Raw genomic sequence first — 72,089 nt, forward strand, 5'->3', positions numbered from 1 at the left:
GTTGTGGCTGGTTGATGCTGCTGTTCTGCACCGCCGTGGCCTGCTGCTACCTCGCCGGTGCTCAACCAGCCTTGCCCAAACTTCGAAACCCCCTAGCCCTCGTGGCTCTCTTCTTCACTGCTCTTGTGAGCAGAGGTACTAACCCCTCTTTACCTCTCTTTTGAATTGAGTTTTGTTCTAATTGAAGTTTATAATAATATTATTAGTATGTTGATTGTGAAATTATGATATTAGTTGATGCTATGGATATTATTTAATTGATTGAATGTGTGGCTCTTCTAACAAAATATAAAGAAAGTACTTTACCTCTAATATTGTTAGTATTATGATTTTTGGGATGGCTGTTAGATTGTTGTTATTACGTTGTGGTCGTTGTTGGATTGTTGTTGTGGTTGATGTTGTGTGGTTAGAGTTGATATATTTGAAGATAAGTTTAGAAGTTATATAGAATTAGTTAGTTTCTATTTGGGAGATTTAGTTTAAATTAGTTCTTATTTAGCGAGGATCCTACTGATTATTATTATCGTTGTGAGATTATTATGGAGGATGATTATGGAGTTTGAGTCTCATTTGGAGACGAAGATTAATGAAGAAGGTTGTGTTGTTCACATCTGGATCCGTTATGAGGTAACTTTATGTTCAGTAAAATCTTTTACTCATGCCCTTGTGTGGTGTGTGTGAATATTTGTGTTATGTTTTCGATAAATAAGTTCGTACTATGGCCATAGTTATGAATGTGATGTTGTGAGTTGATTCTTGAAATATTATTCGATGAATATGAATATGCAAATGTTTTGCTGGCTTAGTTTATGAACTGAAAATAGTAAGTGGGCAAGGTATGAGTGGAGGATGGTTACTCTTCTGACCTGGTACAGGTCGGCTACGCTCCATAACGAACCTTGGGGGTAGTATTGTTGGGCTCCATAACGAACCTTGGAGGCAGTGTTTGTCCTTTGTCCAAAGCCCGTACTTGCCACTGATTTGTTTAAGAGAGTGAGCTATGCCAGCGTTGTAATGAAAAGGAAATGATTTGAGAAATAAATTGTTTATAACAGGCTGAAGTAAAGGTTACGAGTTTTCCACTCATTTTGGAATTGTTTATGTTTTGTATTTTCTTCTCTGAATTTGCAGGTTTGGTATCAAGAGCTCGAGAATGGAAGTCAGGCAAGATTATGGTGTTAACCTAGATTAAGGATTGAGTTTGTATATAGATAGCTGATTTGAGAATAGTTGTTTATGTTTCGTTGTATATGATATTTGAGAATATTATTGGAGATATTGGTGTATTTAAGGTTATTTTTCCGCTGCGAGTTAATTTAATTAAGAGTTGATTCTAGTTTATGGTTGTTGAGTGTGTTTTCGCTAGCACCTCGGAAGAGCGGACTGTTACAATTAGTAATTAGATGTATTACACGCCTAAACAATTAAAAAGGGAAGACTAACTTTAGACTAAATACATGTTCATAGTCACTTGTCATATTTTCAATTTTGTACACGCAAAGCTCGTCAGGTGCTCGACCGAACTCATATAAAACAAGTATATTAATCCAAAACGACAACCTTAGAACATGATACTATGTATGCAGAACAATATTTAAAAATCTACATATACACGCACCTTTAATAATAATAACTACTAGGGAGAAAATAGAGAAAGTAGGCTAAGAGGGAGAGAGTTTAAACTTGAGAAAAGAGATTTATTCCTCAACTTTGGTTTGAAGAATATGGTGGGTGGAGACCCCTATTTATACTAGTTGGGTAAATAGGATAAGAATAGGAATAGGAACTAAAAGATAGATATAGCTAGAATAGAGGAATATTCCACAAGATAAATAGTCTGATGCTAATTAACCAAAAGATAAAATAAACAAATTAACAAATTAACCCAAAAGATGAAACAACCAAGTTATCACAACTTACTCCACGCTGTGCGTGAGTTTGTGATAAAGTGATTTAATTTTTTTTTTTCTCTCTTTTTTTTCTTTTATAAACCTTTTGTAAATCCTTTTTGAAATTTCTTTTTAAAATATCTTCTAACTACTTGGATTATAACTTGTAAAACTTAGGCCCAATATATAATTTGTGCTAGAATTTATTTGAAAACCCCATAATTTAATACAAAAGCCTATTTACAACCTTAATAATTAATAAAAGCCTTTTTAGTATATAAAACCTTTTAAAAAGATATAACTAATAACTTACTAAAAATACGGAGTATTACATGCGCTCTCACCCGGTATCACCTTGCAGTTTGTATAACTCTTCCGCTAAGCATTCCTTACTAAAAAGAGGTCAATCTGACTCGCGTTACTTCCACTCCTATATGTCACAAGGTGAGATTCTCTTTTCTCAAACCAAGTGTTCATAATACTAAGACCATAGGCTAATGCGAAATCCAAGATACCGCTTCCAGCTTCATTTCTCTCCCCATACCCAAAACCTCCATGAATGCTCTCAAAGCCAACCCGACTAGTGCCCACATGTCCGTTAAGATCCCCACCAATGATCAATTTTTCATTAATAGGCACTCGTTGCACAACCTCCTCCAAATCCTCCCAAAATTGTTGTTTAATAAATGCTTCCAATCCTACTTGCGGCGCATATGCGCTTATGATAGTCACCGCCTCGCTTCCTAATACTAGCCTGATACTCATAATGCGGTCACTCTTCCTCGAAACTTCCACCACATCATCAATATATTCCTTATCAATAATGATGCCTACTCCATTCCTACTCTTATCCTTTCCAGAGTACCACAGCTTATAACCCCACGGGGCTATTTCTCTTGCTTTTCCACCAACCCACTTAGTCTCTTGAAGGCACATTATGTGAATCTTTCGCCTCCTCATAACCTCCACCACCTCCGCCGATCTTCCCGTCAAAGAGCCAATGTTCCATGTTCCAAAGCGCATCCTACTACCCCTACCACTACCCCTACCACTACCCCTACCCCTACCACTACCACTACCCTGGACTAGCTTCTTTACCTGCACCCATCCTTGATGCGGGCACCCTTGCATATTTGACACCACCCCCGGGCGCCGGGATGGCGCGCTGCTTCCGGACGACGACCTAGCAACCCTTGCATACTTATCACTACACCCGGGTCTATGAAGTGCAGCACGTCGCTTAGTAGGGGACGCCCCCAAGTTTTTCATTTGCCGATTCATGTCATGATATGGGGCTATGTTTTACGCTGGCCGCCCCAAACCTACCGCAACTCTCCTCCTTTATCCGGGCTTGAGACCGGCAGTGAATGAGTAGGCCTAATGAAGAGGAAAAATTGTAAATGGTTGTGAAGAATTTTCTTCCTGTATACCAGAAGCATATGGCATATCAATATTTCCCAACCTTCAAATCTTTGATTGCTACGGGAACTCTAGTAGAGGATGCTGCGAAAAGTGGGGACATCAAGAAAGATGAATCTATTGGTGGCATTACTTATAATGCAAAGTTTGGAAATAACAAAATAGCCCCAAACAACGACTCAATAACTTCTAAAACAACTAACGCGATCCATGCCATTTGCGCGTCTTTTGCATTCCAGTTGTGACCCCCAAAAAACTACCCTCCTTTGAACATGAATTATTCCCAAGCTCTCTCCAAGCTAAAAAAAGGTAGTTTGTTTACCTAGCCCCCTATAAAAATAGCAAGATCCACCATTGACCATTTTGAGGGTGTGAGAGGGTAGTTAAATCTCACCTCTATAATAAGTTAACTCATAACATTCAGGGTAGAGCTGTTCACGGGGGGACAAGCTGTTAAGCCCGTCCAGATCGGCTCGTTAAAGTTGCGGGATTGGACAACTAGTTTTTTTAAAAAAAAATCTAAATGGACGGGCCAAGCCTAAAGGTGTGAAAAACTGGGCGGACCCACCGGTGAATCCGCATCTGACCCATACCTAACCTGTTCCGAGCCGAGAATGGAAGGTTGAAAAATCAACCCGTTCCGACCCAGAGTCTACCCGTGCCCAGTCGGACCCGCGGAATTGGAAACCCAACCCAAACTAAGCTGGACCGACCCAGGTTTGACTCGTACCCAGTTAGACCCGTGAATAACGACCCAGACCCAACATATTTTCAACACAAAACTAACCCGCACCCAATTTTACTCACCAATGATACAGTTAAACCCACCTAGTTACTACCCGACCTAGTTACCACCTGATTCAATACAATACAACACAACACAATACCTAGTTTCAACCCAACCTAATACGAGCAATAAACTTCAAATTTATTCATATATAAATCAACATAATTCCTCGTCAATTATATCATCATTAACTTATTTCAGAGGAGTCTAAGGTGTTGTTTGGTTGGAAGCTATTTCCCTTGGAAATACAAATTCCTAGGAAATACATTATAGGTGTTGTGTTTGGTTGGAGGAAAATAGGAGAAGCATAGGAAATACAAATTCCAAGGGAAATAGAATTTCCCATGAAACATGGGAAATCACTCACCAAGCCCCCCCTTGGTGAGTAATTTCCTAGGAAATGCAATTTCCTATGGTGGCAACCAAACAATTTTGTCTAATTCCTAGGAAATTAACAAGGGAAAGAATTTCCCATGAAATGTAAATTCCCATCGGAAATTACTTCCCATGTGAACCAAACGAGGCCTAAATCAGTAACTAAACTAGCAATTTAAGTAAGACATTCGGGAAAAACTTATTTTAAACAAAAATTATCCATTAACGGTATTCTATACTTATTTGAAGAGCTACAACCCATGCGATTGACTCCAGCTAAACGACTAAAAGAAGAGTTAATAATCAAACACAGTCAAATTCGAGATTCGTAAAATTTCAGAAACTCAAAGCCTGCAAAATTTGAGAAGATAATGAATAAAAAAGAGTAATTATAGGGAAAAAAGGAACAAAATAAAACAAAGAAAATGAAAACAAAAACAAAAACGAGAAGCGCGGCAAACTAAGGTGAAAGGAAAGAAAAAGAAAAAGGAAAAGAAAGTTAAGGAAAATAAAACCCCACGCTTTTCTTTCTTCTTCTCTGTGCTTCTTCAAATGGGTTTTACCCTGTTTTGCCGCAATTCGTTTTGGGTTTTATTGTTCCTTGCCTACTTCACAACACTTCACAAAATCTTGTTGACGTCATCAAATACACTGCATCACCAATCACTATCAATTATCAACCTCCAGTAAATTATGGCCGTCTGATTTTCATGTATTGGTTTGATAATTTTGCTTTTTACTAAATTCATTCGGTTAAAAATGGAAGATTTCTTGAACAGATTAGAAGTTCACAACCGTTGGTACCCCTTCTTGGGATGAGAAGAACGAATAGTAAAAATAGAGATTCAACAAAGAAGAAACAAGAGAAGTACGAAAGGGAAGAAGATAGACGAGACAGAGAGAGACTGATAGAGTGATAGTAGAGGAAACAAGAGCGGCGCGGAAGAGCGCGGTACTAGGTTTAGGTTTCGTTTTTTGAAAACTGCAAAAAATAAGAAAAAATAAATCAATGGTTATTGACTAATAGAGTAGAAAAATGAAGGGCTTAGATTTGCGTTTCGCTAATTAATGGTCTCAATTTATGATCCATGACATTTTATTTGGATCGATAAGCATTGAGAATGACCAAGAACATGGATTGAAAAATATCAATGGTTCAATTTTGATCTTTCTCAAATCAATGGTCTTAAAGTATTCTAAATTTGTAATTCTAGTATTGATTTGTTTAGTAATCTACTTAACTTACTAAACTAGTATTATTGTTAGAAATTAATAAAATTATAAACTTTAGAAGTTTAATTAGTATTATTAATTTTAAACAAGTTGGAAAGCAAACTACAATAACAACGTGAAACTCCATTTTTGGAGCTCTCTAGGTGTACGATAAGGTGCTTGACTATCGTGCGCACCTGAGCCCAAATGGGCCGAAAAAAGAAGGTAACGGCGTCGCTAAATGGTTCGCCGGCACCGTAATCGTCTTCAAGCCTCAGTATAAGTCCTCTTAGAGTTGGAGATTCAACTCCTGAAGCTCAAACCAATGTAACAGTAACTGCGAACAATAAGGAGAAGGATTCACGACCGATATCTAAAGGTGGTGCTCCGGTGGTTGTTGTACAGCATCATGAAGCAGCTCAGCAGAGGTGGAAGGGATGCACTGGTCAGAATCGAATGGGAGAGAAAGGTATAGGTTTAAGTTTTGTAGCACCAGTTGTTGTTGAGGGTAGACAAGTTACTAAGCTGGATAAATCTAAAACTCAAAGATTAAGTGAACAATGGATGAATGCTTTGATAATGTATGTAGTGGGGCAAAATCCTACTTTTAATATGATTATTGCGTATATGAAATCTCAATGGATCTTAACGGTAGAACATAATATCTACAAACATGATGAAGGCTATTTTTTAGTCAAACTGGGAAATCAGGAGGATAGAGATGATATTTTATATGCTGGGCCACACTTGTTTTTTGGTAAACCCTTGATTATCAAACAGTGGACAGCTGATTTTGATTTTCAGTTAAGGAAGTCTTAAAAGTGATTACAATCTGGGTTAGGCTACCTAACCTCCCTCTAAATTGTTGGAGTGATAACTCACTTAGTAGGATTGGAAGTTTGTTGGGTGTGCCTATTTATGCAATGAGTGTACTACTAAGGTGTTGAGGGTTTCTTTTGCCAGGATATTGATAGAAATGGATGTCACAAAGGAAATCCCTAAAGAAGTGGTTGTAGAGGACCCAAATGGAAGGTTATTTAAACAAAAAGTCATTTATGATTGGTTACCTGCTTACTGTCATAAATGTCAAATTCTTGGCCATAACTGTGACAAAATCATTCCTAGGAAACCTACCAAGCAAGTGCAAAAGTGGGTGCCAAAGAGTGCAGTACCTCCTCCTAGTGCAACAGAAATAATCCCTGGTAATATTGGTGCTCCTCTTTTAGTAGTAGATCCTAGTTCTACTGGTGATCCTACTAAGGAAGTAGAGATAAGTATTACAGAGACACTGACTCTTGTTACTACCCCTAAACCTGTTCAGGGAGGGGAGGAGGAGGAACCTTGGAAAGTGGTCACTAGGAAGTCTAAAGGGAAACAAGTTTCATTTTCATTCAGCTAGGATGGTCACTTATTCTCAAGATCTAGGTAGAGCTGGGGGTGCTAGGGGACCTAATCCCTATTTATCCTGATGAATCTAGTTGCTTGGAATGTGAGGGGCCTTAATGACCCTATTAAAATAAAAGAAACGAAGGTTTTCTTACAGCAACATCAGGTGGAAGTTTGTGCTGTGTTTGAGACTAGAGTGAGGGAGCCTAAAGTTATGGTTGTTCATAAGAAGTTTGGAGCTAGCTGGAGTTGGGTTAGTAATTATGATTACTCTCCTAGAGGTCGAATTTGGATAGGATGGAACCTGGAGTATTCAAAGTATCTATGACTAGAATGACTGAATAATGTGTCATGGTTCAAGTTACAAATCAAGTAAATGAACCAGCATATACACTTATAGCGGTGTATGGGTTACATACTATAGCAGATAGAAGGCAGCTTTGGCTTGATTTGAGAAGCATGGTGGAGGAAGCAGTGTTTCCTTATTTTATAATTGGTGATTTTAATGCAATCTACCAAGCTACAGACAGGGTTAATGGAGCTCTAGTCAGTGAAGCTGAAACTAGAGATTTTTCATAATTCATTATGGAAATGGGTGTGATGAAAGCTCCTTGTACTGGAGCTTTCTACTCTTGGAGCAACAAAGATATTGGTGAAAGAATTTCTAGTCAAATTGACAGGGCTTTTATCAATAATGATCTTCTAGTCAAGTATCCAGATGTTTTGGTGAAGTACCTTCTAGAGGGGATTTCATACCATACTCCCTTGTTGGTTTCTTTTTGTTCAAAAGAAGAGGAAGGTGGCAGACCTTTCAGATTCAACAACATCCTAGTTTAGGACGTGAACTTCTTAGACACTGTGAGAGTTGCTTGGAACTCTACTGGTGACCAGTTTAAGCTCAAGAGTGTGTGGAATAAGCTTAAAGCAGTGAAGAGAGCATTGAAATCTCTACATAAAACTCAATACTCCCATGTTCACCTAAAGGTGAATGAGTATAAGCATTCTTGCTGATGTTCAATCCAGGCTGACAAGTAGTAATGAAGCTGAGTTGCAGCTAACTGAGAAGGAGGTGGGGGTCATGCTAAGGCACTGGTCAAGTATTGAGGATTGCATCTTAAGGCAAAAAGTTAGGATTAGCTGGATTAACCTTGCTGATTCTAACACAAAGTTTTTCTTTAATGCTGTGAAAATAAGGAAGGCTAGGAATGCTATCTCTGTAATTCAGAATGCCCAATGTGAGATGTTGACTACAAGAGAAGATATCCAAGCTGAAATACCTCAAAATCGGGTACTTGTGCTAGCAGTCTGCCAGGTATTGATCTGCATACCATAAGATCTGGGCCCCAGTTGGGCACTGATGCTAGGGCAACGCTTAGTGGGCTAGTCACTCATGATGAAATTGACCAAGCTTTATTCTCTATAGATGATAATTAAGCCCCTAGTATATATAGATGGGTTTAATGCAGTGTTCTTTAAGAAGAGTTAGGAGGTTATCAAAGCTGATGTGTATGTAGTTGCGGATCCAGGCTTTGTCTCACGTGGGTTCGAAGTCGTTCGAAAGAATATATCAAGATAAAATTTGATCAAAAATTGCAAACTACCACTGTAAACTACGAAAATTGACCGATAAGGTGACACATATTTTTTTTACAGAAATATTATACTTAATAGTATTATTTAACAAAGAGTTTTGATTTTTTTTCTATATAATGAACAATTGTGTTCTAAGATTCTCTTTAAGCATTCAAAAAATGCAGCAACAATAGAATTCCTTCTATTCGTATTTGTTCTTCATGTTTTCCTTATTGGAATGCTCCTCAAAGTTTTACCAAGTTCCAATAGAGAATATATTACCTTATTTAGACAACAAAAAGTACGAGAAAGGTACCAAAAAGTAATAAAAAAATACTGGAAAGTACAAAAAAAGCTCCAAAAGTATGAGAGAAATTCTAAAAGAAGTAAGATATATAGTGCAAAATATATGTTACTTTTTCCTCATCTTCCTTAATGGAAGAAAAAATGATCTTGTATAAAGTATAGAAGTAATAAATTATGAAGATATTCATTAACTTTAAGAAGACATTAACTCTTTATGAACTTAAAAATTAGAAAACAAAAACATTTAGAGGTAAAACATAGAGGAGAGTTTGAATAATATAAGTGGAAAAAAAAATTCATTCTTTTGCCTTGTATACTTCCAAGGAAATAATAAGACAACATACTTCTAACAAAATAAAGCAAAAGGAAAAAAAATGAAATGGTGTACAACCGTAGAGAAGAGTAAATGCAAATCTATGTAGGGAAGCTAAAATAATGAAAATGACCAAAAATAAACAGAGATGCGGGGATTTGATCCCGCGTCGTATTTGTGAAAAGCAAGGGATTGCAGAACGCGCTTGCCACTGAACCAAGGACATCTAACTGAATTGTATTACAACATCAATATCATAACATGTCTTTTTTCAGCTTCTCGCCAAATTTCCTTTCATTCATTTCCTGATTTTTGTGGGTTCAGTTGAACCCACTGAACCCACGCTGGATCCGCTCATGTGTATATGATGGTGTTGAAGAATTCTTTCAAACTTCCTTTATTCACCATCTTGTCAATATCACAGCCCTTACTTTGGTGCCTAAGGTTGCTCAGGCTTTTCAAGTCAAAGACTACAAGCCAACTGCCTGTTGTTCAGTGCTCTACAAAATCATTTCAAAGATCCTCACTAATAGGCTCCATTTTGTTATAAATGATGTGATTTGCAGCTCACGGGCAGGGTTCATCCCAGGGAGGAATATTGCATATAACATTCTGCTAGCTACTGAATTGAGTAAGGGATACTCTAGGGCTCATGTATCTCCAAGATGTGTTATAAAAGTTGATATCAAAAAAGCCTATGATTTAGTTGAATGGAGCTCTTGGAGAGGGTGCTGGTTGAGATGATCTTTCCTAATGTGTTTGTCAAATGGATTATGACATGTGTGAGGGGTATTTCCTACTCCATCATGTTAAATGGTACTCCTTCTCCACCATTTCAAGCAAAAAAAGGGCTAAGGCAGGGTGACCCTCTTTCTCCTTTTTTGTTTGCCATTTGCATGGAGTATTTAAGTAGGTGTCTTGGGGACTGAAGAATAATCCTGATTTTAATTTCCACCCAAAATGTGAGAGGCTGTCACTTACACACCTCATGTTTGTTGATGACTCGCTGTTATTTTCAAGAGCTGATGTTAGCTCAGTCACCAAAATCATGGCTGCTTTAATAAATTCGCCTATGCTTCAGGCCTGGTGGCAAATTTAGAGAAGAGCAATATCTACATTGCTGGGGTTAGGGATCATGAAGCAACCTTCCTTGCTGAAATTGTTCAGCTTCCAATCGGGGAACTACTTTTTAAGCATTTGGGAGTGCCTCTTGCCTCAAAGAAACTGAATTTCTCTCAATGTAAAATCCTGGTGGACAAGATTACTGAGAGAGCTCAAGGGTGGATAGCTAAGAATCTCTCTTATGCTGCTAGACTGCAGCTTGTGAGAAGTATACTGAGTTCAATGCAAAATTACTGGGCTCAGTTGTTCCCTCTGCCGAAGAAGCTTATAAGAGCAATTGAGGTTGTGTGTAGGAAGTTCTTATGGACTGGGAAAACAATGGAGTCTAAGAAAGCACCTGTAGCATGGAACAATTTTTACAAAATAAGAGTGGCTGGTGGCTGGAATTTGATCAACATGGAAGTGTGGAACAAAGCTGGCATCTTGAAGTTGTTGTGGGCTCTAGCTTTCAAGGCTGATAAGCTACGGGTTCAATGGGTAAATGAGTACTATATGACAAGAAGTAATGTATATATTGTTGTTATCAGTAACAGTATGTCCTGGCAACTAAAGAAGATCCTTGCATCTAGGGATACTCTTCAAGATATAGGAGGATGGAATGCAGTGCTTCATAATGGCAAATATAACATTAAAAAAGCCTATAAGTTACTGATGGGGCCCTTTGATAAGGTGGAGTGAAGTAGGCTCATGTCTAATAACAAAGCAAGTCCTAAAAGCAAGCAACTGTTATGGCTGGTGCTCCAGAACAGGTTGCCTACTGTAGATAGACTTAGCAAATGGAATATACCATGAATTCTTTGTAGGCTGTGTGAAGCTAAGGATGAATCCATTCAGCATCTGTTTTTTAAATGTACTTATGCTGCAGTAATCTGGCAAGAACTTCATAGAAAGCTTCACTGGAATTACCAAGTTATGTCATTCTGTGAGGAGGTGAGGAAGGCCAGGGTCAAGGCTCGTGGGCAAAGTAAACAAGCTAGGATATATGTCAAGCTATTTACAAAGGCTATTTATGCAATTTGGCTTCAAAGAAACAACAAAGTGTTTAATGATGTTTTAGTTCCTGCTCATGAACTAGTTAAGGAGATTGTATTTAGAACAGCTTGTAATTGTCCTGAGAATGAAAGGACCTTATTAGTTGATTAGGCTGGTTCTTAAGTAAGGATGGGGGCAGTTGTTGTGCTGTGTAGGTTGTTCTGGTTGTAAGAAGCTTGTTTGGCTTCCCTTGTTTTTCTTGGTTATCAATAACAACTTTGAATTACCAAAAAAAAAAAAAAATTAAAACAAGTTGGAAGATTCACGCAAAGATGATTATGAATAATGTGAAATTGTTAAGGCAAAATTGTAATAGCGTAGTGTTCAACAAGTTATTCGTTAATAAGTATGACTGATATGTTATCACTTTAGCAGTTATTAATAAAAATTCTAAATTTGTTGTGTTTTCTTTGTATTGTGACTAATATGTTTATCAGTTATTCGTTAATAAGTATCTGTATTTCAGTATTTTTGTACTTACTAGTTATTACTTAGTACAAACTATCAATTAACAACTAACAACGTAACAAGTTTGTGAATAGCGGGGGCGGATCTAGCGTGGGTTCAGTTGAACCCACGGAATTTTGGGAAAAAAACAAGGAAAATTTCTGAAAAAAAATAAAATAAAAATAGGTTAAAACAAAGTGAACGCGTAGTAATTAAGTTATAAGAAGGATAGCTCAGTGGTTCCGCGTGCAAACATTAAGCGCCCAACCAGTCCACGCGAGTCGCGAGTTCGAACCTTCCCCCCCCCCCCCCCCCCTTTCGGAAATCTGATTTTATTTCCCCCCTTTTTCAACTTTCCTCAATTCTCTCTCCTCTCTTCTCAATTCTCAGTTCTCACAAAACCTAGGGTTTGGAACTTGTCAACTCGCCTGGGTGCTCGCACACCGCACACGTCAGTCACCACTCTCCTCTCGCACTCCAAGTCTCCGATGCCGGTAAGTGTTGCTCGCATTCTGGCATTCCGACAGTTCGATTTCTCGCACAACTTCACAGTCGCAAACTCGCAACTCTGATTCTCGCATGAAGCGTTGCTCATTTCTCCTCTTTTGTCTTCTACTCGAAATTGCTCAGGTAATTGACTAATTTGTAATTTCTTTGCTTAAACTTTCATTTAGTAATTAGTAATCAAGTAATGCTTGGATAGATGGTTATTTACAAATTAAATTAATGGAATGTTTGGATGAGTTGAAATTATTGTCTTATTGGTCGTCTGTCTCATTGCCATGAGATTAATTGAGACTCTCAAATTTCAACTTTGTCGGGTGAATTTGTTATTGTTATTGAAGTTTAATTTGGATTTTGGGTGTTGTTATTGGTTATTGAAGAGAACTTTGTTGAATTGAATTATTCATCATTCGAAATTAGAGATTTATAGTATAATTTAGTGATGTCAAATTCAATTTAGTGATGTTCATTTGAATTTGTGAATGAAGGATGAAAGAGTGTTTTCCTCAATGACTTATGTGAAGAACAAGCTGCATAATAGCATGGGTGATCAACTAATGATAGTTTAGTCACCTTTCTTGAGAGAGATCTTTTTGGTCGAGTTCGTGATGATGATGTATTAGAATGCTTTCAAAATATGAAAACTCACTAGAATGATTTTTTAGTTTTTTTTTTCTTGTAATTTAAGAAATTATTCTCGTATTTATCGGTTGTAATTTCGACCTTGAATTGATGTATTTTATTTGGTCTTTTTAGTTTAATGTCTTGTTAATTCCGAACCCACGTGGGTGAAAATCCTGGATACGCCATTGGTGAATAGTGATTAACAAAGTAACAAATTAGAATTATAGCAAGAACCGAAACCGAACAAGTTGATTTGAATCATTCGACCTATGTGTGTTTTGATCGTTAAAGTATCAATCATTAAATATCCAGTAATCACTGTTAATGTAGACTTTCATATATTTAAACAAACTTCATATTTTTCATGCTTTCCTATTTATAATTTCATAAGTTCATAAATCATACTTCATCACTTTATGTCTCCATCTTCGTATGATCATACTTTAGTCTTAAACTCTACATATTATTAATTTATATCTAATATTCTGATCTCATATATTCATTTCTTAATTTCTAATTCTTTAATTCAACTCATATTATAACTTATTTTGTTGTTGTATAGTGACTCAATAAGAGTGAGTAAGTCACTAACTAGCTAAATGTCTAAGTTTTTTTGACTCTGTTCAATAATGAGTATAAATTTATGGTTGTTATTACATGTTAATTGTAACAAAGAAGTGAAGAAACTCAGTATTAAGTGTTGATCATCGAATGTCCAAACTCCAAACTAGTATTACCAACGCCAAGTCTTAATCATGTATTCATGTGATAACTTGGTGATTGATCATTATAATTTAATGATTAAATTTAGTAACTTTAAATCTTTAATGTGTATGTACAATGTAATAATGCAAATATGCAATAACCCAATACGTAATACTCCCTCCGTTTCCTAAAGATCTTCCCATTTACTGTTACTACAGATACCAAGGAAAATCAAGTTATGTGGGGCATGGTGTGAGTGAATTAGGAGAGAGAAAGGGGTTAAGATAAATAAACAAATAAAGAGGGGTTAAAGTAGGAGAGAGAAAGGGAGTAAAATTGAATTAATAATGTAATGGTGGACCATATGATAGTGACATGAGAGGGTAAATAGGGAAATTTGTTTTGCCAAATAAGGAATAAAGCAAAAGAAGGAAGATCTTTTGGAAACACCCTTAAACGGAAAGAGGGAAGATCTTTTGGAAACGGAGGGAGTAGCTAATAATATAAGTATTACTTTAGTTATTTTTTAAATTAGTAGTAATATAAGTATTATTATATTATCATAATGAGTCAATGACCAAACACATGTTAATTGTTATAACTTCCGACTTCGTAACTTAATATATTTGAAAACGCCAATACAGTAATTATAAAAAGACTCTGTTAGAGCCCAAGTCCACCCGAAAGATGGCTCGAGTGAAATAAACTCCACCTGATTGATGCTGATTTGATCCGATCCAAGTTATTTCGAAAGCCAGCTTAAGCCGACCCAACCGCACCAAATGCTGCCTTGTTCCAAGAGCCGATTTGTTTGGGCCCAAGTCATTTGCGGAGGCGATTAATTCCGACCTAAGTCATTTCGAGAGCCGATTGGTTCCGACCTAGCTAAATCAATACAGCGTTGACTTGAGCCGACCCAAGTCCTTCCGAGAGTCGATTTATTTCAACTCAAGTCATTTCGAGACCGATTTGTTCCGACCCGAGTCATTCTGAGAGCCGAGTTGTTCCGACCCAAGTCATTACGAGTCGATTTATTCCGACCCAGCTCCAGTCGAGTTAGGCCGACTTCACCCTATTGCATTCTGAACCAAATTCATGCGACCCAACTACTAGCCGACCTAGTTAGACCCAACCCAGTTTCGAGAGCTCCCTCACCCAGTTGGACCTGACCCAAGTCCACCTAAACCCACCCAGTTTCGACCCATCGCACACTCTCACCCAGATTATTTCGACCTAAATCATTTCGACCCAGGTTGGGTCAATCCAAACCCACCCATCAACCTAGTTTGACACCTCTAGCCAAGCCCGGCCCGTTGATATTAATGGGCGGATATGGACAACCTCAAACATATCGCGGGCTAGTCTGTCCGGTCCATTTATCATAATATCTATTTTCTATGAAATTTAATTTTTTTAATCTTACTAATTTAGTGTTGATTTATCTTTTGGAATATATAGTGTATTTGCACTAATATAGCTTTGATAACACATAAGTATCTTTATTCTTACCTTTACAACTTAATTTGTCGTACTATAATATATTTTTTACGAAAATTTTTAAATTTCTCTTTATCTTAATTGTGATTATAACTTTTTTTTTCTATTTTAACCAAAATTATGTTTTGATCCATATATATTAAAGGAAATTAGCTAGACTTATTTGGAAAAAAAATAAAGGTATTAATAGGCCAGCGGGCATGCCCGCCCATTTATTAGGACGGGTCATGGACAAGCAGTTATGTCCACATAAAAGGGCTTGGACTAGGCATATTAGGCCCGTTGGACAAAAATTTAAGGTTAGACTCGGCCCGCAACCCGTCCAAGCCCGCAAATGATCACCTCTACCTTCAGGTCACAAGTTCAACTCCGTACCAATAGACCATTAATTAATTTAACACTATTTCATGCTATTTATTTACTACTCCCTCCGTCCCAAAATAGAATTTCTATTTTCATTTTTGGAGTCCCAAAATATAATTCTTGTTTCTATATTTAGTTCAACATTTTTCTGTAATTTGCCTAGAAAAATCGTGTCCTATCATTTATTTGCTTCTTGAAATTAGTTTTTTGCTTTGTATATTCAACCCAAGTCTTACAATTAATGTTCTTTCACCAATTATTCTCCATTTTCTCTCCTAAAATAATCTTTTTTCATAAAATATTTATTTAAATAACAAAAAAGTCGTTACTATCCCTATCAAATTCTACTTACCTTAATTTCCGTGAAAAAATAGAATCAACAATTATATATTTTTGAATACAGGAAGTAGTGTGGAGCCTTCATATCTGTCCAATTAGGGTTTGATATATTATGCACAATTGCACATGCCATGCCGAAATGTAATAGAAAGGGTTCATACAAATAGCCATCCTACCCAAAAAAATTAATTCTAATTAATAAACGAGTGATAACAATATACTGTTTAATGGTTGCATAGCCGCATAGTTGCATGGAATCAATACCTTGGATCCCTCTACGTGTGTCAGCCTTCATGCAATCGTCAAAGGACACGTGGGGATTTAGTCATCCGGCTAGCTTATATGGTAATGAAATTTGTTATGTCAAACTCAAGAACCTTTTTGACTTTTTATCCCATCAAGTAACATTTGTTTTTCCTCGGAAGTAGTCTATTCTTGTTTACTTTGAAGCACCTCAAAAGACTTCCACCATAGGCTATGTTTAGTTCACCTAAAATTTTCTGATCTGAACATATTTTTTTTGATTTGATCTAATCTGAACTTATTTTTTCTGATCTGATCTGATCTGACCTGATTTGATCTGATCTGATCTGATTTACAAGATCTTATCTTTTATAAATATATTATTACTATTATATTATTACTTTGTAAATCATTATTATGCAATACATTATAAGATTTCTTTATAGTATTACTATTATTATCATTTTATTTCTATTACAACTTTTACAACTTTATTATTAATAATAATTATTATTATCATTATTATAAGAACAACAATAATAATTATAATCATAATTATTAATTACTAAAAATAATTATATAACTCAAGTCATTATTTTATAAGAGCACTTATACAATGTTTCACACTTTCCCTTAAAAAAAAGTTTCACACTTGAGAAGTCGGCAAACTCAACTCTTTTTTTCCATATAAAATAGAAGATATACAAACAACTATGACTTGAGCAAAAAATAAATAAATATCGTGCAACTTCAAATAGCTAGAGAGATTTGGAATTCGGTAGGAAGAGGTATACCGAATCTAAATTTATAATTTGTATCTCACACTTAGCTTATTTTGAAATGTAATCCGAACATTAGTAGTTTCGTTGTCATGAATTTGAGATATCATATTTTATATATTTCTTATTTTTGCGTCAATCTTATGTTCTTAACACGTGGCTTTTAATTTTCTATTATTTAATAACAACAAAATAACTTAATATAATAATAACAATGACATTTATAATGGTAACAACAAGATTAATAATAATTACCAATATTAATAATTAATAAGTACAACACAACAACAATAATAATATTCTTTTGAACAAATGTACTAGTAAATAATAATACTCTTTGTTTTTTTATCTTTTCACTTAGAATCTTGACACTATTCACAATTAGAGATAATCTTTTAGATTTTTCTCATATATAAGAAAAAATATAGTCATGTGGGGTCTTGTTTGATTCGTCTCAATGAGTACTTTATTAATATTCAATTATTATAATTTTTATTAATATGTAGTGAAAGATATTTAATAATAATAAGTTTTTAAATATAAGCATGATATGATCTGAACTGATCTGATCTGATCTGATATATGGTCTGATCTGATCTGATCTGGTCTGATCTGATCTGATCTGATCTGATCTGATCTGATCTGATTTAACTAGATCTGAAATAAGCAAAAATAAGGTAAACTGAACATAGCATATATATATATATATATATACATATATATATATATATATATATACATATATATATAATATATATATTACATATATATATTATATTATATATATAATATATATTATATATTTATATATATATATATATTAAAATGAGTGTGAAAAAAAATTATTTGCCACGTGACACTCTCCCCAAATTTATAATGCAAATGTTTTATATTTATGTGTATTTTTCACTTTTGAAAAAGTGTAAGTATAAGGTATCGAACATGTGATCTTTGAAATGAAAAGTAAGAGCTTAACCATCAATATACTATGACTTTATTGTCCAATGTTTCAAATAAAATATGATGAAGTCATGTAATAATTGTAATTAACTAAAAAGACTTAAACAAGTATATACATCTCTAACTTTCTTATTACGTAACTTATAAGAAAATATTGATGTCATATTCTCTTACCACGATTCCTTTTAAGGTATTGTTTTCAAACTCAAACCTTTCAAAAAAAAAAATTGCTTATCACGTCGTGATGTGAATTTTTTAATTTTTTAATGAACAAAAAAAAATAAGAAAAGTAGCAAAATAAATTATAAAATTTAAAAATAATAACATATTTGTTTATTGTAACTGATCTGAGACATCGCCCGGAAAAAAAAAATCTAGTTACCATATTATTCTTCAAACTGAAAGTAAATATAATCCATTAATAATATCTCATAGTCACCAAATTGCACTGAACTTCTTATACTTATAAATTTGACAGGAGTTAATAGATTGTTATTTTAATTAAATTTGCGTAGATATGTAAGATGAAAGACTCTATTGAATTGATATTTCTCTTAGGTCAACCCCTCGATTTTTTTTGGTCCCTTTTTGGCAATCCGTGGGAAGATGAATTTCCTTTGGGTTGACCTCGCACAAAGTCACTCACCCAGAGGCCCAACAAGCCCCAAACCCCCCTCCTCCCAACAATATTGAAATTTGCTTCCACCAAGATTTGAACATTGGTCTCCCATGTAGGAGATAAGAAGTCAAACCATTGAATTCAACAGTCCTTGCTAGGTCAATTCGATTATAATAGTGGAATATACATTCTTTTTGAAGGGAATGAAATATACACATTGAGAGTGGAGAAAATGGTAAGAGAATCACCTCCCCCTAAAGTAGGGGTATAAGTGGACTACATAAAGTCTAGAATTTAATCTAGTTCGGCCCCAAACCTGTCTTGCTAGACTAGACTGAAAAAACTTTGAACTGGACTCGTACTCAGAGTTTCGACTCTAAGTATTTTTGGACTATATTTGGACTCACCTTTTGGAGTCCAATAAGTCTAATCTATTAATATTTTAGCGCGCGCGCGCGCACACACACATGCACGCACGCATATATATATATATATATATATATTATTATATATATAATTATATATATATATAATATTATATATATATAATATATATATATATATAATATATAATATATATATATATATATATATATATATTATGTTACTCTGTTTCCTCTCAACTTAGATCTATGTATATATCTACTTTCACTTTTTCATAGTATTCTCCTTTAATATAAGCTTTCCAATTTTATTTTTATTTTTCTTATTATGACCTTGTCATTGTGTTTTAATATCGATCTTAATTGTTGTTGTGCTTGATCCTCATTACAAATTGGATTAAATTGAATAAATGTTGTCTAAGGTGCATGATCATCATGTCTCTTATATTTTAATCATCATTCTGGTTTGGGTCTTGTATTGTGCAATTTGCATTTTATTACATACTTTAAAGATGTATGTAACTAACTTTAGGAAATGGATGTGATAAGTTTAATTTTTCAAATCTCAATCATGACAAAATATCGTGAACCTGAATCGAATAAAATATTAATATAATAATCAGACTAGACATGACTCGTTTCGGTTTGGACTCAAGAAAAAAGTTTCTGACTGGTCTGGACTAGACTCAAACAAAATTCCAATCGGATTTGGACTCAATTTTCGAGTCACAAAAACTTTGGAACGGATTTGGATTTGACAAGTGATAAGTCATATTTATATATAGTTTTTAGATGTATTTATGTTTCATTTTAGAGCATTTACATTCATATTTAGGTTCATCATTGCATCATATTCTTAAGTTATGTTAATCTACTCCTATTCGATATGTTTTCTTGTTTTTGATGAATTGCAGGTAATGAGAACGTATTTGGAGTATGATTAGCTAAATTTGAGGATTAAGAGCACATGGAAGGAAGCTAAAGTGCATAAGGATCATTTGGATATTTCATAGTACGAGTTTGAGCTAAAATAAAGCGGAAAATCATTAGAAGAAATGTGAAAAAGAAGTCATGTATACTCTTGTGACCCAAAATTTTGATGTGCTTCTTAGAATCAAATAATTCCAGCAGATTTGGAAACTAGACTTGAAGAGCTTTCCAACGATATATGAGACGCCCCAAGGAAACTTCTAATCAATCAAAAATGCCTTTCGAAAGATTGCATTATTTCTGTTGGAATGTGCTACCGTACCCGCAGATCACTAATCCGCCCATTTAATGATTTATTCAAGACTTTCTTTATCTTATAAATTACTTTCCTAGTCATATTAGGTTACATAATCTCTAGTATATAAGAGAAGGGGGGGGGGGGAAGATGGTGTCCTCCTCTGGAAATACTAAATTACCCTTAATGATCTAATGTAATGGAAAAATTACAAAAGAAAACAATTAAACCCTTTCTCATTTCACCTTGCCATTATAAACAAGTTAAAGATGGTATATGCATCAAATATTTTAATCAAAAAATTAAAAAGACAAAATATCTTAACCTTTTTTTTATAAGAGATGATGATAAACATGATGTCCTCCTAAAAAATCTGAAACACTCACTACCTTTAATACTCGATAATTTAGTCAAATCTTCTCATTATACATATTCTTTATGTTCAAAATTCATTCGCGAAAAATAAATATTAAAAATCACTCACAATCTATGTAAAGTTAGTTTTTACATTAGCGAATTAATATATCTAAATTCTTCTAAATATTAATAAGTGTAATCATAACTATAGTACGGATGAAGTATATAATAGAATAACAAGTTTTGATAGTGATGCACGCATCGCGTGTATATAAGGCTATTATTATTTAGATTAGGAGGAACTATCTTCTTTCTCTCTTCTTTATCACATTATTTTTATTTTATTCTTAGGTTTAGTTTAGTTTGCTTCCTCTTTTTCTCTCTAGTCTTTTTTAGTAAACCCTAGTTTTCTTGTTCTTGATTATTTATGAGGTTATTATTTTCATTCTCTTCCTTTCATTAATTTATTTGATTATGTTTTCTTTTGTAGATTTAGATTTTCTTATTTATTTTATGATTGAGTAGTTTTTATTTTTAGGATGTGGGAATCCATGTTTATATGTTATGAATCTTGATTGATTTTTATTGATGATTTGATTAGTCAATGATACTTCTAGTTAGTTAGTGTTTTTATTGTTAATCTTACAACCTGATCAATTATTTGATTAAATTTTGCTAAGCTAATAATTATTTGTATGACCAACATATTACTTTTAGAGGTTTACCTACAATTAGCAAAATTTAATTATGTTAGCTACTGTACTGCATATGTTGATTTGAGAGTGTTAAGACCCGACCATAGGATTAACTTGTGCTCTAGATTTCTGATTAATTGAACTATTCATAACATTTTGATAGATTATAGTTATAACATGGTGAACCATTGCCCTAGATTCTTTTAGTTTGATTTTCATAGTTTAGAACCTTAATTCTTGTGACCTTGTTTAATTTTCCTATACTTTAGAATCTAGATTGAAACGACCATCTCTCTGTGGATTCGACCCTACTTACCTTACTACATTGTTAGAAGATTTTGTAGCAATTATTTTTGACAATGTAATAGCCCTGTTTTTATGTGTGTTTATTAAATATTAATTATATTTACTAAGTTAATTATATTCCGAAAACTTTTATTTTATTTGAGTTGTGGAATGTGTTTTATATTATTGTCGTGTTTGTAATGTATTTACTTATTTAATTTTATGAAGTTATTATTATTATTTTATATTTTGGGTTTATGCAATTAGTTGAGCGGTGTTTCGCTAATTAGAAAATCAAAGTCGGTTTTGCCTTTCATTTATGTTGTCGGTTGCTTTTAGAAACCCAAAACCCAAACTCCCTTCATTTATTTCTCTTGTTATTTCTCACACCCAAAAGAAGGAAACCCCAACCCCCGTGAAAAGGAAACCAGAAAACTCGTGAAACCCCAACCCCATTCGTGTCTCTCTCCTATGTTCGCCGGCTTCTTATGCTCACCGGAGTCGCGCCCCTCCTCGCCAATGTTCTTGCCGTGCGTGTGGTGCTGCTCGCAAGCCACCACACCGCTGCTCTATCTCTCCTCCTAGTAAACCTTCGGTTTCTCTCGCTCACCTGCTCCGCGCCTCGCCGACGTTTTCTGAGGCTATCGGAGATCCCGCGACGCTTCCCCCATCTCTGTTTCCCCTGCTTGCAGTTTTCTCCCTCCTCTTGGTTGTCAGTGTTGCCGTTGTTACTTACGGTTGGTCGGTGCTGCGACCGCGAGCAAAGTGACGTCGCCGTCGCCGCTGCTGTGTTGCTGTTGTCCTTTGCTGCGACGAACCGCCGGAGCTCAGTTCCCCTCTTGTGCTTTATTTTCGTCCCTGCTCTACTTGAGCAGAGGTACACACCTCTTGTCTATTTTTCTTTAAACTTCAGGATTCTTGATTAGTGATTCAAACTAAAGTTGTTATTTGTTGTTGTTGCTACTGTTTGTTGCTATTGCTTGTTGGTTATTACTGTTGTTATTGTTTGTTTGTTGTTTTTGTGATTGTGTCATTGTAGTGGTGGTGGTAATGCGATGTTGTTGATGATGCTTTGTGGTTGTTGGTCGTTGTTGTTGTTCCTGATGGTTGTTGTTATACTATTATTATGGTTGTTGCTATTGTGGTGGTTTCTGTTGGTTGTACTGCTGTATTGTTGTTGTTGTTGTTATGTTATTGTGCTTAATGTTTTGTTGTTGGTGTTGGTGTTGTTGTTGGTGTTGGTATTATTGTTGGTGGTGGAGGTGGTATTATTGTTGTTTATGTTGTTGTCGTTGTGGTATTGTGTTGTTGTTTGGGATTGTTAGTGGTGGTGATGCGTTGTGGTAGGGTTGTTGTACCACAGTTGTTGTGGTGGTTGTCTGCAGTGGGTGTGGTTACGTTGTTATTGTTACGTTTCTGTTGTTGTGGTGGTTGATGTTGTTTGTGATATTATTCAGTTCTTCTTGTTGGTGCGTAGTTTCTTGGGGGGGGGGTTGTAATTACTACTTGTTGCTGTTGTTGTTGTATCGTTCTTATTGGATAGTCGTTATTGATGATGCGAGGGAAGTCATAATAATCTTAGAATTGGGAGTCTGTTATGATTATTGTAGTTGAAGTTGATATGTATGAAGTCAAGTTATGAGTTATGGGATTGACTTCATTAATTTCTATTTGCGGGATTTAGTTTGATTAGCATATATAGTAGTTGCGTTAGAAGAAGTTAATTAGAATAGTTAAGATTAGTTGTTGATTATTGTTATTGTTATGAGGTGATTATTGGAGGATGATTTTGGAATGGAGTATCATTCGGAATTATGAAAGGGAATGTGTTGTTGGAATTGTTATTCGGTTGGTTAAGGATTTGAGTGCAAATCAGTTTATTAAGGTTTATTTATGTGCTGAGTTAGCTTTATATTTTCATTATATTTGTTGGTAGCCAAATTATGTTCTTGATTTAGGTAAGGTTGTGTGTTATGTTTAGTTGGTTTAGTTATATAATTTAGAATTATGATTATGAATTGGGATGCTAGTCGATGTAGCTAATATTACTAGTTGAATAAATGCTATTTGCTGCGGTTAAAAAGTGCCCTATTGTTGCGGTTTTGGGCGCGCAGTAATTAAGAGGGCAGCAATAGGTATTAATAATATTGCTGCGGTTTTAAACCGCAGCAATATTTGAACATATTGCTGCAGTTTTAAACCGCGGTAATATTTGAACATATTGCTGCGGTTTTCTCTAGAAAACGCAGCAATATTCGTATTTCATATCAGAATAGTATAACATATTATTGCTGCGGTTTCTTGGAAAAACTGCGACAATATGCTGTATTTAATAATAAAAAATACAGATATTGCTGCGGTTTCTACATAAAACAACAGCAATAGATGCCAGGCAGGTAAATTTTTTTTTTTTTCTTTTTTTCAAATTTCTCGATGCATAAATATTTTGTGATTATAGTATTATTATAATATGTTACATATTGACAACAATCCACTGTTATAAACACTAAGAAACTTGAAAATATGAAAATAGAAAAAAAAAATCTTAAACAACTACATCAAATATAACACTGAAACTGTAACTATAACACTAAGAAAATGTAATTAAACAAATACAAAAAAAAACCAGAAAAATACATTACAAAAAAAATCTGAAAAAACTAGTATAACACTAAAAAACTGTAACTAAACACTAATAAACTGTAATTACAAAAAAACAGAAAAATATACTAAAAAAAAATCTACAAAAAAAATAAGAAAAATTACAAAAAGATGAAATATGGATAATGAAGTACAACTAAAGCAGAAAGACGAAAGACCTCTGATTGGGCGGCGCCAATCGCTTGATTTGAGCGGTGCATCTCCTTTTTACTTCCTGATTTTCACCATCCCCCCTTAAGAACATCACAACACCAAACTGATCGAGAAAAAAAAAGTCACCAAACTGGACCGACGAGGTTAGATCTAAAAAATCGAAACTGGACCGACGAGGTTAGATCTAAAAAATCACCAAACTGGACCGACGAGGTTAGATCTAAAAAATCACCAAACTGGACCGACGAGGTTAGATCTAAAACACTAAAAATTTAAAAATCGAAAAAACTACAGAAAAACGAAAAAAAGTTAGATCTAAAAAAGAAACAAAAAAAATCGGCATTTGTTGTTGTGAAGAAGACGACCGACGAGGTTGGTGAGGGTTTGACAGCGAAGAAGACGACCGCGAATGAGGATCGACGACCACGAACGACGACCGACGGCTTGGTGGATGACGACGACGTTGGTGATAGAATGAAAGGTGGAGACGACGACGACGTTGGTGGGAGGTGAACGACAACGACAGCGAACGAAGAGGGAAGAGGATGAGAGGAGAGAGGAGAGGTTTGAAAAATGGCTGAGGGTTTGGATGAGAGAGAGAAGGAGAGGCGTTTGAGGTTGAGAGAAGGAGAGTGGGAAAGAACCCTAACAGATGGTTTTAAGATAATGTCGTAATGTAGAGTTTAGCAGCGTGAGAGTATATATGTGAGGAGCCCAATATTGCTGCGGTTTCCACGTAGGACCAACAATATATTAAAAAACTATTTCTTAATATATTGCTGCGGTCCTACGTGGAAACCGCAGCAATATTTGCTGTTTAGGGTCCCACGTTATTTTTGAAAAATATCTGTTAGATAATATTGCTGCGGTTTTGGGCGGGAACCGCAACAATATTGTCAATTTCTATTTTTTTTTTTTTTTTTGCGTGTTATATTGCTGTGTATAGGTAAAACCGCAGCAATATCACCGCAGCAAATAGCATTTATTCTACTAGTGTATCATCGAAGTTATAGTTATTAAGGATTAAGGAAATTAGAATGTTAAAGGTTGATAATTTGGAATTGGGAATTAGTATAAGTTTGGTTATTGATTATTGATGTTATTGTGAGGTGGTTGTTAGAGGATAGCTATGTAGACGTATATAATTCAAGATGATATGGGAAATCAAGTTATGATGCTTGGAGGTTTCGTATAATTGTTATAGAGTTGAGGTAACCTTTAGGTTCAGCGAAATATATTTAAATGCTCGTGTGCCCGTTATTATTGAATTTTAGATATCATATATCGTTTATAGTAACGACCATGATTTTAGACGCATCTCTATGAGTTAGTTGTGAATTGCTATTGGATTGTTATAAAAGTATCCTTTTGTTCAATTATTGTAATTGTTCGAAAATACTATGTTTCTTAAAATATGATTTGGTATGATGGTGAGGAAATGATTCAGATATGAGTTAAGACCAGATAAAGTCGAATATTGTGTTATGTTTTGAGTATTGAGGTTTAAAGTATAAATCATTAAATATCTTATATTATAAATATGAAAGTGAGGCATGAACATGCACCCGAGTTAGGGCAGGTAGAGTCCCTAACTGTTGCCTTCCAGGAAGTGCGAATTCCTGGCGTTATAGGACATGTCCAGTTAAGTCTTGCAAGAAGAACAGTAAAAGGTGGGGTGACGACCCTCAACAGTTTGGAGACAGTTGGTACTGCGTGGTACCCTTCTCCATTCACGTTCATGCCAAACGATTGATTTTGTGAAACTATGGTAACTAAGTTAAGAGTGATTGTCTGTTACTATAACTATGTGTTAGTTTTCAAAATACACCTAAACTTGTATTTTCTATTACACAGTGTGTACTCAGCTTTGCTGATAGTGTTGTCATTTCTGTGGCCTGTCACTTGGTGGGTGGCAGAGTCAAACATTGTTGCAGGTTTGGTGTTGTGAGCTCGGAATTGGAAGTGAAGCAAGATAAAGATGTCGTCGTAGCTTATGGATTGAGTTTGTTTCTAGATAGTGTATTTGAGAACAGTTATTCATTGTTCCTTTGTATATAACTTTTGGGAATTATAGTGGAGTTATTGGTGTAATTGAAGTCTTATATAAAGGATTTTGTTTTGTGGGCCATAACCCACAGGGCCGGGATTGATTTGTAAGGTTATGTTTCTGTTACGAGTAAATATTTAATTAGAGGCTTATTAAGCATTGATTACGATTAGTGAATCTTAAGTGTATTTAGCTAGCAGCTCGGGAATCGGGCTGTTACAGACAAGTGTACGACAACCTATCAATAAGTCCAATCCACTTATACCCCTACCCTACAGTGCCTCTATAGGACTAGGGGTGTAAGTTGACTGCGAAATTTCCATATTTCAATCCAGTCCAATCCAAACTCGTCTAACTGCTGAATTGAAATTTTTTTAGCTGGACTCAGACTCAAATTTTAGATTCCTTGGACTCATGCTCAAATTTTAGAGTCCTAATATTTTCGGACTAGCTTGGGATTCACGACTTTGAAGTCCAATTAGTCCAACCTAGTCCAAACAAAATTTAGCACACACACACACATATGTGTGTGTGTGTGCGCGCGCGTGCGCATGTACATACACCTATACATGTACATCTATATACATATACATGTACACACACACACACACACACACACACACACACACACACACACACACACACACACACACACACACACACACACACACACACACACACACACATATATATGTAGGGGCAAGATCACATGAGAATTCTCATTACATGAGAAATGAGAATGAATCTCAACCACACGATTGGATTAGGTACAACACTTGTTCATTAGAGTTATAGCCCCCCTTCCCCTAAAAAATTTGATCCCAAAAAAAATTGATTTTTTTTCTCTAATATTCTTTTTTTGGAGTTACATCACTTTTTCATTAGAGTTACATCACTTATTCATAAGAGTTATTGCGCGTGAAATTCGTTCTCACGTTTGTAGATTCAATGATTCAACCAAAGATAAATCATGACTGGAAGATAGCAAAGAGCGACGAATTAGCAAATTAGGTTGCTCTTGTTCCGGTGCACAAATAGGTTGCTTCGACCAAAAGTCTTCATCATCCATATGAAGTTAAGTGGAGGCCGAAGTAGTAGAGATAAGGGCGTGCAATTCTTCCGCCAAATAGCACACTAATTCCTCACGTGTGGTGAGCGTAGTGTTTGGACAATTGCGAGCTATATGACCGAGGCCTTGGCATCGAAAACACTATGGCTTCTTGGCCTTGGTCACTGCACTAGAAGGTGTCGTAATAGAGGCGCTTGAGGACTCGACAGCCTTGGTTGGAGCACTCGACAACTCATGTGTGGCCTTATCACTCGAAGGCGTGCTTGACGGAGCATCCGACGAGGCTGCAGGTGGTGTAAACCACGAAGACTTCGTGAAGCGGGGTGCTTGTAGTTGGCGCTCAACCTTGTAAGCAAGAAGGCACACATCATCAGGATGTACCTCAACAAGACCCGGGAACTAACCAAGAAGCTGATTTCATTCAATATTCAGCATTTTTCCCGATCTGAGAATCAACAGGTTGATGCCTTGGCACGCATGGCCAGTTCAGCAGAAGGGTTATCTCCCCGAAGTATCATCTACAAGTATAAACTCCTTGCAAGTACATATTGTCAACCGTACCGACACATGGATGGAAGAGCTCATCAGGTACCTCAGGGGTGGGCTACTTCCCCTGGACGAAAAGGAAGCTGACACTCTCAAGAGAAAGGTGGGATGGTTCATCTAGAATGAGGGTAACTTGTACAAGAAATCTTATGCCCGCCCACTGCTCAAGTGTGTAACCCCCTTCGAGGGAAACTATATCTTGAGGGAGATCCATGAGGGGGCTTGCAGCAGCCACCAAGGTGCAAGAACATGAGCGGGGAAGGCATTGAGGGCCATATACTATTGGCCCAGCCTGAAACATGACGCAGAGACACTGGTCAGGAAATGTCTTAATTGCCAACTCCATGGGTACATTCCTCGGGCTCCTACCAATCCCTTGACCACCATCCAAGTTGTCCTGCCATTCGATAAGTGGGGGATGGATATGATAGGCCCTTTCCCAGCAACCTCGGGGCAAAGGAGATTCCTTTTGGTGGTCATCTATTACTTTACTAAGTGGGTCGAAGCGGAATCGTTAGCATTCATAATGGATAAACAAGTGCAGAGCTTCATCTAGAGAAACATCATCACTCGTTTCGGGATTCCAAAGACTCTCATCTCTGATAATGGAAGGCAGTTCAATAGCGGGCCTACTCGGGAGTATTGGTCTAGGTTTGGCATTCATACAAGATTCTCAGCAATCTCCCGACCATAAAAGAATGGCCAGGCAGAGGCCGCCAACAAGATAGTGTTGAATGGGATAAAGAAGTCACTCGAAGGAGCTAAAGGGATATGGGTCGACGACCTCCCGATGGCAGCACAAACAACGATGAAGGAGGCGACAGACCAGTCCCCCTTCAGCCTAGTTTATGGAAGTGAAGTTGTCCTCCCAGTTGAAGTCGGGATACCCTCCCTGAGAATGACATTCTATGACCACGAGCAAAATGATGAGGAAAAGTTAGCCAACCTCGACCTGTTTCCCGAAACCAGAGGTAACGCGTTGCTCAAATCAATTCGCAACAAGCTGTAGGTGGCTAGACAATTCAATTTCTGAGTCAAATCTAGGCCCATCATATCAGAGATTGGGTGGTGAGAAAAGTCGCGGCCACATGACTAACACATTTGAAAGGCAAGCTCGGTCCTAAATGGGACGGGCCTTACAAGGAAACAGCTGAAATCAAGCCCGAGACTTATCGACTTGAATCCTCTGAAGGCATCCCACTTACCGGACCTTGGAATGCAGACAATCTAAAGAAATACTATATGTAACTATGTCTCCTATTTCAAGCCTTGCAAAGTAAGCAGGTCACACATAAGCCTAAATCCATTTTGTTAACCACAACTCGGGGTCATATGCCATATACCTTAGTAGAGTTGTCGGTTACTTTGTCAGTTAGGCCACAATTGAGCCTATGTTTATCCTGTTAACCACAACTCGGGGCAATAAGTTGTAACCAAGGGAGTTGCTGGCTTGTTCACTGGAAATTAATGAAGTGGCATTATCACAAAACATGGGTTCAATTATAGCAATGGTATCTAACAGAATAAAATAAAGGCAATCATGAAACAAAACAAAAATATCACACTCGGGAAACTAAAAGGAAGTACTTAGATTTATAATGAAGCAAAATACAACCTAGAGAAATTCGAAAACATACTCTCGGGAATCAAAAACTAGAAGGATTTCAAGAACAAACACTTGAAATCCCAAATGAAAACATAGCAACTAAGCCTCAGCAGCCTCCTCGGAGGAGCTATCAACACTATCATCCTCTTTGGAGGAGACTTCCGCAGAACCACAACCCTCAGCATTTCTTCCCTCACCAGGAGCCATTGTTGTTGGCACTGAAAGGGCTGGCTGAGCAGTCAAGGTAGCAGAAGAGGGAGTTGTGCCCTGCACCCAGAGGCACCTGGGGTTTGAGAGGATTCCCCTTTCTTCTTAGCTTCTTGCTCCACGAAAATGCCAATTTACGTACTCAAGTAAATTAAAGCGACTTACATCGTCCTAAGTAATGGCTTTGGTAATTGATACTATCACAATAAATATCATAATCCCGAATCTGCCACTGCTATCATCATTACTTATTAAAGTTTTACCGAAATCAAATACACGGCGATATCTGTCTTGATCAGTTCTACTTTCGCGACAGCTGATAAACTATGATGCGATACTCAGAAGATTATGGGCCATATGCCCTGCTATGATAATACGTACAATGGTACAACGTAACATCTCTCTAGAACCAGCTAAATTTTCGCTGATCAAACTTCACGGACAATCTGCATCTATCTCGAGTGACCTACATGCAGTGGCGTATCCAGGAATTACGGGATGGGAGTACGGATGAGAAAAAATCAAATAAAAAAATACAATACTTGAGTTAAGTTACGACTAAAAATTCAAATCAAAATACAATGCCAATATCAATTAATAATTCAAATTACAACTAATTTAAAACGACAAAAATACGTAAGTTTCAAATAAATAAAAATTACAAGTGCATCCGACGACCTTTCATAGATTAAAAGCGCTTAATTACATCATGATCACTAACCCTGATTGTTGGAAGAGAATTTGATTCAATATAAACCTAAATCAAGCCCGGGACTTATCGACTTGAATCCTCGGAAGGCTACCCACTTGGACTAATTGTTGGAATGCACTGCCGAGGGATCCGGGTAAGGTATCTGAGTACTAACTAATAAACCCTCTTCCCCTTGAATCTCTTCCGAAAGTCTAGGAGGAGAAGTGGCAGGATTACTGGACTCCAACTCGGGGTCCATGCTACGAAGTTCGATCTACGATAGAAAACAGTAAGGAAATAAAACACAAAGAAAAGCGTACCTTCTCGGAAGCAATACAACTCGGGATAAGAATACAAGACACAGGGCTGAACTCGGGGCAGAAACCAGAGTAGACGGTTTTGGAAAGGATTCTAAGGAGGGAATTCTAGAGAGAGAATGGCAGAAGAGAGATTGAGAAAATTTCGCAAATGATGAGAAAGTACGGTAAATCAGCTCTCTCCCCCTCTATATAGAGTCGTCTCCATCCCGCATCACGACAACCTCTGGACCACCCTAAGAAGGCCCATGAGAGGCAGTCATCCAACGAGGCCAATCCACAACAAAGGAACAAGGCCCAAAACCAGTAAAAACCAAATGCCCAAAATTCAAGCCCAAATCCAAAGGTCTAGACAAAGGCAACGGTTAAACCTGGTCAATGCCGAGTTGTGCGGTAAGAAGTCAACAATCCTTCATTCTCCACCGACCAAAAATCTTGACCGTCTCATAAGCCCCCGAGTTGTGCACCATGCCTTAATCAATCCAACGGGATCAACACTTGGAAAGAAAATAGCTAAGTACATTCATGACCAACTCGGGATCCCAAGGTAAGGGCTCATTAGCCTCCGAGTTGGGCCATCACCTCTTGGTCAATCCAAGGAGCTCAACACTTACCTAGAAAATAGCTAAGCACATTCATGACCAACTCGGGATCCCAAGGAAAGGGATCATTACCCCCGAGTTGGGCCATCATCTCTTGGTCAATCCAAGGGCTCAACATTTAGCTAGAAAATAGCTTGAGTACATTCATGAACAACTCGGGATCCCAAGGGAAGGGATCATTAGCCCCCGAGTTGGGCCATCACCTCTTGGTCAATCCAAGGGGCTCAACATTTAGCTAGAAAATAGTTAAGGACATTCATGACCAACTCAAGATCCCAAGGGAAGGGCTCATTAGCCCTCGAGTTCGGTCATCACCTCTTGGTCAATCCAAGGGGCTCGACACTTAACTAAAAAAATGGCTAAGTACATTCATGACCAACTTAGATTCCAAGGGAAGGGCTCATTAGCCCCCGAGTTGGGCCATCACCTCTTGGTCAATCCAAGGGGCTTGACACTCAGCCAAAAAAAATGACTAAGTACAATCATGACCAACTCAGGATCCTAAGGGAAAGGCTCATTAGCCATCGAGTTGGGCACCATGCCTTAGTCAATCGAAGGGGCTCAACATTTAGCTAGAAAATAGCTAAGTACATTCATGACCAACTTGGGACCCCAGGAAGGGCTCATTAGCCCCCGAGTTGGTCCATTACCTCTTGGTCAATCCTAGGGGCTCGACATTCAGCCAAAAAATAGCTGAGTACAATCATGACCAACTCGGGATCCTAAGGTAATGGCTCCTTAGCCCCCGAGTTGGGCACCATTTCTTGGTCAATCCAAGGGGCTCAACACTTAGCTATAAAATAGTCAAGTACAATCATGACTAACTCGGGATCCCAAGGGAAGGGCCCTTTTAGTCCCCGAGTTGGGCACCATTCCCTGGTCAATCCAAGAAGCTCAAAATTTAAATTAAAATAGCTAAGTGCACTCATGACCAACTCGAGATCCCAAGAGAAGGGCTCATTAGCCCCCAAGTTGGGATCTATTCCTTGGTCAATCCAAAGAGGCTCAGTGTAATCCCCCACAATTTTAAAGGATTTTATAAATATATTTAAGTATTATATATTTATATTTAAATTCAAATGAGTTTGGAAAATGATTTGACTATTTAAAAAGGTTGACTATTTTTAAAAGTCAAATGAAATTATTTTTCATGGCTTAATAAAATTGAAAATATTTTAATTAGGCATGTTTTAATAAAAGTTTTAAATATTAAAGTATATTGAAAAAAGAAGTTTAATGGAATCGAAAATCCTAAAAGGATAAAAAGGAAAAGAGTCATGTTGATGATTAAAGTCCTAAGTTGTTCATCTTATTAGTCATCAAATTTCATTAAACCTTATCTCTTTTCCTAAGCCCAAAAAGGGAAGCCTTTATATAAATATCCTAAAACCCAATTATTTTATCCAACACAATTATTTTTCTCCACAAAATCACGTCATACACATTCTTTTTCTTCCTTCGACTTTTTCTCTCTCCTCTTCGTGCGTCATTCTTGATTTCTCTCTCAAATCTCGTTTCTTCTTCTACAAGTAACGTTTCTTGTTCAACAAGAAACGTCATCAACCCTTCTCAAAATCGAAGCTTGCTGCCGCCGTGTTGCTGCTGCTGTTGCTTGCCGGCGCTATTCCTCTTACTCCTTCGTTTGTTGGTTGTTTTCTTTCTTCCTTCCTAAGATTCCATTAAAAGACTAGGTTTTTATGTTATTTTAATTATTAATCATGGTTACTAGTTAAATTACTTTTTTTTATATATATAATTTCGGTTATTATAGTTATATATTATAAAAATTTCAGATTTGTTTTATTAAGTTTATTTTTAGTTTTAATCATGGAAATAAGATTTTTAGGGTTTTTATTTGTTAGAGACTAAAGAAATATATTATGAACAACGAGATTTACTTAGTACATAATTTTAAATACGTTGTACATATTTTAAGGAGGGTTATTAGATTTTAAAAGTGCTGTAATTTCATAAAAGAGTTATTTATGGAGTTTTTAAGGATTTTTAATTGCTAGAATAGTAGTACTATACTAGGAATTAAAAATAACTTCAGTTTGATACTTAAAATCGATTTTAAAACGTGTTTAAAGGGGTTTTAAATTATTTACAGCTGCTGTAATTTTTATTTTAAGTTATTAATTTTAGTTACCTTGTTTTCTAGGCGGAGAATACATCGTAGGAGACTTTTAACGATTTAAAAGTGGCCTACAGGCTAGTATATACGAGGTGCGTACATTATTTACGTGCTATGTGGCTTAGTAACATGTTTAAGGAAGGTTTAAATTTTTACTATCATGTATAGGAACCTGTTTGTTCGTATATGTGATTTCTAGAATTATTTTACATGATTTATGCCTGTGTGCAACATGTGACTTAGAATTGTTTATGAGTATTGAATTATATGTTTGTATGGAATATTTGATGCAAGCATGTCAAGTTAGTTTATTTATTAATTCATAGAAGAATTAGTATATGTTAAAGTGAATCATGTAATACATGTATTCTTTGAGAAGTATCATTTTATTATCTTGTGAGGGCCGTGGACCTTATTTGGTAAGTTTACAAGTTATACCTATATAAAGGTAAGTTTATTGGTGGCTAGGTTCAACAATTCAAGGAAGTTAAGATTAAGAAGGAATTAAAGTAGTCTTGGATTGTAAGTTGTGATCACTTGTTAAATCCAAAGATAAAAGAAGTTTTGCGTGATTGTCTGATTTTATTTATATGTTATTGGTATGTATGTGTGTGTCAACACAAGTAATAATATGTAAATAACGTAAAGTGTAACGAGAATAAGGTATAGACTTTAGACTTGTGCACGTCTAGAGTTGGACGTAAGGGTTGGGGTTATGGTGAGCGTGCCATAGCTTTTCTAGGAATGGGTTGATCACCATCCCTCTTTTATTTCAAAGGTTCCTCGATATTGCAGGTCAATCTGAAATGTGGAGTCGCGCCCTCATTTCATATTAGTAGATAAGACAACTCGTCCAATAACTATTCCATTAAAGTAATAAAAAGATGTTTTGAGTTTAGCTCAGTAAAAGTTGCCTGTAGATTATTATATGTTTATTTATTATTTATTCCTACACGTTATTATTTAGTATCATGCTTAGGAATGTTTATGTTTGAGATGTAGTACTCAGCTTTGCTGATTACGTGCTTTATTTGTGTGTGTGATCATGGCTTTGCTTATTGATCATGTGATGATCCTTCTGGTGAGCAGAGTCGATATTGCATTGACATTACAGGTTCGCAGATGTGCATCGCATTGGGAATCTGGAGTGGAGAGACTGTATATCTAGCATAGTTTAGTTTATGCTTTCGTAAGAACATTTTATTTCAGATGGTTGTTTATTTAAGTTGGTTTGTTTAGATCCTCAACATTGTATTTTATTTAGTGAGTTTTAATAAAGTTGGTTTTAGTAAAAAAAATTCCGCTGCAAAATTCTGAATAAGCCGATACGTTATCACACGGGCGATAATGCCTGGGTAATTCTCTAAGTTTTATATTATAGAGTTGATTCTGAAAAGAGAGAATTATCGGGGTGTTACACTCAGTGCCCCAGCTACCAACTAGTTAAGCCTACATATGATCAACTCGGGATCGAATGGCATAACTCGTCTGCCCACGTGTCGCCCCCTACTTGTCGTAGTCCGGCCAAGGGGCTTGAATGTAAAAGCTACCAATCCATCAGGGACTTGGGTGGCCTACTCTGGACCTCCTTATGAAATGATTTAATGGTCTCCAAGTGGTCACCAAATCAGTCGGACCATAACACCCGATACCGGGAACGTTGCTAAATGCTCCCCAATCCCATGTCGAATCCGCATCAAAAACCGCCCGATCTTGGGGTTGGGACCTCACGTGATGTCGAGCACCAGACCCTCTCGGGGTTCCACGCTATCACCCAAGATCTCACCCCAGGATACCATAACACACCCGAGTCGGGGTAGCCGCTTCCCGGGCTCCGGCTCCGGTTCCGCTCGGGGCTTGCGAGAATCTTCTATGCGCACTCGGGGGAGGAGGCTGCCTGCCGAGGGGTTCTCGACCCAATGAGTCGAGTTTGCTAGCGTTGGCCCTGGTAGTCGGGCTCCTTGCACACGCGTCGAGCTCCTCTAGGGGTCTGGCAGAAGAGCCCCTCTAACCATGTCGGGTAGCGACATTCTCGGGTCGGGGGCCTAGATTAAAATAGGTCCATGAAAATTCTGCCAACCAACTGCATCCTGGATTAAAAGTCCATCTCCGATTATTTGGCGTGGGGCTAATTGTTTGGGCCCATGGCTTGGCCCAATGAACATCAGAAGGCACTTCCTTCAACACCTAGGCCCTAGGTATCAATGGGATTCATCAGCTTTTAGGGACCAAATCATCTTTACCTTAAAAATGTGACAGTTTCCCTAGGTATTGGGATGCTCCCCAAAAGGGTTTCCTGTCTGGGATATTCTCAACACTATAAAGAACAACAGTCTCATCAATGAAGAGGTATTCAATTCTCACCTAACAAAACCATATCATCTCTCTCCAGACTTGCTTACTTTCTATCTAGCTTGTCACTGACTTGAGCATCGGAGGGGCTTTCCTGGGAACACCCCGATCCAGTTTTTCGTTGTTTTGCAGGATTGGCAATGACAAGACTCGGGATTATAACCTAACTCGGTATTTGACTCTCACCATAAACACATTACTCTTTTGACTAGTTTCTTAGCTGAAACACTAATTTACTTTAAACATCAACATAAAGTTCTTTGGTATTGCAAATTACCTAAAATTCATTATGGTTACCAGTCTTACCACCTTTTAATACCGACCATTGAGTAGATCGCTATACTCCCTTTATTCCCATATAAATGAAACACTTGATGAAAATGCTCGTCATAAATGCAACGCTTCTTTGGGATGATAAAAGAGTTCAAAATTCGATTTAAGAACATTTGAAATCAAAATACCAAAGTATAAATGTGATCAATATCTATCCTAAGGTCTCAAAACACCAAGATCATAAACTTCTTTAAAACATCACAATCACATCAACCACACATTTAAAACCCTAATTCATACTTTCACCCTAACCCTAGATATGAAACTACTCACTAATCATGGAGTTTAAGCAATTAAACATAAAATCTATGACTAATCTAAGGCTAAACATGATTAAGAAATGATTAAACTAATGAAAATCACAATTATGAAACTAAGAGAATGAAGATCTAAGAATAACCAAAAGCAAGAACAAACACGAAAAGAATGAAATAAAAACTGAAACTTTAAATTAAATTGAATGAAAAGTACCTTGAATGTAAATGGAATCACAAACTATGATGACTAATCTCAATTTTCAATCGAAACTCAAGTGTTTTCTCTCTAGTGTAATTAAACCCTAAAATATTCTCTAAGAACTAGAATAAAACGTAAGTGTTCTTTCCAAAACCAAAATCGTCGTTTAATGAAGCCACGAGCTTCATTTTCCGGAAGCGACAGGTGCGGGCGCACCATGATGAGGTGCGGGCGCACCAAGCAGAGGTGCGGGCGCACCAAGCAGAGGTGCGGGCGCACCAACATCAGGTGCGGGCGCACCTAACTCGTCTGCCTCAAACTTGGACAGTTCAACTTAAAACGAGCATACCTTCTTCGTTTTATATCCAAATCAAGCTTATGACCAGTCGTTGGAAAGATATCGAAACGAGATTTCACCTCCAACTGGAATTACATTCATCCGATTTGTGGTTATAAAGTTATATCTATTTGAAGTTCTTTGTTCAAGATTCTATTATGCAATGTGCTCCTTTGTGCGAGCGGACATGGGGAATGGTGCAAGCGCACCATTTCTCAATGTGTGCTTTGTTTTCATTGCTACCTTTTCCAACTCTACAAATCGTAGTCATCTTAGTTGTTTCACCTATATCAAGAACATGGCAAAACAAGGTGAAAGCAAATGTACTAGAAATTCGGTCAAAAATGACTTAAAATCTAGAAAAATGTCACTATGATCAAGTATGATCGAGTGAATGAAATAGAAGGGGAAAGGGAGAAGAACGAGGGAAGAAATGGGAGAAAGAGGATCAAAATGAGTTAAAAGAATTCCATAAAGTATGTTTGAAACGCACTTATCAAACTCCCCCAAGCTTAGCATTTTACTTGTCCTCAAGAAAACAATAATGAGAAAGAAGAAAAGAAGAGGAAAAAGGGAGTAAAAAAGAAATAGAAATCATGCAACAAATTAAACTAACCTACATGCTCTAAACGCAAAGTTACAAACATGACATGCAAGCTAAATGAGTTCATAACAAGATTTAGGAGACCAACCAAACATTGGGGAGATGATTAGGAAGCACAAGAGTGACTCTAAGGACTCAATCCACCGATCAACCGAGTCTTTTTGAAAAAAGGTTTCCCAAGAGTGATTTCTCACTCTTCTCCACTTCCAAGTCCCGAGTTTGACTCCTCCCTAGCGATGCTCAACCACAATAGCTCGCCTCTACCACATTTTGATGACCCTCATCATGACTTGCACAAAATCTCGCCCGCCACTACTAAATCGACCAAGTCCTATCTAGAAGTCAGAAGGGACTTTGTTAAGGTTGTCACGGGGCTAGGTTAAGGGTGTGGATGATAGTTTAGGAATGTGGTGCAAAAAAGGATAAGTGGAGTACAAACTAGGAGTAAATACTCCCCCAATCTAGTCCGAACACCAATCTCAATTCAAGAACTCACACATAACCTTGATTTCCACTTTGAATCTTTCACCTTTTGAACTCTTTCACTTTTTGAATATTTTTCATTTTTCTCAGCAAATTGCTCTTTCTTTCTTTTCTTTCAATAGAAATTCAAAAGAAACACAATGCTTTCTTTCTTTTATTTCTTTTGTCTTTCCTCTCGCAATTTTCTTTAGCTTTTGCAATCATACTTGTACATTAATTCACTTTCAACCAAGACTCAATATCAAAACAACTCAACTCAACACAAACTAGACATGCACTCGATCCACTTTGAGGGAAGTTTGGCCACGACTTATTATGAGGGTTAAGCAAAAATAGGATAGAAAGGCTCATATGAGTTGAGAAGCGGACAATTATGCTGGAATTAAAGCTTTTGGCTTTGGAGCTCCTATTTCTAGCAAAAAGAAATGTCGTAAATCATTCTTCTAAAGGCTCGGTCTTATGTAATCTTGGGGAGCTAAAATGCAAGTCACAAGTTAGGCGATCAATGGTGAGGGTTGTGAATGAGTCTTACGAGGTTCTTGGCCCTCCTTCGGGATTCGTCGCACAAGGGGCAAGGCAATCCATTCATCAACTCCCCTAATTTCAAAAGATCTACCAAAAGTTATCGTTCTCAAGAGTCACTTAAAGTCACAACAGGAATTCCAAAACCATCAAGTCTAATGTAGGGAAGGTCTTCCAATCAAGTTATGAACACTTTTAGCCACAAATCATGCATGCAACCAAGCTATCCTAAATGCAGAAAAAAAAATTAAAAAAAATTGTGTTTTTTTTTATGCAAACCTAACATACAAAAGCATTAAAAAGAACCTAAATGCAAAGGGGAGGAAAAATGTTGAGATGGAGAGAACACATTCTAACTCCCCCAAGCTTAATACAAACTCCGTCCTCGGAGTGTACAAGCAAAGAGAAAGTAAGGGATGAGGTAGGAAGAAAAATCAAGCAAAAATCCTAACCAAGTAAGATAAGGAGAAGGTCTCAAATACCTGCAAAAAGAGCTCTTTTAGGATAATTAGCTAGACTTACACTAAATAATTTGACAAAGATCTCAATAGTTTGTCATAAGCATTAGCACACATTTCACAATGGATCAAATAGATATGATATAGATAAAGAGCATGCACAAATTTCAATGCGTCTATATGCTTACCAAGTAATGAGTGCCGGAAATATTGAAATTTCCAAGAGAATCCTGGAAAGTATGAAGAACAACATTAAAATTCAAATAAAAAGAAGAAAACAATGAGTTCTACTTTTGATGATCCTTGCAAATTTTAAGCTCGGTCCTATCCTCGATGACTTTCATTTGGTCTTGTGAAGGTTTAAAGAGGTCAAAGGCTCTTCCAATGGTGAAACTTTGAGGAGAGGAATAAGATGGGGAAGCAAGGAACTAAGTGATTTTCCTTGAAAAAGGAATATGAAGAACGAGTAGAAACAAAAGTCTCATCAACTATTTTTCAACATCATTAGACTTTATAGTGTAAGCTTTCTCAACAAATGATTCCTCTACTCTGGGATTCTCATCCATATCCCAATCATCTTCATGTTATTAGTCATACAAGAGTGATTTTGATTATTGATAATTTGACCCAATGTTTCATTGATATTTTGCTAGATTCGACAATGTTGTCCATCATAGAATCACATCTCTTTAACAATGCCATATTTTCTTTAGTGAATTAAGAATTTCAGAATAAACATGGCGTTCACGCTAGAGACATCTTCTAAATTTGAAAAGTGTATTTCCATGGTCCCACTCATAAGTATCTCTAGACAACACCCAAAGAAACTCCATGCTTCATCAAAGTGTTGGGATCGAAATTCACCATTAAACATAGACTCCACAATTTCTCTTGTATGCATATTCAAACCATCATATATCACCTCACACATCTCCCAAATCTCAAGTCTATACTTAGTTAGAAGAGTGTTCTCAAATCTCTGATAATAATTCCAAAATGGTTCATCCTCATATTGAGGAAAAAAGAAGTTTGTCATTTTTTGGAATTCTTTTAAAAAAAAATAAAAAAAAATTATGTACAAAACCCTAGACTCATATAAACAACACTTACCACATAAAATAAAATAAAAAACCAATAAAGAAAAGTAAAAAAAAGAAAAAAAAAATCAATTAAGCAATTTCAAACTTAAAAAACTTCAATCAATAGCAATTTCCCGGCAACGGCGCCATTTTGATAAGAGGTTTTTAGTGTGTCGTTAAGGCCAAAACCGTTTCCAAACAATATTTATAAGTCCTAACAAGCAATTACTAAGAGAATAGTAAGGGCAAGTCAAGGGTCGATCCACAGGGAAAATGGGATTGATTAAAGTCTATCAAGTCCAGACTACCTAATTGAAGGTATTTGGGGGTTTGAAAGGTTTGGTAACAATTAAGACTATCTAATACAGAACAAGCAAATATCACGAGTTTAAATATCAAATAAAAGACACTAGAGTTAAGGTTACTAGTATGAATAAGAACAGATAATGATTGTTGATGCGATTGTGAAGCAACGAAGATGATTATGCAATGTTTAGTTTTCCTCTAAATACTCGAGTCCTCTCTCGAATGGTCCTCAAGAATAATCACTTAATCAATCAACTAAATCCTCTCTCGAATGGTCTTTAGTTAATTATTAAGAGATTCAATAATTCGGAAAACCCCTAATGAAGGATCCCCTTAATTTACCCAATATCTTGGCCTAGAAATTAAGTTGATTCTTGGGGATGATAAAAAAGTTCAAAATTCGATTAAGAACATTTGAAATCAAAATACCAAAGTATAAATGTGATCAATATCTATCCTGAGGTCTCAAAACACCAAGATCAATGCATAAACTTCTTTAAAACATCACAATCACATCAACACACATTTAAAACCCTAATTCATACTTTCACCCTAACCCTAGATATGAAACTACTCACTAATCATGGAGTTTAAGCAATTAAACATAAAATCTATGACTAATCTAAGGTTAAACATGATTAAGAATGATTAAACTAAAAAATCACAATTATGAAACTAAGAGAATGAAGATCTAAGAATAACCAAAAGCAAGAACAAACACGAAAAGAATGAAATAAAAACTGAAACTTTAAATTAAATTGAATGAAAAGTACCTTGAATGTAAATGGAATCACGAACTATGATCAATAATCTCAATTCTCAATCGAAACTCAATTGTTTTCTCTCTAGTGTAATTAAACCCTAAAATATTCTCTAAGAACTAGAATAAAACGTAAGTGTTCTTTCCAAAACCAAAATCGTCGTTTAATGAAGCCACGAGCTTCATTTTCCGGAAGCGACGGGTGCGGGAGCACCAAGAAGAGGTGCGAGCGCACCAACATCAGGTGCGGGGCACTTAACTCGTCTGCCTCAAACTTGGACAGTTCAACTTAAAATGAGTATAACTTTTTCGTTTTACATCCAAATCAAGCTTATGACCAGTCGTTGGAAAGATATCGAAACGAGCTTTCACCTCCAACTGGAATTACCTTCATCCAATTTGTGATTAGAAAGTTATATCTATTTGAAGTTCTCTGTTCAAGATTCTATTGTGCAATGTGCTCCTTTGTGCGAGCGAACATGGGGAATGGTGCAAGCGCACCATTTCTCAATGTGTGCTTTGTTTTCATTGCTACCTTTTCCAACTCTACAAATTGTAGCATCTTAGTTGTTTCACCTATATCAAGAACATGGCAAAACAAGGTGAAAGCAAATGTACTAGAAATTCGGTCAAAAATGACTTAAAATCTAGAAAAATGTCACTATAATCAAGTATGATCGAGTGAATGAAATAGAAGGGGAAAGGGAGAAGAACGAGGGAAGAAAGGGGAGAAAGAGGATAAAAATGAGTTAAAAGAAGTCCATAAAGTACGTTTGAAACGCACTTATCATTCCACTATTTGTTTATCTAATAGGTTCCTATAAATTTGGAAATGAGTAAAGTTATTTAACATACCCCTTGGCCCAACCCTCCACCTTACTAGAGTTGGGTTGAAGTATATATATCTAATACTTCATCCATTTTGAAATAAATGAAAAGCTTATCTAAAAAAAATCTCACATAAAAATGTGAAACATTTATTTATTTTAGAACGGTGGAAGTATAAATTTCAACCCAGCTTGTAGAAATAATCATAAAGCTTGAGAATATTATGTATATAGCCTAAACATATTTAATATATGTGACTCGAAATAGTATGTATATAGCCTAAACATATTTCATTTAGGCCCAACTTGAAATATGTTTAAGCTATATATTTATGCCACTCAAAATTCATTTATTCTCATATGTAATATTTTATTATAATGATTGATGTTTAGTGGATACTTTTGAAATTTCAGGGCATCTGGAAAAATGCCCAGAATGCCCACCTGGCTTTGCCGAAAACAGGGGGTTTGGCGCAAAACAAATTGAACTGAGGCTTGTGACATCCCGACCCATGTCTTTGGCCTAATGGTCCACTTTCTTTTGCTAAAGTCAGGTCACGATCACCTCTAGTCCAGTCTAATGTTGCATTTATTATGGGAAAAATAATACTATCTTCGTATTTTTTTATTTGCACTATTTGGTTTTGTGGCACTATTCATCAACCAACTTTGTTAAACTATCTCGCATTATTATATAAGAAAAAACATAGTCAAGTGAGGTCTTATTAGATTCGTCTTAATGCGAGGATTTCAAATATCAAATTTTTTACTTACACCCAATAAGAGATATTAACGTTCAAAGAATCGTCTCGATAAATGTGAAAAAGCAAATGGTGCAACTAAAAAAATACAGAGATAGTAGTTCATTTGATAGGACGTAACAGATAATGTTGTTAGTGGTAATAAATTATAAAAGTAAATATCATATCAAATCCATGATAATGGAACTTCATCTCTAAAAAAATTTGTGTAATGTCCACTAAAATGATAATAGATCGTAATGAGCGTTTATGAAGTAGAAAATTTTGAAATCAACATATACTACCATTAATATCAACACGAATCTCTATTATATAAGCCAAGGGAGGAGGTGTGGTGTCCTCTTTTGAAGTGACTAAAATACCTTTAATGATCTAATTAATGGAATGAAAAAAATTACAAAAGCAAATCATTTAAAAATTCTCATTCCAACTTGCCATTTAAAACAAGTTTAAAATGGTATATGCATTAAATATTTCAATCAAAAATTAAATGGACAAAATATTTATACCTTATAAAAAAAAGATGGCATACATAACGTGCACATGAAAAGTCTGAACATTCACTACCTTTGATACTCTTTAATTCAGTTAAACCAACTCATTATTTTTGTTCTTTCTTTTCAATATTCATTCACAAAAAATTAATGTTAACAATCAGTCACAACCTTTTTATCTTTTTACATTAGCGAATTAATATATCTAAATTCATCTAACTGTTGAATTTTTCACATTTAAATTTAATCATAAATAAATTACGAATGGAGTATCTAATAGAATAACAAATTTTGAAATTAACGCACGCATCGCGTGCATATGAAGGCTAGTTTTAAATAAGAAAGCCCTAGACATAGAGATTATGGCCAATAGTGCGGACCAATCCAGCCCAACCCATCTCTTGGGTCGTTTGGGCTAAGCCCGCGAAAAGCCCGATACAGCCGAACTCGAACCGTGAAATTGGTGAGTGGGCCGTGGGCGAGATTTCTTTTAGCCCACCCCTGCCCAAATAATTATTAAACCAAATTGTGTACATATTAATCAAATTGTATATATTTTAATTAAATGGCATATATTATACTTCAATCAATTTCAAAAATAATAAAATTATTCATTAATATAATAATTCTATATCTTTTGATTAATCTTAAAGGTTTCATGTAACAATAATAAATGATTATATAACTTTGAAAAAAAATATATCATGCTAGTCTGCTTGGCCCACTAACCACCATAACCGCTTCCCAAACGTGAAACACAGATTGGTGTGGGCGATGATTTTCAGCTCGTGAATTATCCCACCCAAACCGTGAATTTCACGATCCCATCCTGTGTGTGAAATCTTAGCCAAGTTCATTAGAACCCACGGGCCAACCCGCGCCCATGGCCATCTATACCTAGACAATACCCGTGTCCCACAAGAAAGAAACTCTGAAAATAAAATCTTATCTTTATTGATTACTATAATTTACAGCTACATTAAAATCTCATCGGGTACGTTTAAAGAGAGTACAAAGATTATTGAAGCTGAAATAATTTAATTCCGTAATATATTTCGTATATAAAGAGATAATGATGAGGATGAGGTAGCACAAAATAAGTAACTATAAATAAATATAATATGATGATAGCATCAAATAAACATGAATATGATAATTTAAGTATTTCAGATTAGTAATATAGGACATGTTTGCTGACGTCATAGGAAGGTGAGATTTGGCGCCAAATATAAGTCCAGCAGAGAAGAAAGGAGAGATAGAGAGAGAGTTTTGGCGCCAAATAATAATAAAAAAGATTCCCTTTTCATTGGGGCAGGCCATATCCTTTATGAAGCCAAGGGGTATTTAGTTCAATCTGGTGAAATAACATTGATTAATGCGCCTAAACATACAAATATGAAAGCAAATAAAGCCCTAAATTCGGCGATAAAGTTAGGATTAGAATTTGTACTATGAGGAACACTATATTTATTTTGTGGATTTCTAGATATTCAGAGTTAAAACCCAGTCCAAAGTTTGTTTGTCATAGATACTTAGTAGACCATAGTCGTATGATTAGGGTTTTTAACTCTTTGGCAAATCAATAAATGATTCTTTTTTATGGGACTTTATATTAAAGACTTGGACTACTACTCAAATTTTTTTGATGATAACAAATTATGAGAGATCAATCTTGATTAAATTGTCACCCGATCATATTGGAACCATGGTTATTCAGGAAAAAGGTGGAGTCCTTTTACTTTATGGGCTCTAACGAGAAATTTAGCGACAATGAGAGACACATAATGATCTGATGCAAGAGTGTAATCTTGTAGGCACAAAAGTTGCTTTAGAACTTCGAGTTATTCCTATGCCAATAAAAACATGTTAAACGACAAGATCCTTTGTTTGAATGTCTTTTCAAGACGAGATTCAGAAAAGGCTAAGAATAGGGTAGCGTGATCCTTATTAAAATGATCAGGTCGTTTCTTTATAGTTTGGGTACTCCATTTCATTAAGAAGATTTGTAAATCATGAAGTACGAGATGGCCCCGCCGTTCAATACGGAATCATGAAATGAAATTGAGGATGAATCAAACCCCAAGAGAGAAGCCATATTAATCCGAAGTTGGTTACAATTCAGCATGAAACTCAGCATCCCGGTCGAGGCCTTGTTTGACAAGAGCATCAGCAACATTTTTTGAAGCCCAATTTTTGTGAATGTTAGTAATGTAAAGACCATTGGTAGGGTTTTTTCCCGATGAAATTCAACATAAAAGTTCAATATTAAGGCTCTCCTGATTTATCATTACAATATTTCACCGCATTTGACGAATCTTATTCAAGGATTAGATGGTGATACTTGATACGATCACTGCTCGTGGAGACTTTATAGCTCCATAAATTGCAAATTTTGCAGCAAGGTTAATTTCCACTGAAGGAATATGGGGGATGAAAACATACACATGAAGTTTCCTTAATATTTTGCAAGAACACCAACAATAAATGATTGATGATTTAAAAGATTAAGCAATGCATAAAGGTCATTGATGTAGACTAAGACCCCAACCTTACTAAAAAGTGAAAGAAAAAATAGAATAGTCCGAGAATAATGAAGGAAACTATGTTTCCATGATAGAAAATCAACTAACTCAACGGGATACCTCGGTGATTGATGCAAACCATACAAAAACTTCTTGATATATAAGACTTCTCTTTTTTTTTTTTAATACAAATTCCAATTTAGCTTATAATGTTTCTGTTTAACTGAGTTGAAAATTTATTTGTTCACGATATTTTAAGGATGTAAATCTTAGCCTTTTGTAATAATATTGGAAAAATGAGTTGATTGAACCCAATTAATATGTCATTTAATGATTTTTTTCAGTGAAATTATCATTGACCTCTATTATTTTTACCAACTTGGTGTTTTGGCCTTGGTTTTATATGGAAAAGACTAAAGAGAGAGCATAAAGTTGGAATAGAAGTAAAAATCATGAAAAGTTAAGCAAAAATTATTAGAAATTAAAAAGGTATAATTTTAATATAAAAGTATACTTAGTCACTAAATGAATTAAACTAGTTACCGAAAGAAATTAACCTAGTCACTATTGGGCTAGTTCTCTTTTTAATATTGAGTTTACCGTTGTCTAAATTTAATTTAAAAGTAAGCAGTCTCTTACAACACAAACTCAAAGTTAAGTTGGGGCATGGTGCACACCGCTTAGATTTATGCTAATTTGTAACAAACAAGTCATACTATGCCAAACTTTAAAACTTTATCGACAATTCTCCAAAATGTTGCATTCACAAACTTGTACTCCCTCTTTTTTTTTTTATCTTTCTCACTTAGAATCTTGACACTATTCATGCATAGAGAGAATCTTCTCAAATGTTCTCAATTTATAAGAAAAAACATAGTCATGTGGGGTCTTGTTTGATTCGTCTCAATAAGTACTTTATTAATATTCAATCGTTATAATTTTTACTAATATATAATGAAAGATATTTAAGTTTTAAAACGTGCATTGGCAAACGTGCAAAGTCAAAGTAGGAATGATAAAAAAAAAACAGAGGGAGTATTTACCTATTCGGTAGTTTTTCATACACAATACTTGCCTTGTAGCCTTTTCCGATTAAAATTCAAATTGTACAATCTAAAGAAAACACTTGCAATAGTTTCATGGGTATGAAAAAATTGAAAATGAATTGTCATTTGTAAATGATGACTAAATTCCCAAGGATAGGATGAGATTTTTTTTTTTTTGTTGAATTGGGAAATTTAGGAAATCCCAACTTGTTAAAAATGAGAATCAGTACCAAAACCTTTTGGAACTAGGAGAGATGTTCTAACACTGAACTATCACTCACTCTCAGATTAGGACCTGATGACACATATGCCATACTAATTCTTTTAGTCCTATATATAAGGCCATTTTATTTTACTATTCAAAATTGTTCTCTTCTTCTTTGTTAGGTGTCATTTAATTTGTTCTTTTTTTAACTATAAAAATTTACTTGATCAAACTGATTACGAGGAGATCTAAGTACTTCCTCTATTTTTTTATGTGATATATTGTTGTACATGGTTTTTATGGCCGGTATTATTTAACCTTTGATGTCTCTTATTTCGTTTAAGTAAAAATTATAAAAATTTGATACTATGAATGTTCACGTCGAGACAAATCTAACAATACTACACATGATTATATTTTTACTTAAAATAATCAAAATAATCGATTAAACTTAGTAGCTTCATATCCAAAATAACAATGCAGCAAATAAAAAAAGTGCAGGGAGTATGTTACAAAATTGTTTACTTGCAGCCTGGCAGGGCAGGATTACTTGGAGAACAATAATTGTAGCTAAACAGCAAAACTAAAGCGGACTTTACACATCTACAAACACATACTAATGTCTAGAATGCCAAGGAGCAATATTAAAAGGTTATTTTGTGGATTAAATAACCCAAATAAGTTAATTTTATGACAAACTCAAGTTCAAATCGAATTAGCGGGTTGGGTTATTTTTTTACTATCTCTTGAAACTATATTCCCATTGCCTCATCTCTTGTGAAGTGCATTAAACATGATTTTAAGGCTCGAGTTCGTGCTAGCATGCCAAGCGAAATTCTATTCCAAGTTTGTATCAGTTTAACGAGTTATAAGTAAATTGTGTTACATAGTCGTGCATATAGTTTTTTATTAAACAATTCACAAAATTGTCTATATGAGATATGACCTCGTTAACATTCGTGAGTTTTTCAGACTCTACATTAATCTATAGAAACAAAACTGTTTACCAAAAAAAACAAAAATATTCAAGAATAATCTAACAAAAAAATCTATCTTTATTTTCCAAATTTTCGGCCACCTAAAAGATCTAATGGGAATAATAATCTTTTACTTCCAAGTTCCAAGTGTTGCATTAAAAATAAACTACTAGGCACCAGCTCTTTTTTGTTTTATCAAATAGAGTCCATTTTTGGAGAGACGGACTCACGTTAGTGTTAACGTGAGACCGCTGATGTCATGCTGACATTACGCGCGTGCATCAAACTAGCAGTAGAATTAGTTAAGCGCTTGCACCTATTAGTTATGCTAGCCTTAAATTGATTCTGGATGAATTAGTTAAGCGTTGAAGTATATTAGTTAGTCGTTGGAGTATATTAGTTAGTCACTGGAGTATATTAGTTAAACGCTGAAGAATATTAGTTAAGCGCTGAAGTATATTAGTTATATCATAAAAATCAAATTATAATGCATTTTATTGGCCATAACTTCAATATCACGCATAAATAATTATGTCTTTCTCAAAAAAAAAAAAAGAGTAATGCACTAATTCTATCATAAACCCTCCAAAACAAACCCATCATGCTATTCTTCAATAAGTCAGACAACAAAGAATTGCAACAAACCAAACTAGGGCAAACATCACCATCTTTAATACACAAAAACACATTAACAACTTCAATCAAGAAACCCTTTTTTATTTTTTTTACAAACATTGATCACTATATCAAAGAAGAACAACCAAAATTGAGAAAGAAAACAAATATTGATGAATACCCAATTGAGAATGTGACCAGTTGAAGAAACCCATAAGTTTAGTTGGATCAAAAAACTAATTATGATGAAAAACAAATTGAATAATATATCGATTTAGCTATTTAGTGATGTTTGAAAAACCCATTGAAATTTCCCAGTTATTGTGTTTGAGAAGTGTTGATATTTCTTCAACATTTTTGCCATTGGAGAGATTCAAGGTGGGAAATTGCAGGAGATTTTTTTTTTTACAGGAGCAGGAGATAATATGAGTTTTGTGCGTTTTCTGTGTAAAAAACAATAATAACTAAATACCCAAAGATCATAACTATTTATCAGAAAACAGTAACTAATAGCCAGAATCACAATTATCAACCACAAAATCATAAATGAAGGCATTGGAGGAAAAACAGACTCGTCTTACGTTACTGTTAATGTGAGACGGTCTTTTATAAGACTTTGCGTATCAAATATTCAAATGTTTACCTCCCACCTAAAAAGCTCACAATTTTATCCTTACGACCTTTTTAAAAAATAAAAGATAACGCGGTAAACCTTTGTAATTATCTTAACAAATTTCTTTTAAAAAATTTCCTCAAGAAAGAAAAAAAAAAATCAAAGGAGGGAATTCTCAAATACAAATAGCAAACACGTGAAAGTCACGTGCAAACTAACCCCAAATATTCTTAATTCCCCCATAACTCATTACTTATTCACCAAAATGCCGTGACAAAAACCAATAATGTGTGCCGCTGTTTCTCCGTAATACCCCTCCTTTTATTTTCCCCCAAATTTCTTCAACCCTAATTTTCTCTTTTTCTCTCTCTATCTCTTTCTTTCTTCCTCATTATATACAAATTCCTCCTCATCCCGCTCATTTTCCTCCTCTTCTTAATTAAAAAAAAAAACTCCAAATTCTCTCTCCTCCAAATTTTCTCTCTCTTTTTCTTTCTTTGTTTCCCTCCTCTTTTTTCTCTTCAAATTTGGTGAAATTACATCAAACCCACAAAACCCAAAAAAAATCATGGGAAAATACATGAAAAAAGGGAAGATCACAGGAGATGTTGCAGTGATGGAAATCCCACAAACAACTTCTTTAGGTGTTCGTACTAGGGCTCGAACCCTCGCTCTTCAACCAAACCCTGAACTTTCTTATCTTCAACTTCGAAGTCGTAGGCTTGAAAAACCCCCTTTTCAACCTAAACAAGATGTGGGTAGTAATAATAATAAAAACCCTAATTTTGAAACTCAGAGACCGAGTTCTAAGGTTCGAGTTAACTCGGCTTCTCCCTCTAACAATCTTGAGGGGCGTTTTCGTCATTTTGATGATGTGGGTCGATGTCATGTTGCTGATATCGAGGAATTTCATGATCTGGGTGCTTTTGAACCTTCCTTTGGAGAGAACAATTTTGATTTTGATTCAAGAGAAAGGTTTGGTTTTTTCTTCTCTTTTTTACCCATTTTTAATTTTTTTATCCCATTTTTCTGCAATTTTTTTAATATTTTATTTTACTGATATTGGGTTCTTTGATTTTTTCTTTTTAATTTCTGGGGTTTCTTGTAATTTTTGGTTTGTGGTTGTTTGTTTGTTGAAAGAGAGTTTTTTTTTGTCTGAGAAAAAAAAAAGAATTAAATTATTGAGTGGACTAAAAAAAAGGAGCTGTCTTTATTTGTATAATTTAAACCCACCTTTCTTTCTCAAAAGATGAATATTGAAAACAACACTGGTTGTTCATGTGTGACATCTGTCAATTTATCAAGTTTGATCTAGAAATGTGTTTAATTTTCTAGTTATTGGAACTCATCAAAAGTTCTCCTTTGATAAATTTTTTTCTTTAGGAAAAGAAAAATAAAGAAGAAATAAAGGATGAGAAAAGCATACTTTGTTTTTTTTTTTTTTTTTTTTTTTTTTTGCGTGTGTGTGCGCGAGGGGGTTATATCTAAAAAGTAAATATTTCTAAGAAAAAAGAGGAAAAAAGAAGTAATTTTTGAGGGTTTTTTGTTTTACTAGTTTATGGTATAAAAAGCATCTTAAAGTGCTTCAAAGGTGGGGCAAAAAGGGGAATATTTTTGGCTCAATCATATAGTACTTCATGAGTTATGTCACTTGGACTAGCATCTAAGTTTTAGGCAACTATATTTGTGAATATAAAAGTTTCTTCACAATTTGAAGCTTTTGGTTACTACCTTAATATAGAACCTTAGCTAGGTAGTTGTTGTTTGTTTCACTTAGGAAAGCCACAATTCATCATCTTAAGCTATATTCTGTAGTTTTTTTAATTGCAATTTGTTGGGAGTTCATAATTTAACTTAAGTGTTGACTATTAAGGCCTTGTTCACTCCACTTGAATGAAACTTACTTTTTCCAATTTTCTGTTGTTTACTGATTTTCTTATTGAGCTGGGTTTACTGTTACTGAATTAAACTTATTTTCAATGTATATTTTGATTTCAAGATGAGCTTAAACAGTGCCTAAGTTTTTTCACTTAATTGAGATTAGGAAATAAAGCTTCTTTTGCAGTGTTTGTTACACATGTAAGTTTTGAACCATTATGAAGCAGGAGTTTGAAAGAGGAGAGTTTCTGTTGAACAGTTGAAATTCCCGTTTTATTGCTTGCCAACCAAATCAACACAGGAAATGTGATTCTAGGAAGGTCTCTTTTTGTATGTGTGTTCCATTTTAAAATGATATATTGGTCATGGGCCAAACTCTTGGATGCCAAATAAAATCCAAGAATATCTCCTCTCGAAAGCAACTTATGCTTTTAGTTGTTCCTGTTCATTGAATGCATCCATCTTCAACTTATCTGTTTCTTTCTACTATTTCTTTTATAAAAAGCCAAAGGTTTTCTGACCTTTGTCACCCGTGACTGCTCTTTTCCTTGACATCTAAGAATCTAAAATACTACTCTTTTTAGTTTTTCGCTTCTTTCTAGTGCTAACATTTTGTTTAAGGTAGGGAAATATGTCTCCGAGGACGGTGGATAAACCTGTCCATAGATGGTGATTGATCTTGTACGTCGTTGTTGTGCAGGATAGTAGAAATTTTATCGCCGCTTGCCTTGGTAGAATTACTGAATAATATTTTGTAGTTTATGAGGGATCTTGGCTAGTTTAGTTGGTAAAGTCTTGAAGGATTGTGTAGACCTGTAATGATTATTGAAGTGTTAGATTGCATGTATTTGCTGCTCATATATTTTGCTATGAATGCTATGCTGAATCATGTCATTTTTGATTGGTTTTTATACTGAATGATTCATTGTGTAGGAAGAAGTTCTAGAGTGGTTGGTAATAAAGTTTGGAGTTAAAGATTGAAATGAGAACAAAGATCACTAATGACTTGTCGGCAATCACTCTTTCTGCCATGTGTTTTTGGTTCAAAATGAACCGACTTACAGTTGGGGGACCATATAATATAATGAGCCAAATCTGAAAACGTACTTATGGGCTTACTCCAATGTTAACTCTCATCTTTTAATGAGATAGAATTAGCCAACAATAGTAGGCTATCTGCTTTTCTATATGTAATTCACTGTTGATCTGTAAGGCTATGTCCTTCAATTATTTGCATGAACTTGTTCATTTCTCGAGAACATACTATTCAAAACCTAATTTTTTTTTTCCTTTTCTATTTGTAACTACAGGAGCACCCGAGAGCACTCCTTGCAGCTTGATTAGAGATGCAGACACCATCGGAACGCCTGGATCAACTACTAGACCGACATGCTCGACTGCAGCAAACAGAAGAACTCGAAATATGCATCGAGCTATCCCGACAAACCGGGAAATGGAGGAGTTCTTTGCCGGCGTTGAACATCACCAGCAGAAGCTATTCGTTGAGAAGTATAAATCTGTCTTTTCAACATGTTTCTTCGAGAGTATACTTTTTCGGCTAAGCTATGGTGGCATAATCCTTAATGTGGTTGATTTTCTTATGTTTGTGCAGATACAACTACGATATCATGAATGATATGCCTCTCCCAGGACGTTATGAGTGGGTAAGAGTAGACAATTAGGAGGGAGATTCTGCAGAAGCAAATGCACAATTCTTACAAGAAACTATGGAAAAGAAAAAAAAAAAGAAAAGAATATGTGTAACCTGTGATTTGTAACATAAGTGCAGCTGACTAAATGTAGCCTAACCCTCTTCTTTATTAGGTAGCTTAGCAGACTGATTTTAGCTTTCGAGATCCAAACAGGGATAAAAATGATTTCTGGTAGGTTAGAGTTTAGTTTATGATGGTTTTGCTTTGCTTATGCCATTGTAATTTGATAATGGATGTCATTAATATTGTTCCTAAAACAAGTTTAGTATTAGTCATTGAGTAACTAATTCTTTTTACTGCTTTCATGTGTTTGGTTACTGAATATGCCGAAATATTTCGCAAAAAGTACGACAGCTTACTAAAATTTAGCTTTACTGGTTGTGAACTTGTGATCATATATGGCTTATAGTTCTTTTTGCCAAAACTGCATTATTAAAGTTTGACTTGATTTGCGTTTATTTAGTATGATCTTAAATCTCCTAGTGGATGTTAATTTTGTTAAATGAGATTACAATGATACAAGAAGTCTTATCATAATTAGTAATGACCAATTAACTAATTGGTATAAAGTTCTTACCTCTTTGCCATATCTTTTTTAAAGTAATATAGTTATGTCATGTCATCTCTTAAGCAAAACTTAAGGCATTGTTCGGTGATCTATTTAGAATTTTGTATTGACTCTTTTCAAAAAAGTTTATATGAAGGGTTGAACCTCCAACCACTTGCTAAGAAAGTGAATGTCCAACCGCCAAGATATAGGCTATGTTCAGTTCACCTTATTTTTGCTTATTTCAGATCTAATCAGATCAGATCAGATCAGATCAGATCAGAAAAAATAAGTTCAGATCAGATCAGATCAGAAAAAATAAGTTCAGATCAGATCAGATCAGACCAGACCAGATCAGATCATATCATGCTTATATTTAAAAACTTATTATTAAAATATCTTTCACTACATATTAATAAAAATTATAATAATTGAATATTAATAAAGTACTCATTGAGACGAATCAAACAAGACCCCACATGACTTATTTTTTCTTATATATTGAGAAAAATCTAAAAGATTATCTCTTATTGTGAATAGTGTCAAGATTCTAAGTGACAAAGATAAAAAAAATACAAAGGGGTATTATTATTTACTAGTACATTTGTTCAAAAGAATTATTATTATGTTGTTGTGTACTTATTAATTATTAATATTGGATTATTATTAATCTTCTTGTTACCATTATAAATGTCATTGTATTATTATATTAAGTTATTTTGTTGTTATTAAATAATAGAAAATTAAAAGCCACGTGTTAAGAACATAAGATTGACGCAAAAATAAGAAATATATAAAATATGATATCTCAAATTCATATAACGAAACTATATGTTCGGATTACATTTCAAAATAAGCTAAGTGTGAGATACAAATTATAAATTTAGATTCGGTATACCTCTTCCTACCGAATTTCAAATCTCTCTAGCTTTGAAGTTGCACGATATTTATTTATTTTTTGCTCAAGTCATAGTTTTTTGTATATCTTGTTCTATTTTATATGGAAAAAAAAGAGTTCAGTTTGCCGACTTCTCAAGTGTGAAACTTTTTTTTAAGGGAAAGTGTGAAACATTGTATAAGTGCTCTTATAAAATAATGACTTGAGTTATATAATTATTTTTAGTAATAATAATAATTATGATTATAATTATTATTGTTGTTCTTATAATAATGATAATAATAATAATTATTATTAATAATAAAAGTTGTATAAAAGTTGTAATAGAAATAAAATGATAATAATAGTAACACTATAAAGAATATCTTATAATGTATTGCATAATAATGATTTACAAAGTAATAATATAATAGTAATAATATATTTTATAAAAGATAAGATCTTGTTGAAAAAATAAGTTCAGATCAGATCAGATCAGAAAAATAAGTTCAGATCAGATCAGATCAGAAAAATAAGTTCAGATCAGATCAGATCAGAAAAAATAAGTTCAGATCAGATCAGATCAGATCAGATAAGTTCAGATCAGAAAATTTCAGGTGAACTGAACATAGCCATAGTTTCAATTTGTAATAAAGCAACAGAGTTAAGTACTAATGACTTGCTTCCTTATTATTGTATATTTACATAAAATAGGTGAAAATTGGTAAATGAAAATAGTAGAGCACAAAGTCAACAATAGATATTGTTAGCTCATCTTCCCATTTCTCACGACTATTAATATTTGGAATTTGTGAACAAAGTTATCTAATTCTATGTCTAGCATATAATGTTAGCTTGCAACATATTTAATTTGTCATTCGCCGGCCAACAACCAATAGAAAGATAAGGTACAATCTAAGTTCATGTTTGGTTGGTGAAAAAATAGGCCCAGAAACGGATTGGGTTAAATGAATCCATTTCACATTGTTTGGTTGGGCCGGAATGGAAACCCAATCCGTTTCTTTTGTTAACTCATTTCCCTCATTTGTTACCAGTCATTTATTTGGAGTAACAAAAGAGGAAACATAACCCTAATCTAAAAAACTCAAACGCCGACCTTCTCTCTCTCCTCTCCACACTCGCAACTCCAAACTTTCGCTCTCTCTCACTATCTCTGCGTCAATTGGGTAAGTTTATATCTACAATCTTCAATTTTTATTGATGTTGAAACATTAGAATCGTTCATTTTGATGAAATTTGAGCTAGTTTTTTTTAATTATTTGTTAAATTTTGTTTTACATTTTTATTCTGAATATTATGTTAAGTTTCATGTCGAATTATTGAATAATCTTACATAATAGCAAAAAACGAAGTAATATTATTGTTAAATTTAGTTTGGTTAATTTTTAAGATTAAGATGATCAGAAATTATCAAAAGAATTTGAGATTCTTTGTTCTTATCAAGAGTTAATTGTGTTGTTTATAATAATCACTGATGAGAATTTAGAGGTGCTTAGTTAATTATTTACTGTATGTTCATTTATCCTTTTAGAAATTTTTGGTGGGAGATTTCTATAATTGTGTTCTGTAACTTTATGATATCAATAGTACACCAGGGGAAAAAAAGGAAGGGATGCGTAGGAAGGGCTGCGCCTTTTCTATAAGCGCAGCCCTACTAGTGAAGGGCTGCGCTTTTCTTCAAAAGCGTAACCCTACATAACAGAAGGGCTGCACTTTTGAAGAAAAGCGCAACTCTTCACTTAGTAGGGTTGCGCTTTTGGAAAAAGCACAACCCTTCTTACATTCAAAAGGGCTGCGTTTTTCTTCAAAGGCGCAACCCTTCTGTTATGTAGGGCTGCGTTTTTAAAACAAGCGCAACCCTTCTTAAAAAAATTTAAAATAATAAATTCGCGGGCTTCAAATATTAAGCGGGCTTCAAATATTAAGCGGGCTTCAAATATTATCTATAATAAATCCTCCTTCTCTCTCCTCTCTCACGTCCCTCCTCCCTTCCTTTTCCTCCTTCTCTCTCCTCTCTCCTCTCTCACGTCCCTCCTCCCTTCCTTTTCCTCCTTCTCTCTCCTCTCTCCTCTCTCACGTCCCTCCTCCCTTCCTTTTCCTCCTTCTCTTCTCTCTCAAAAACTCCCAGAAACGCGACAAAAAGCCTGAAATGATTTGCACTAATCGTGCCGACGGAGTCCGATTGCCTATTGTGATACCTTTTCGGAAGTGGAACGGGCCAACGAGTCAAACTCACCGCTATGCTGTGATGTATAGGCTTTTTAAGCCATCCGAGTTCGTTTAAGGCTCGAGATAGGCATTTTAGTATTTCCGAATTTTATTATTTCCTTAATTACGTATTAGGGTTTTGTTTTACGTATTTAAACATTATTAGGTCAATGTTTGGAGGCAGTTTTTGACTTTTCAGATCTATAATTTCTTAATCTTTGTTTTGATTAATGTTCTTGTATTTTCAGATCTATAATTTTTTCTCTTATGTATTCTAGTTTTTGTTCCTTTTTTTTTTCATTTTCGTTCTTTTTTTTTCGTTCTTCTTTATTCTAGTTTCTGTTCCTGTTTGTGCAATTATGTGATAACATTTTCTGATTTCCTGTTTTAGTTTTGGATTTGGATGGTTTAGTTTAAAGTTTAATGCAAATTTTAAAATTCAGAAAATGTGAGATTAGTATATGAGTAAAAAAATGTCAAAAAAAAACTTTTTTTTTTTTGGTAGGTACTTAAAAAGTGAAGGGCTGCTGTCAAAGAGCGCAGCCCTAAGGGCCTTTTTTAGCGCAACCCTTCCTTATTTTTCCACTAGTGGTAGTATTTGATTTGGCGTGTTGTTTTAGAAATTTAAGTAACAGAAGATTTTCATTTGTGTAGGAATTTTTTTCTGGTGTGAGTTAAGATTATCTATCATGTGAATGATTGTATTTGTGTTGTACCTTCCAATTCCCACTATATGAACCTCTCAACAGCACCTGTCCAAAAATACAAACCAGCACCCAGTTGTTTCAGATTTTCATCAAGAGGTCTAGGAGATTGAAAATATTAAGGTGCAGAAGATAATAAAATTCATTAGTTGTTATTGCTTCACCTATATCCATGGTCATGTACTACTAGTTTATATTTGTTCTACAATATTGTGTCGAATATTGTTATAGCCAAACATTAGTTTTTATTGTTTCACCTATATCCAAGATTGAGCAAACATGTGTGACTTGATAAAATCTATAGGAAGGTCCAGAAGGCTAAAATAACTTCAGTTAGTATTTATTATGGTCATCATTATACCCAAACATTAGTTTTTATTGTTTCACTTATATCCAAGATTGAGCAAACATGTATGACTTGATAAAATCTATAGGAAGGTCAAGAAGGATAAAACAACTTCAATTAGTATTTATTATGGTCATTGTGATTTTGAAGATGTATTGGGTTTGGTATATGATGAATGTTACTACAATTAGGTGCACTCAATTGAAGGAAAAAAAAAGAACCGAAAAATATTACGTTTGAAAATTTTGAATATGCTAGTAAGAGAGAGTGATGTAAAGTGTAAAAACGAATTTCGTGTCAATAGACATATCTTCAATGTCATATGTGAGATGCTTAGAGATATCGGAGGCTTAAGTGGGACTAGAAATATGTCACTTCAAGAGATAGTCGCTATGTTTTTGTACACTTTAGCTCACCATAAAAAGAATAGGTCAATTGGACATTACTTTCTTCGAAGTGGGGAAAGTGTGAGTCGACAATTTAACCTTTGTTTGAGGGCCGTCCTCAAGTTGCATGAACACTTGCTTCCCAAGCCCGCTCCAATACTCGAAGATTGTGAAGATAAAAATTGAAAACCATTCAAGGTATTAGTCCCTCATATATGTCCACTTTCCTAGCTAATTTTTATTTTTTGCATGTGCAAATGAGTTACGTGGTTTTCTTATGTCTTGTATAATTGTCTAGGAGCATTAGATGGCACCTATGTTAATGTAAGGGTGTCTTCGCAAGAAAGGGGGAAGTATCTGACAAGAAAAAATACTGTTGCTATGAATGTATTGGGTGTATGCTCTCCCAATATGGAATTTATTTATGTTCTTCTAGGTTGGGAAGGATCCGCCCCATGATGTTCGTGTCCTTCGTAATGCCCTCTCTAGGCCAAATGGCTTTAGGGTACTTCGAGGTAAAAGTTAGTGATTTGTCTTTGTGAGTAGGCATATTTTAGGTAATAAGAAAAGCTAGTAATTCTCTTTTTTGACAAACATGAAGGTAACTATTATCTAGTTGATGCGGGGTATACAAATTGTGAGGGATTTCTCGCACCTTATAGAGGGCAAAGATACCACCTCAAAGAATGGGGTGATAGACAACCTGAAAATGCGGAGGAATACTTTAATATGAAGCACGCGAAGGCAAGAAATGTTATCGAAAGGACTTTTGGATTACTCAAGGGAAGATGGTCTATACTTAGAAGCCCTTCTTTCTTTCCCATCCGGACTTAAGGTCGTATTGTTATGGCTTGCTGTTCTAATACATGACTTAATTAGGAGAGTTATGCCTTTAGACGATATACTAGAGGAGGTAGAGAGTGAAAGTGATGATGAGTCCGATGATTCTCATGATGAAATTGAGTTTATTACGAATATTGCAACTTCTGATCGTTGGACTACATTTAGAAATACACTAGCACAAGATATGTTTAATGCATGGAGGGCACGAGGTCGACATGCTCATTAGCAAGTAAATGTAAGCATTTTTAGTTCATTTCATTTTTTTTCTTCTAGTGTTTTTAGTTCAGTTGCATAATATTCTGTTTATAAATATCCTGGAATTTGTTAACTAAAATTAAGAGCTCGTTATAATCTGTAACTCATATGGAGTACATAATTGGAGGCAAGTCATAGACCATTTATCAGCCAAAGGCTAAAAATAAATTTATTCATTTTCTGGGGTATAAAAAGTGTAAAAACTCATCATTTTGATATATTGTTGCATTAACATTTTGTTGTTTTTAGAAATACCTTATGTTTTTTTGGTACTGATTGGAGTGTCCAAGTGTTCAACTATTTTATTTTAACTCATCAGGAAGTTATGTTAGAGGCAAATACAATACATGTTGACTTTAGCTGATTTTTACTGAATCCAACTTATATTTGCAGATTAAAACTTTAAAACTATTGTTTAAAGGTGTGACTTTTACTGAACATTTATTAATTTTACAAGTCCAAATGTTGGCTATTTGACTTTTTATGTCTGATATGGAATGAAACGTTCATTTTAGTATGGTAGCTTACATTCTGTTTTTATATATCCTTCTACTATTTTTAATCTGGCTGCTTAATATCGTTTTTTTAAATATATTTTGCATACTGACATCTACTATATATTAATGGTTTCTTAAATAGGATGGTTTCTGACACAATCAATCAAGCTAGTGAAGAAGGCAACAGTAGAGGGAGAGGTAAAAACAAAAGATTTTGGACCGTACATGAAGATCATGTGCTCATAAAATCATTGCATGAGCTGGCTAGTGATCCTAGGTGGAAAGGTGAAAGTGGATCCAAAAGTGGGTATATGAATAAATTAGAGGAGATGATAAAATGTGAGCTTCCCGATTGTGGTTTACGAGCTGATCCACACATCGAGTCAAGAATAAAGCATTAGTCGGAGAAATACTCTGCCTTAGCAGAGATGTTGTCTCTTTCGAGATTTGGGTGGGATGCCGATAATAAGATGTTGCGAGTAGAAAAGAAAGTGTTCGATGAATGGGCAAAGGTATATGAACTATAACTTAAGCTATCTTGTGAAAACTTTTACAAAATGTGTTGCTATTATGTGTACTACTTGCTGTACTATATGTGCTACCGCATGTTTGATGTATGATTCAGTGTCCTTGTTTTTTTGAATTTTAGTTTCCATCTTCTTGCTTTTGCCTTCTGTTGTTTTTAATTATTAGTGGCAACATATCTAAAGAAGATTGCTCAGGTATTGTTCTGGTGATGCTGCTCTGACTGCAACAAATGCACTAATACTGACAACAGATTAGATGGAATTCTACACAATTCAATGAAAACAATGGTATTTGTATCTGGTGATAATTGATAAATGACGTGGGATGTTTTTCTTCTTGGGAACAAATGTGGCTTAATGTTTTACTGCTTGTTAATTGAGGATGGATAGATTGGTGAGTTGGGTTTGTATGTTACTTGTTATGACTTATAGTGATGAGATTATGGGGAGTTAATTTTTGTATGATACATGCTTTGGTTGTTCAAGGCAATGTTCCGGGAAGTACAGTCAAAGAATGTATGTATGTGGAGGCAGATGAAGATGCCCAGAACAAAGGTGTACTCTGGTATAGAAACAAGTTCTAAGTTAAGATTGTTAGATTGGTGTAAGCTGGGAATGTATATAGGCTTACATATATTATATAATATATATATATAGGTTTACATATAAAACTAATTAGCAACAAAGAAACAACAAGCAATGTAGGAGGCATATTATATAATACATGACCCACTGCCACTCACCCTCTCTGAATGGTGCATCACAGTTCAATTTCAGTTTGTCCCCTGTAGGAGGCATCCACCAACTATGTCATTGGTGACGAAACTGACTATAGCTTCAATTTTTATTATATAGATACAAGTATCTATTTCTGTTGGCTGTGCAGCATGTTATACTAGTATTTGTTTAGCACTATGTTATACTAGTATTTGTTTAGCACCATGTTATACAAGTATCTATTTCTAGACAGCATGCATGTTGAGTCATTGACAAATTTCTGTATTTTGATGTCGAGAAGTTGACCAATTTGTTAGCTTTAATATCATATATCTTATTGCAGACTCATAAAAGGAAATGTATGGAGTACCTTTTTCTCACTATGACATACTTGCTAAAATCTATGCTAAAGACAAAGCAACATGAGATATGAGCGAGTCCTTTTATGGAGCAGTCAAGAACATGAATTCTGAGATTGAAAAGGAGCCATTAACTTTGGAGAGTGATGAGGAGGATGATGCCATTTCTACAACTCAAAGTCGGAAGCGTCCATTGAAGAAAGAGGTTGATCTTTCAACTCCCTTGAAGAAACCAAAGAAATTGAAGGACTTTAAGGATAAGGGACAGAAGAAATTATATGAAGGTGATCAACTAGTTGCTTCCCTTCATAGTGTCTCAACAAATTTCAGCACCATTTTCGAGAACATCAGTGCTAATCTTGCAACCATGGCTAGTACGTGGTCAAAAGCTGAAGAAAGGGAACAACAATTGGATGAAAAAGTTAACAAGATATTGGAGGAGGTTATGAAGTTAGAAGGTGTCTCTCCATCTGAAGCCTTGGAAGCAGCAACAATTTTGATGGCACATGAACATAAGCTCAAAATTTTTTATCAAGCTCCGGTGAATCTTAAGAAGCAATACATTCTCGATCTTCTTAGGAAAAAAATAGAGCTAGAACTTTTATATCAACTTTATGATGTATTTTCTTTTTATAACTTTAGACAATCTAATTTTTATGTTCTACAATTAATCATGACAGATTCTAAGTTTCCAAAATCGGATTTGGTTCAAGGGTTCTATCTCTATGTCTAGCATAATGCAGAAAAATAGTTGTGGAGTAATATTATGTTCTATCATGGCTGATTTTTTAGTCTTCTACTATTACCCTTGTTATATTACAAAATTATAGTGAACCAAACAAGGGAATGGAATGGGTTAAGTTGAATCCATTCTCCTACTTTAATGGATTCCTTTCCATTTCTTTTCCTTTACTTCAACCAAACATGGGCTAAGTATAAACAAGTGATCTAATAAAAAGAAATAATAGTTAGCTTCCATATTGAAATTTAACTCTCATATATAAGTTGGGACATTACTTGATCCCAACAAATAGATTTTTCGACATTTGTTGTCGCATTATTTAATTTATTATTGCTATTTTACTTTATTTCTTTGTATTCTTACCTAATTAGCACCAGTATAAAATAAAACGATAAAAAATATACTTAACATGACAAAGAGATGTTAAGCAATAGATCCCCAGACTAATAGGCAACTATTCTCTAACACAGTTTACACAACCATAGTTGTCCGTCAATCCTATTCAAAAATTAAAAGGCAATGTTGACTGTACTTGTGCGTTGTTTGAAATTGCGGTGAGTATAATACTCGGTATTGTTTGGTTCATGTTGTTTTCTCGGCTCTCAGAAAATGGGTATTCATCAAAAACAGTTGTCATGATGTGCATGTCATGGTTCTAATTTTCAAGCAGCGACTCTTTTATAGTATGTTCTGTTAATTTATTCCACTATAGGAGTACTATGATTTATGCCTTTAATCTTTGTTTTTTCTATTTAATTGTTTGAAATATTATATTTTGAAATTTCAAGTAATATATATATATATATATATATATATATATATATATATATATATATATATATATATATATATATATATATATATATATATATATATATATTAGAAGGTAGGGTGTCAAACTTATAAGGAAACAATCTTTCATTCATTTGAATTCATTTCTACCTATTTACATCATGACTATTATCTTCATATTTTGCATAGGTTTCTATTAACATTCACTTCTTCGTTTCATATTAGTTACAACAATTATCTTATAAGAAAATCTCAAATTAGTTGCAATATTGTTTTAATTATTTGGTAATAAGTTTTCTTTATTCTTCGTATTACACAAGTAGAAGAGTAACTCATTTTAATTTGTTCCCTCCATGTTGCAACTAATATTAAATACAGGAAGTAAATATAGAATATTAATATAGTTAGTAGGGGTGTTCAATGTCGGATATCGGATCGGATCCGATCCGAAAATTTCGGATCGGGGACATAGTGATCCGAATCCGATCCGAAATTTTCGGATATCCGAACTTTTCGGATCACCGGGTTTTTGGATCGGATACCGGGTTTTCGGATCGGGTCCGTTGAAATTTTTGAAAAATCCCGATCCGTATCCGATCCGAAAACCCGAATTTTTTCCGGATACCCAATCCGAAATATCCAAAATCTTAAAATCGGATCGGATATCCGAAATTTCGGATCGGATATCCGAAATTTCGGATCGGATCGGCGGATTTTCGGATCGGATATTTCGGATCGGATATTTTTGCACACCCCTAATAGTTAGGATATATATTGTTCATAGAATTATACTTTGGATAGTTTCCTAATTATAATAAGACTATCCTAGAATGTAACACTACATATATTAATCAATTATAATCACTCTGGTTGAGGAGTTTTTCCGAATCTAGCATGGTATCAGAGCTCTAGGTTTTATTATTAGTTTCTAAGAGAATATTTTTTGGGACGTATTTTTCCCACGGCTCTTCCGCCGATTTCTTGTTGCGCCACCCAAGTTTTGGCTTTCCACCACATTAATTAATTGCCTTGTGGTCTGACTGCTTACCGCCCTCATAATTCAACACCCACGTGTTGTCTTATTCTCCCACAAACCAAACACAAATAACAACAAAATAAATCCCCTTTATACAATAGTTTGTTTCGGCGCATCATGACTACCGATGTTGCTGACCCGGCTACTCCAAACCCGACCCCAACTCCAACCCCAACCAAATATCATCCCGGCCGTTCTCTCCCGTCAATAATATCGAAAATTGCATACGTTTGATCCTTGACCGTGAAAAAATACAATATTTCAAATGGGTGGAGTTGTTTGAATGCCACACACATGCTTTCAATGTCTTAGATCAAGTCGATCCCAAGACACCTCGTCTGCCTCATAATTCTGATAATCTGTGGTAGCGTCTTGATTCTATTGTCAAGCAATGGATACTATATCATCTGATCTCCTTCAGACAATTCTTCACCGTGCGCAGTAATCTGGGACAAACTTAAGGGAATTTTTCAAGAAAACAAAGCCACTCAGACCGTATACCTTGAAAATCAGTTCACTTCCCTACACCTCTCCAATTTTTCGAATGTTTCTTCATACGGTCAAAAATTGAAAATCTTAAAAGACCAACTCGCTAATGTTGTTCATCCTATCTCTGAACAACAGTTGGTGTTACGTTTATTTTCTGCCCTCATTAACACCGAATTTGATATGGTTGCAACGATGATTCAACAAATGAAGACTTTGCCTTCTATTGGATCCGCCCGCTCTCGTTTATTGCTTAAAGAATCTCGAAGTACTCAAGATCCGGGTTCCCAAAAGTCAAATTTTGTGGCTCAAAACACCACCGCACCACCGTCAACCACTACTGCACCACCACCGCAGCCTCCGTCGTCCGATTCGCGTGGCGGCGGTGGTCGTGACAGCGGTAGGGGTGGCCGCCAGAACAGATTTCAAGGACGTGGCAGAGGTGTGAACTCCTAGACGCATTCTTCTCAAGGCTCGCAAGCCTCGCCTGTTTTCCCTGTCCAGTGGGCTGGCCTAACTCATAACCCCTTATGGGCTCAGTCAGCACCTTCATGGAATTAATCAACGCTTTGGTCTCCTAGATGGGATGCTGTCCCATCACCTTACCCACATCATCCAGTAGGTTAGCGTCGCAACTACTCACCCTTCTATGGGCCTGCTCTAGCCCAACGCCCACCTCCACAAGCCTATCAGGATTCTTTTACTCATTATCCTGAGTATGGGCCACTTATGACTCTTACTGACTTAGGCAATGCGTTTGCAACAATGACTCTTCCTCAGGATAATTCCTGGTACAAGCAAGGATTCGGGTGCAACGACTCATATGACAAACTGATCATCAGTTACTCTCATGCCTTTATTTAATTTAAGCCCTCCTAATCATATTTTAGTTGGTAATGCTCATCGCATTTCTGTTCATGGTTATGGTCAATCTTACCTCCCAACACCCCATCCACCTTTAGCCCTCCATGATGTATTATTTACTCCACACATCATTAAAAATCTTATTTCTGTCCGAAAATTAACAGTAGATAATAATGCCTCCATTGAATTTGATCCTTATGGTTTTTCTGTGAATTGAAGGACCTTCGCACGGGGAATATAATAGCGACAATAGTTTGGGGAAGCTCTATCCACTTAATGTGATTCTTAATGAAAGATTCACTTAGTTTAGGGCTCTTTGATGTAGTTTAGTGGATTTTATGTATGAAGTATTTATTCTTTATGTAATTTTTAATGAAACGTCGAGTATGCTGGCGTATTTCGTCTCAACAACTCAATTAGTAACCGAGATATGAAGAACTTAGGCGTATTTCGACTCTAAGTTCAACTGGGATTTTTGTGGATTATCTCCTAAAACTTTAACTCACAATAATTAACTCAAATATTCACTAACTTTTATTAATGGCCGAAATCCTTGTATTTATAGTACAAGAGTTTCTACTATTTTCAAACACTACACTAGAATATGCTAATTAAAAACTAGAATATACTAATTAACCTAGAATATGCTAATTAGAATATTCTACACGCGTAAGATAATCAATAAGACTCAATGATAAGGAATTAGACTCCTAAGTATAATAGGATTCTTATATCACTTAAACACTTAATTAAAATAAAACTAAAACTATAAATTAAAACCCTAATTTACATAGAATTATAACAGAACTAGAACTCTACATAAATACTACTTCTATTTCATATCACCAATGACCAATCCTACACCCTCTACATGCACGACCACATCCTCATTAACCTGGCATAGTCGCCTTGGACATCCAGGATCACAAGTTTTAAGCTTTCTTAGGTCTAGAGATTTAATGAGTTGTAATAAGGAGCCTCGCTTTGATTTTTGCAATTCTTGTCAAGTTGGAAAACATCTTCGTTTGCCTTTTTATGAATCTACTAGTTCTACCCTGTCTGCTTTTGATATTATTCATCTTGATTTATGGACCTCTCCTATTCGTAGCACTCAAGGTCATAGATATTATTTAGTACTCTTAGATGATTTTACTCATTTTGTGTGGACTATTCCTCTCAAATTTAAATATGAGGTCTATAAAAAATTTCTTCATTTTCGCCAATATGTCCAAACACAATTTGAATGTCCCATTAAAGCTTTCCAATGTGATCATGGCAGGGAGTTTAATAATATCACATTTGACGAGCTCCTCACTCATGGCCCAGGCCCAACATTTTCTTCTTCTCCCTCGCGTGTTGGCCCAGTACCCAGCCCCAAATTTATCACCTCTCCCTGTGGTGTACGCTCCCAGGCCCAGTAGGTTCTTCAATGCTATAGCCCACCACCCCTACATGGGCTCCCTGCCATTCGGCCCACACATCCCCTGCCATCCCCACATCCTATGACTACTAGGTCCAAAGCTGGCATTTCGAAGCCCAATCCTAAATACACCCTTCATACAATTTCTTCACTCATTCCTCTACATCGTTCCCCGATTCCTACATCTCACAAAATAGCTTTGGCTGATCCAAATTCAAATACGACGATGCATGATGAATATAATGCTTTAATTAATACATGAACATGGGAATTAGTACCTAGGCCTATGGGTGTAAATATTGTTAATTGCATGTGGATTTATACTCACAAAGAAAATGATAAAGGTGACCTTAATAGGCACAAAGCTCGTTTTTATTTGTAATAGCAGGTCTCGGGAGGTTGGTGTGGATTGTGATGAAACTTTTAGTCCAGTTGTTCGTCCTGCTACTATTCGTACAATGTTGGGGTTAGCTATGGCTCGAAACTGATCTATTCATCAGCTTGATGTCAAAAATGCGTTTTTACATGGTGACTTACAAGAAACAATATATATGCATCAACCCCCCAATTTTGTTGATAACGCTTTCCTCATTATGTTTGTCACCTCCGCAAGGCTCTCAATGACCTCAAACAAGCTCCACGAGCTTTGTATCAGCGTTTTGCGCATTTTGTTCTTCAAATGGGATTTGTTGTTGCTCAGAGTGACACCGCTTTATTCACTTTTTGTCAAGGTAACGATATGACTTATCTTCTTCTATATATATGTTGATGATATTATTTTATGCACATCTTCTGATGCTTTGCGGGACCATATTATTGCCCACTTAAAATATGAATTTCCTATGTCTGATTTGGGGCCACTCAGTTATTTTTTGGGTATTTCAGTTACTCGTACACCTTCCTACATGCTTCTTTCTCAAAAAAAGTATGCACAAGAAATATTGGAGTGTGCAGGTATGGGCACATGTAAGCCTGTCGCGACTCTAAGTTGACATGTAAGCCTGTCGCGACTCCTATGGCAGAACCGACACATTATCGTAGTTTAGCAAGTGCTTTGTAGTGCCTCAATTTTACTCGTCCTAATATTGCTTATGCAGTTCAGCATGTATGCCTTTTTATGCATGATCTTCGGGAGACTCATAATGCATTAAAGCGCATCATGCGTTATATTCGGAGAACCATTGATCATGGATTACATTTATATCCTACTATTTAGTTGCGCTTGATCACTTATACTGATGCTGATTGGGGCTGGTATCCTGACACTCGTCGTTTTAATTCTGGTTATTATTGTTTTTTCGGTGATAACGTGATTTCTTGGCAGTCTAAGCGTCAACCTACTCTTTCTAGATCAAGTGCTGAGGCAGAATATCGAGGTGTCACAAATGCTGTCGCGGAAGCTTGTTGGTTACAATAATCTTCTTTTGGAGTTACATTTTCCTCTCCGCCAGGCTACTATTGTTTATTGTGATAATGTGAGTGCTATTTATTTATCTCGCAACCCAGTACAACAGCAATGCACCAAACATGTTGAGATATATATTCATTTTATTCAGGAAAAGGTTGCGTTGGGTCAGGTACGTGTGTCGCATGTTCCTACTAGATATCAGTTTGCAGTCATTTTCACCAAAGGTCTTCCGCGACAGTTATTCTTGGAGTTTAAGTCCAGTCTCAGCGTTCGCCCTCCTCCCGCTCAGACTGTGGGGGTGTGATAGAATATAAATATAGTTAGGATTCATAGAATTATACTTTGGATAGGTTTCCTAATCATAATAGGACTATCCTAGGATGTGACACTATATATATTGATCAATGGTAATCACTCCGATTAAGGAGTTTTCTCAAATCTAGCAAATAAAATATTATATAATGGTTAAATATGTGCGTTGGACCGTCAAAAAGTAAAAGACTATTGTAACTTAATGATTAGGAGCGAGTATATATTTCACACATCACATAGCTTTCACATTGGAGAAATGATAAAACGCTAGTAGCTATAGACACTTTTGTCTATAGCAATTTACCTCTTTTTGCTAACATTCATGTGGCAACATATAATTAGCACACATGTCACAATAAAACAAATTACTTTTTGCAATTTTTAAACTTGTATATCTCAAGAAATATATTTTAGAAAAAAATAAAAAATATACCAATATTCATATATTTTTATTCTCTACAAATAGACATCCATTTTGATATAATTTCATCATATATCAGTTTTAAAATTTATATCAGTTTTAATTACCTTACGTCAAACAAGTGTATTGTTATAAGAAACAAGTGTATTTTAACAAGAAACAAGTGTATTGTATGGGGAAACAAGTGTATTGTATGAGGAAACAAGTGTATGTAGTTAACAAGAAACAAGTGTATGTTAACGAGAAACATGTGTATTGTAATAGTAAGAAACAAGTGTGTTATAAGAAACAAGTGTGTTATAAGAAACAATTGTATTTTAACAAGAAACAAGTGTATTGTATTAAGAAACAAGTGTATGGTAATAAAAAACAAGTGTATGTTAACATAAAACAAGTGTATTGTAATAACAAGATACAAGTGTGTTATAAGGATAAGAGTAAAATAAATATATGATGAAATTATATCAAAATGGATGTCTATTGGTAGAAAATAAAAATATATGAATATTGGTATATTTTTTTATTTTTTTCTAAAATATATTTCTTGAGATATACAAGTTTAGAAAGTGCAAAAAGTAATTTGTTTTGGATAAACAATATTGTGACATGTGTGCTAATTATATGTTGCCACATGGATGTTAACAAAAAGAGTTTAATTGCTATAGACAAAAGTGTCTATAGCTACTAGCGTTTTATCAAAGCTCTTCACATTGCGCTAATTCTTAAAGGTCGTAAGGCACAAAATACAAAGAGCAACTCATACCTTGGTTTAGCATTATATCAGTCAATTAGCCCTGATTTGCACCGCATGTACATAAAATATTGGGTATAAACTTACAACTAACCTCTCACATTCTCTCAACTATATGTGACTTATGTGTACACACATGATGCAGGATAGTGTGAGGGGGCGTGACATGTTCTAGGTAAGTCCTAGAGTTTAGTGATTGAACTCAAAACATGTTGCATTAAGCAATTTAACCGCTGCAATTTCTCCCTATCCTTAACTATCATTTGACGGAAACCTCATAGTAGGTGGTCTGCTTGTTCATAGTAAGTATTAATTAAGAGATGTTGGTATTTTTGGTTTAATAGTACTTCTCTATTTTTTAATTAACACAATTTAACTTTTTTTTTTTTTTGAATAGACACAACTTAACTTAATTTGTTCCTGTATCGAGGCAATATCATGTAGACATAGTTTTTTTTTTCAAATTTGTCCTTGTGTCAAAGCCTTAAAGCATAGAATAACATAAAAAACACTACCACGTTGAGTCCTATCTCTCCCTTTTAATTTACTTTCCTCCTCTCACCCCAACCACCCTCATATACATTGGGTCCATGTAATGTAGTACTATATTGTTCTTGATGTTCCCATAATTCAATGCATATAGTGTTGATATAACTTCAAAGAAACTTGAGTGACCCTTTTTATATGTTCCCTTGTTCAAGTCGTTTTCAACTGTTACTTTCAAGCAATAATATAGCCACGAGCTGTTTCGTCTTCATGGAAATTGGGAACAAAACCAATTCTAAAAGCTGCACATAAACATATCCTCCCATGCTTGCCATTTTGCCTAAGACTCACCATAGAGGTGGCCACGGTTCGGTCTGGACTAGTTTAGGCTGATTATGAGGCCGAGTCGGCGCAGACAACCATGAACCTGAATTGGACCGTTTAGTAGACCAGTCCGGTCTGTTTCAGATTAAGGGCTAGCAATTGTCAACCCTGACTCGTTTCAATGAACGGGCCGATTCGGTCCGGTTCAGGCCAGACCAACGGTTCAATGCCTCCCTTTTTCTCTCTTCCTCTCTCAGGATACAGGCGATTCTTTGGCGGTCCAAAAGACGGTTCAAACCACAGTTCCTGGGCGGTTCAGTATGGCTCTCTTCCTTTAACACTCGACCCACTCTAGCCCTATCTTTTGGACGGTTCTGGGTCGGTTCGGAACCGGTGTTGGAGTGGTCCGGGCCGGTCCTGGGCTAGGTCCGTTTGGGCCCGCTCATGGCCATCATCACCTATATATTTTCTGCATTAGGACTGTTTGTGGGTTGGGTTGGTGCAATTTGGTACGTAACCCAATACAAATCGCAAATATACGGTTTGACATTTTTCCAACCCGAACCACACCACACTTTACCCAAACCAACCGAAACTGGAGCATGAGAAACGGTTTGGTTCAGTGTAGTTTGCGGTTTAATCATATTTTCCTCCATGATATGAGTTTTGGCGATCTAAGAATTAAAAAAAGAATTTGAACAAACTTGTTGATAAACCAAAACATAATTCTCTAAAATTATATAATAAATACGCAGCAGATGGGTGGTGGTCGGAGGAGCTGATAAGTGAGGGAGGCAGGGGATTGCAAAGAGGAGCAGATGACTAGATGACTGATGAGTGCAAAGACCTAACTTAATACTCTTATCAATTTGTATAGTCGTATGATCTCGTATACTATGACTGTGAGTTTGTCAAGTGCTTTTGAAAATTCAAAATAGATAAACTTTATTTTTTTTAATCAAAAAATCATATAAATTTGCTGTTTACGGGGCGATTTCGATTTACAAAAATTTAAATCCAATCCAAACCGCGAAAAGGCTGTTTGGATTGGGGTCCAAACCGCACTCTGAACAGCCTTAGTCCGCGTTAGACCTGGGCATGGGTCGGGCCTGTTCACGGGCTCACCCCGCGAGCTTGGGGAAATGGCTGGCCGGGCCGGGTCCGAGCCCGTGAGTGGCAGCTTGAAATTTTCAAATTTTGTCCACGGCCCGGCCCGGCCCAAGCCCACGGGCCCGTTGGGCCGAGCTCGTGCCTCCTGCGAGCCTGGCTCGTGTTTTATGTTGTTTTTATTTTTTTGTATTTTTGACAGTTTTAGGCTAAAAAACAAAGGAAAGGAGCGTTCGGCCTGCGGGCCGACCCACGCGAGTTCATGCCGGTGCGGGCCTGAAATAATTTTTTTTTTACCATGATAGCCCCGCGGCTCACGTAGCGGACAATGGACCATGCCGGGCCCCGTGCTGGCCCGACCCATGCACACCTCTAGTCCGCGTTATTTGGGCGTCTGAATCTTTTGGTAGCAATTGAATTTATAATAGGATATTCACCAACTCTGTTACTATATTATTGAAATATTTCATATTTCAAACTCTGATCTCAATTATATAAGCCAAGGTGGGAGGTATGGTATCCCCCTTTGAAAAGACTTTTTAACCCTTCATCCAATAAAAATACTTACCTATTAAGATGTTGAGATTTTTCCCAATCATAGTCCTTCCTAATTTAAAATATGTATATCAAAAGAAGTTTAAAGTAGCTAAAATAAACTTTCATAAAAATATGTGTAGTGAAAGAAAAAGTTTATAATTGAAGAAAAAATTAACATAACTAAAGCAGTTTTCAAATCAATTACAAGATCAAAGACATAAAATTTCAATTTTACCTAAACTTTGAAATGCAATAACAATACCAACATTCATTAACACGTAATAAAAAAACCAACAAAATAACTT

At 35.4% G+C, this 72,089-nt stretch overlaps 3 protein-coding genes and 1 long non-coding RNA gene across 4 annotated transcripts; 3 read left to right on the plus strand and 1 right to left on the minus strand.

The window, feature by feature from the left end:
• Positions 1-2,267: 2,267 nt before the first annotated feature.
• Positions 2,268-3,158, minus strand: LOC125491978 (uncharacterized). Its single transcript, XM_048634059.1, has one exon. The coding sequence runs from the start codon at positions 3,156-3,158 to the stop codon at positions 2,268-2,270; it is 891 nt and encodes a 296-aa protein (XP_048490016.1).
• A 19,043-nt stretch (positions 3,159-22,201) lies between these two features.
• Positions 22,202-26,383, plus strand: LOC130592104 (uncharacterized). Its single transcript, XR_008970272.1, has 2 exons — positions 22,202-22,315; positions 26,169-26,383. It is a non-coding gene; the product is annotated as an uncharacterized LOC130592104 (long non-coding RNA).
• A 23,113-nt stretch (positions 26,384-49,496) lies between these two features.
• On the plus strand, positions 49,497-53,082 carry LOC104899501 (cyclin-dependent kinase inhibitor 3). The gene is made up of 3 exons (XM_057396254.1): positions 49,497-50,201; positions 52,413-52,608; positions 52,712-53,082. The coding sequence occupies exons 1-3, from the start codon at positions 49,790-49,792 to the stop codon at positions 52,779-52,781; spliced, it is 678 nt and encodes a 225-aa protein (XP_057252237.1). The 5' UTR covers positions 49,497-49,789; the 3' UTR covers positions 52,782-53,082.
• Positions 53,083-58,669: 5,587 nt separating this feature from the next.
• LOC125492041 (uncharacterized) lies at positions 58,670-61,835 on the plus strand. Its single transcript, XM_048634136.2, has 2 exons — positions 58,670-60,007; positions 61,083-61,835. Exon 2 carries the CDS (start codon positions 61,169-61,171, stop codon positions 61,829-61,831), a length of 663 nt encoding a protein of 220 aa, XP_048490093.2. The 5' UTR covers positions 58,670-60,007; positions 61,083-61,168; the 3' UTR covers positions 61,832-61,835.
• Positions 61,836-72,089: the final 10,254 nt, after the last annotated feature.

This window comes from Beta vulgaris, chromosome 7 (genome assembly GCF_026745355.1).
Source record: "Beta vulgaris subsp. vulgaris cultivar EL10 chromosome 7, EL10.2, whole genome shotgun sequence".
Lineage (NCBI taxonomy): Eukaryota > Viridiplantae > Streptophyta > Magnoliopsida > Caryophyllales > Amaranthaceae > Beta > Beta vulgaris.

What these genes read in the sequence shown, in the direction of transcription:
- LOC125491978 (XM_048634059.1), bottom strand. Translation starts at nt 3,158, where the DNA reads ATGAAAAACTTGGGGGCGTCCCCTACTAAGCGACGTGCTGCACTTCAT.
- LOC104899501 (XM_057396254.1), top strand. Translation starts at nt 49,790, where the DNA reads ATGGGAAAATACATGAAAAAAGGGAAGATCACAGGAGATGTTGCAGTG. An exon ending in TGATTCAAGAGAAAGGTTTG is followed by an intron (nt 50,202 to 52,412) that starts GTTTTTTCTTCT and finishes TAACTACAGGAG; the next exon opens with CACCCGAGAGCACTCCTTGC. An exon ending in CAGAAGCTATTCGTTGAGAA is followed by an intron (nt 52,609 to 52,711) that starts GTATAAATCTGT and finishes ATGTTTGTGCAG; the next exon opens with ATACAACTACGATATCATGA.
- LOC125492041 (XM_048634136.2), top strand. Translation starts at nt 61,169, where the DNA reads ATGAGCGAGTCCTTTTATGGAGCAGTCAAGAACATGAATTCTGAGATT.